The sequence below is a fragment of the Microplitis demolitor genome, chromosome 5 (genome assembly GCF_026212275.2).
Source record: "Microplitis demolitor isolate Queensland-Clemson2020A chromosome 5, iyMicDemo2.1a, whole genome shotgun sequence".
Classification (NCBI taxonomy): domain Eukaryota; kingdom Metazoa; phylum Arthropoda; class Insecta; order Hymenoptera; family Braconidae; genus Microplitis; species Microplitis demolitor.
In genome coordinates this window covers 15,219,978-15,289,389 of record NC_068549.1, presented here as the reverse complement: position 1 = coordinate 15,289,389, position 69,412 = coordinate 15,219,978, and the positions used below count along the sequence as shown (strand labels likewise).

General features: G+C 30.3%; 3 protein-coding genes and 1 long non-coding RNA gene across 18 annotated transcripts in view; 2 read left to right on the top strand and 2 right to left on the bottom strand.

Annotated features, from left to right (window-relative positions):
• Positions 1–9,071: 9,071 nt before the first annotated feature.
• LOC128667783 (uncharacterized) lies at positions 9,072–11,804 on the bottom strand. Of its 4 annotated transcripts, XR_008403742.1 has the most exons (8): positions 11,267–11,798; positions 10,917–11,107; positions 10,730–10,836; positions 10,524–10,653; positions 9,797–10,452; positions 9,620–9,722; positions 9,450–9,540; positions 9,072–9,298 (listed from the first exon to the last, which is right to left on the bottom strand). It is a non-coding gene; the product is annotated as an uncharacterized LOC128667783 (long non-coding RNA). The 4 variants fall into 4 exon arrangements; XR_008403741.1 differs by having other exon boundaries at positions 9,620–9,707; positions 10,917–11,804; XR_008403739.1 differs by having other exon boundaries at positions 10,917–11,803.
• Positions 11,805–12,052: 248 nt separating this feature from the next.
• LOC103580488 (N-acetylneuraminate 9-O-acetyltransferase) lies at positions 12,053–49,974 on the bottom strand. Of its 6 annotated transcripts, none has more exons than XM_014443686.2 (11): positions 49,905–49,974; positions 49,742–49,818; positions 49,217–49,333; positions 48,886–49,144; positions 38,131–38,388; positions 37,613–38,067; positions 37,217–37,538; positions 36,883–37,122; positions 15,323–15,613; positions 15,029–15,247; positions 12,053–14,955 (listed from the first exon to the last, which is right to left on the bottom strand). In XM_014443686.2, exons 2-11 carry the CDS (start codon positions 49,774–49,776, stop codon positions 14,830–14,832), a joined length of 2,322 nt encoding a protein of 773 aa, XP_014299172.1. In that variant the 5' UTR covers positions 49,777–49,818; positions 49,905–49,974; the 3' UTR covers positions 12,053–14,829. The 6 variants fall into 6 exon arrangements, with proteins under 6 accessions (XP_014299172.1, XP_053595563.1, XP_008560458.1 ...); XM_008562233.3 differs by adding an exon at positions 49,384–49,534 and having other exon boundaries at positions 12,055–14,955; positions 49,217–49,313; positions 49,742–49,960; XM_053739588.1 differs by having other exon boundaries at positions 49,742–49,960.
• A 67-nt stretch (positions 49,975–50,041) lies between these two features.
• LOC103580490 (glycosyltransferase-like protein gnt13) lies at positions 50,042–55,045 on the top strand. 7 transcript variants are annotated; one of them, XM_053739590.1, is made up of 11 exons: positions 50,042–50,258; positions 50,399–50,704; positions 50,790–51,005; positions 51,087–51,217; positions 51,291–51,495; positions 51,570–51,742; positions 52,135–52,595; positions 52,676–52,828; positions 52,932–53,214; positions 53,486–53,723; positions 53,821–55,045. In XM_053739590.1, exon 11 carries the CDS (start codon positions 53,836–53,838, stop codon positions 54,940–54,942), a length of 1,107 nt encoding a protein of 368 aa, XP_053595565.1. In that variant the 5' UTR covers positions 50,042–50,258; positions 50,399–50,704; positions 50,790–51,005; positions 51,087–51,217; positions 51,291–51,495; positions 51,570–51,742; positions 52,135–52,595; positions 52,676–52,828; positions 52,932–53,214; positions 53,486–53,723; positions 53,821–53,835; the 3' UTR covers positions 54,943–55,045. The 7 variants fall into 7 exon arrangements, with proteins under 7 accessions (XP_053595565.1, XP_053595567.1, XP_053595568.1 ...); XM_053739592.1 differs by having other exon boundaries at positions 52,676–52,839; XM_053739593.1 differs by having other exon boundaries at positions 52,664–52,828.
• Positions 55,046–69,329: 14,284 nt separating this feature from the next.
• Positions 69,330–69,412, top strand: part of LOC103575322 (serine-rich adhesin for platelets) — a 155,226-nt gene continuing 155,143 nt past the window's right edge. Inside the window, exon 1 of the mRNA XM_053739157.1 lies at positions 69,330–69,412. This exon is cut by the window's right edge and continues 356 nt beyond it. The gene's annotated coding sequence lies outside the window, so the exon portion shown is untranslated.

The window sequence follows — 69,412 nt, the reverse complement described above, 5'->3', positions numbered from 1 at the left end:
ATTTTACCGTAAAGTAAAATATTGCACTGTAAAAACTGTAAAAATAAGAAAACATAAGGTACTTACGGTAAAATGCCGCAAACGGCGGTAAATTACCGTAATTCGGATCCGCCAGGGCAGTATTATTTTTTTTTCCTGGGTACATACTTTTTCTACAGTATTTTTCTCTTCAATATTTTCGACGTGTAACATATTTTTTTAGAAAAAAAAAAAAATGTTTATATTAGAACGCTTACAAAAATATAATAATACATGACCATTGCAAGTATATATCAGAAGTAAATGCGCAATGTTCATAAATACATAAATATCCAACAACTTACTATACTAACAAAACAATACTTACGTATACACGATACAACTTTTCAATACAGCCCTGGTGGCATTTATTGGAAATATTTTTAAGTCGCAATAACTCATAGTTTTATAATAATTACACTTGTGGCCTTTTATTAGATATATGATGCGACATAAATATAATATTATTATATCATCAAGGTGATGGCTGCGCATTTTATTCATCGACGCATTGTTGAATCTTTTTTTGATGTTTCGTGGATGAATGAATGAGGAGGAATATAAAAACGAATGAAAGAATAAAAAAAACACTGAGTAAATGTGAAAAAAAATTAATACAAAAAGCGATATCAATACAATTTTTCATAATTAATTTTCTATTTAACATAAAAGTGTACGAAATAAATCGAAAATATATTACAATTTGAATTATAAACTTCTAACAACTGCCATTTTCGTTGATTTAAAATCATTCATTGAAGAATATGAAATTAATTAATTTTAATTTTAATTCATGGAATAATTTTATGTCAAATAACTATTAATAATTTTAGGTCGACAATTCTTAGGACCTAAAAAATGTTTTAAAATAACAATTTTTTTTTGTCTCATTATGTAATTTTATTGTTGTCATCATAAAAAACAATTAATAAATTTAACTTAAAAAAAATTTATCAGACACGTCTGTACTTCATTTATCAAAGCCATTTATTTATTTTTACATGTACCGTTAATAATATTCGATATGTTAATTTATGCAATCCCTGTGTTACGTCGTGGTTGATGTTTTGGCGCTGGCGTGATTTAGCGGTTGATTTAAGATGGACGTAATGTGAACTTACATGTAATTATAAATAATAATTAAGTATGGGTTGAACAGCCACCAGTTAGTGGTTATAATAAACTGGATGAATATATTATTTAACATATCTAAATCCGATTTATTCAATTATTAAGAAATAGTTCGAGAGATGCGAAAATATACAATTGATTCAGTTTATTATAATATTCAGATGTCCTCAACAATAACTTCAAGAGGGTAAGAAAAAAGTTGAGTTCTTGATGAGCTTGACTGCTCTCGATGATTAGCTCCGTCACGGTAGGACTCGACTTTGAGATATTCAATTTTAATTTTTACTACTTTAATCTACAAACGATGCTAATAATTGTTGTAAATTTGAATTTTTTGTAGTTGTGAAATTGTTCGAAATAACACAATTAATACGCTTCAAAGTCTCAGATAGTGTTAGAATTGGAAATAAATAATTAAAACTTATTTAAAATTGTTTGTAGTGTCTGTGAGCTGCTAGAAATAATCTATAAAAGGACACAGCATTGATAATGTAACAATTAAACTTACAAATTTACCGCGTCATTTTCACAATCGTTTATAGATTAATGTAGTAGAAAAAGCCTATACGAAAAGTATATGGTAACTTCGAATATTAATGCATTCGATCATATGTGTGTGTATATTTGTGTAGGAGTTTGCGTGTGTGTACTGATGATACTTATTTAAAATTGCTTGTATTTCAATGAGGTGATAAAAGAATTGCTTGAAATTAACGAGAATGTTATGAAATCGTTTGAACTATGGAATGAAATAGTATTAAAAATATGCGGTGGTAAGCTTGGAAACTCCAAAAAACAACAATAATTGTAGCAGCATTCGTTTGCTTGTTGTGTCTGCGAGCAGCTAGTAATAACCTATATAAGGACGAAGTATTCATGATGTAACCATCAAACTGACACATTTACTGCATTGTTTTCAGAATCGTTTGTAGGTTAATGTAGTGCAAAAAGCCTATACGAAAAGTTTATGGTAACTTCGAACGACAATGCATTCGATCATGTTTATATGTGTATACATGTGTAAGGGGGTTCATGTGTGAGTAAGTGAAGGTGTGTGTCTTCCCTATCGAAATGCGCGTGCGTATGTGTGTCTGTCCATGCGTGTGTAGATATACAATCACGTGCATTAATTCGGGCAGGTTTTCATATTCAGAGTTTTTTCGCCACTTGTAAATTTGGCCGTTTCTAAACTCTAAATTTAAAAAATGCCGCCCTTAAATTAGACGAAATTGAAATACTGTAAAACGTAAATTCAGCTAATAGTAAAATATGACAAAGAAGAAAAAATTCAACGATAAAAAGCGAAATTCTAAAATAAAGTCATCTGGAAAATGAACAATTTGAAAAGTTGACATCAACAAAATAACACTAATCGTAAAATAGCTTAATTAAAAAAAGAGAATTCTGAAAATGTATTCAAATGAAAATATAACCAGTTGAAAAAAAGTAGGATTAGAATAAATGAATTTTAAAGCTTGGAAAATCATAAATGTAGCCAATCTAAAACCTAGCCACGTGAAATCAGCTAATTATAAACTTGGAAATGTATAAAATTAACCGTTTGCAAACCTTGTAAATTATAAACATTGCCGCCTGTAAACCTGAAAATTTATTAAATTTCCCCGTTTTTAAGCCTAGCGATTCAGAAAATTCGTCGATAATTTTTTTTTACAGTAAAAATACAATACATTATACTTTTGAAAGCAATTTAAAATTTAATAAATAATAATTATGATCGTTTTAATTTGAAAATTACTTTTTTTTTTATATACAAGCAATTATGACCGGTGGTTTATTATTTTACATTAATTTAAAAAAATTTTAATCATATTGCATGAAAAATATTAAAAATATGTTCCATTTTTCATCAGGTGGGTCATTCCACCTACTTTGTCCTTTGGCATTATCGTTAATTTCGGATCTAAGTATTGTAGAGAGACTGAAAATAAAAACTTATGTAATAATAAAAAAAACAGAAAAAAAAATTAATGAAACATATTTTTTATATTATTCATGCAATATAATTAAAATTTTTTTATATTAATGTAAAATAATAAACCACCGGTCATAATTGCTTGTATATAAAAAAAAGTAATTTTCAAATTAAAACGATCATAATTATTATTTATTAAATTTTAAATTGCTTTCAAAAGTATAATGTATTGTATTTTTACTGTAAAAAAAATTATCGACGAATTTTCTGAATCGCTAGGCTTAAAAACGGGGAAATTTAATAAATTTTCAGGTTTACAGGCGGCAATGTTTATAATTTACAAGGTTTGCAAACGGTTAATTTTATACATTTCCAAGTTTATAATTAGCTGATTTCACGTGGCTAGGTTTTAGATTGGCTACATTTATGATTTTCCAAGCTTTAAAATTCATTTATTCTAATCCTACTTTTTTTCAACTGGTTATATTTTCATTTGAATACATTTTCAGAATTCTCTTTTTTTAATTAAGCTATTTTACGATTAGTGTTATTTTGTTGATGTCAACCTTTCAAATTGCTCATTTTCCAGATGACTTTATTTTAGAATTTCTCTTTTTATCGTTGAATTTTTTCTTCTTTGTCATATTTTACTATTAGCTGAATTTACGTTTTACAGTATTTTAATTCCATCTAATTTAGGGGCGGCATTTTTTAAATTTAGATAATTTTACAAGCATTACAATTTACAATTTTTTAAATTTAGTATTTAGAAACAGCCAAATTTACAAGTGGCGGAAAATCTCTGAACATGGAAACCTGCCTGAATTAATGCACGCGATTGTATGTGTATGCGTATGTGTAATAGGGATGGGCGATGTTAGCGAAAAAAATCGACATCGGACTATCGATTTTCGAAATTTTTTACCATCGAACCATCGATGTTTTTGTCAAAACATCGAAACATCGATTGTAGACATCGATGTTGAAAATGCGCGCGAAAATTCGAAAAAATTATAAATACAACTAAATTTGACATAAAAAAGAAATAATTTTAAATTATTATTAATTATAATCTAACCATTCAATCATTGAAAGCTTTTAAAATCTTTTAAATAAAAATGCAACCAACTTGAAGTTAGCCAATAGTCGAAACTTGCAAAAAAATGGGACACAATTCCTTATTGGTTGAAATTAAGGCTCACGCGTAGCGCGCTATTTAAATTTCTAGTAGAAATTATTTATTTCGATGTCGATGGTTCATTATATTACATCGAACATCGATGTTTCGACTTTAAAAAAAATCGACCAAAAAAATCGATGTTTCCCGAAAAAAACATCGATAGTCGAAACATAGATGTATATCGCCCATCCCTAATGTGTAAGCAAGTGTGTGTGTGTGTGGTTCCGATGTAACTTTCGCTACTATAATCTACAAACGGTGCTAATGAATGCATTAGACTTGAATTTTTTGTAGTCTTAAAACTGACCAAAAAAAAAAAAACGATTAAATGCTTTGAGGTCTCAAATAATGTGGCAATTGGAAATAAATCATTAAAACGTATTTAAAATTGTTTGTAGTTCAATGTAGTGACAAAAAAATTCATTGGAATTCACGAAAATGATCTGAAATCGAATAAACTACAAATAGAAATAGTATTTAACATATGCTATAATGAGCTTGAACACTAGAAACAACGATAATGATTGGAGCAGCATTCATTTATTTGTAGAGTCTGCGAGCAGCTAGAAGTATCCTATGTAAGGACAGCATTATTGATGATGCAACATTTAAATTCATACTTTTACAGCGTTATTTTTAAAATCGTTTGTAGACTAATGTTGTAGAAGAGGCCTACATGAAAAGTTTGCTGTAACTTTGAACACTAATGCATCCGAATATGTGAATGTGCGTTGGTGTGTGAATGTGTGTTTTATCTTACATTTTGTAATTATTTACTGAATTTCGATCATATACAAATTATTAAATGATGAATTAAAATAGCAGTTGTTATAAATTATAATTTCAATGAAATTTATTCATTTATAGCTTACATGTAGACTATTTCTCCATACGTACATAGAATAAATGAAAATTTACTTTTGTAATAATAATAATAATAGTAAAAAAAATTAAAATGACCGCTAAACTTTTTGCAAATAATCAGTCTTACGTTTTCAATTAATTACAATTAAACTAAAAGGATTTAGACAGTAATTTTCAATAGGGTTCTTGTGATCAAAAATACTAAGATAATAAAAAAAAAATTAGGCCGATTCATTGTGTCTATCGAGAGTTCTTTGGTTTACTAAGTTTCATACACAAATTGACAACTCATGTCACTGGGATCAAAATAATTTATATTTATTTAATGGAATAATTAATCAACTTAATAATGAGTCGAAATTATTCTTTAATAAATTGTCTTTATGTTGGTATACAATTTTACCCATTTTAGTATAATCGAAAAAGTCTAGAGATAATTTAATGTGAGTCAATGAGTCAAAAAATTTAGAGCGATAATAAAACACCCTCAGCGCTTTCGCGCTTGAGATGTGCAAATAGTGATAGCAATGAGTCCTATCTATGTAGTACTGGCTACTCTCTACATTGTACTCAGCGCCATGTCGAACGTTACTCACTACTATCTTACAAATTACACTCTTACATGTTACCCAGTTCTATGTACAATCGCCATCATTAATGCCTGGAAAAGAAATTTGAAAGTTGCAACCACTCTGTATGTTGCCATAGTTAAGGCGAAAAATATCCGTTGGCGACAGTGGGAGCATAGAGGAGTGTGAACTTAGGCCAAGTGAAAGGAAATGTATTTAAAGTGGTTAATAGTTCAATGACATATGTAAACAAACATAAGGGTTAGTAAATAAATATTAATTTTTAATTGTTTATATAAAAAACAATGTTGTGATTGGTGAAGAACTGTTTATTAAAGTGTGTAGCTTTAATTAATGAATTAAAATAAATAAAATGTTATTAAAAGTAATAATTGTGATTTAAAAATTTCTGATCTGTAGCGTGCAGTGTTAAACGTGAAATATTAATTAAAAGTTGAATAAAATTAAGTGATTTCAATTAAAGAGTATATACAATCACAGACTTTAGGTTAAATGTGCATAAGTCTGAGGAAAAGTTCAATTGGAGCACTTGCTAGTACTCTAGCTAAGTATACTATTTACGGATACTACTGGTTATAAGATGTTATAAGGTAATGAATTTATTTATTAAAAATGTAAATAAGATGAATGAATAAAAAGTAAATTTTAATAAATATTATAAATTATACAGGTAGCTAGGACGAATTCTAGGACAAATTCACTAAGATGAAATTGAAGTTTTTGGTGGACTCTGGCTGAGGATACTATTTTTACAAAGACTGCTGGTTATAAAGTATTGTAAGTTAATAATTCCACTTACTAAAAATTAGATGAAATCAATTGAAAAAAAAAAATCAACAATTATTTATAACAGTACTAGTTATGGTGATTATTATCTGGGCAAATCTGCTCGAGGCTGATTGGATGTTAAATTGGAGCATTACGTTGGATCCCGGCTGAGGACTTTCTCTTCATTGCGAGTACTGGCCATTAATTTATGGATGGTAATAATTTCATTGATTTAAAAATTCGCTAAAGTTAATGAACAATTAATATTAATAAATTTATTATTTAGTACAGGCTACTTAAAAAATTTCCCAATGAAATTTTCACGGATTTAATGAAGAATTTAATTGGAATACTCCAAAAGACTCTGGCTCACTCTCTTAAAATAAATCAGTGAAAAGCAGTCCAATCAGTGAATATTCACTGCATGAATAGTCCCAAGTATATTACTGATTTAATCAAGTATTCACTGATTTGCAGAACTTTTTACAGATTCATTTTAAGAGAGCAGGATTTCATTTGATTTTCTCTGTTGGTCATCGAACATTTCTTCATTATGATGCCACTTTCTAATATATTAATAAAACAAATTCTGTGAATTCATATTTAAAAAAAAAATATTAATTGGTTTGTAACTATAGTAACAATGAGGACGTAGTTTCTTGTGAATAAGAAAAAAAGTACATAAAAATAAATATTCTTGTTCGTGTATTTTTAACTTCCTTAATAAAAGCTTGAGATAAATTACCATCTCTATTCTGCATAATTATTGTATTTTTAACTCTTTCTTATTCATTTGTTATTTCCATGCACTATCGTCTATTGTTCTTGTTGAAATTATTTATTATTGAGATATCTATCGTGATACTCTTGTGTTTATCCGAGACTTGTCACTTACTCATTGTCAAGAATTTTATTATTTGTTTCATTAATATATTTTGAAAAAAGTTTTTGATTTTTACATCTTTTAAATCAGTTCATTGAGTGACTGTAATGGGTGATATTTTTGCGAATAAATCAGTGATCACAAGGGGACGAATCGTCGGCTTACTTCAGGCTAATGTTCATGCAAATGTTGTTGCCGAATTATGCAATTGCAATATTAAGACAGTTTATTTATGGAAAAAGAAATTTCGAGAACATGGTGAAGCTGGATTGCTAGACCACCGTAAATTGAATCATCGTCCTCGACTTACTACAGTTGATGAAGATTTATTATTGCTGAAAACGTCATTACACAACCCGTTTTCATCATGCGAGCAAATCATTCATTTATGCGGCTCCAATCTTTCGCCAATATCAGTCGATCGTCGCTTTAAAAAGTATGGTAATATGTCAGCTCGTCCTGCTAAAAAGCCAGAGCTCACAGACGCCCATCGCATTAATCGCGTGCAGTATGCTAGAAATTATCGAAATTGGATGCCTGAACAATGGGAAGATGTCATTTTCACAGATGAAAAGGTATAAAATGATATTATAATACTTGTTTTTGGTATATCATTCCTCACAAACGAGCAAGAGCTTTTTTACTAATATATTTTTGTCAAATTTCTTTCAAAGTTAAACTAAAAAAAATAATTTTTGACATTTTCAGTCTTTTTCAACGAGTGCAGATAACAGATTGCGCGTTTGGCGACCACGAAACGAGAGGTTCAATCCAGCTTATGTGCTCCCGGATTATTGGTCTGGTCGAGTTACGTCCAACCATTGGGGTTGCTTGTCTGGACGAGGATTAATAGCTTTGCAACCTTTGTCGGGAAATTTCAATGGTGAAGAATATGTTGAATTACTGAGTGAGTGTATGGAACCAGCCGTCCGTGATATTTATCCGGAGGAAGACCATCCTTTCATATATTTCCTGCAAGATAATAGTCCGATCCATACCTCACGCCTTGCTCAGGATTGGTTTATGGCCAATCCTGACTTCATCCTCATACCACATCCTTCTAAGTCACCAGATCTTAACCCAATCGAGAATGTGTGGGGTAAAACTTTATCTTCACATTTAAAATAAATAATCTATTGACATAATTCTAATTTTTTGTTTCTTTTTGAACTTGTAAGATATATAAATTTTTTTTGTTTACACTTCTTATAGCTATGATGACAAGGAATTGGCAACCTGTGGAACCAATCAGGACTAAGGCGATGCTGAATGAATTTGTTCGTGGGGTCTGGGATAACGTAAGCTACAAAATTCCTGACTTATTAAAGACAGTGAGATCCATGCCTAGACGTTTGGAGGAAGTTATTGCGAATGATGGTTATTCGACAAAATACTGAATATTTAAAAATTTTAATTTTTGTATTAAATATAATTTTATTAACATAATATAAACTTAATGGTTATGTGTAATGTGTTATGTGACGAAATATAAACAGCTTCCGTTTTTATAACTTTGATTATTTGTGAAATAAAAGCCATCCTCAAAAGTACAATTAGAAACGGTGCTACTCCAACGTTGAGAACATCTTGATACCCTACTTTTTCAAAAAACTTTAAAAACTCGATCGCATTGTTTTTTTTTTTTTTATTTTTATTAATCAATTTTTTTTTTTTTTTTTTTTTTACATAGAAATGAATTTTAGCATATAATATTGGGAAAAATTATGTAATAGATTACGACGAATATGATTAATTTGTTAAGAATCCAAAAAAATTTTATTCATTTTCATTTTGGAGATCACTTTTAATTTTTACTCAGCCCAATTTTTCTAAAAAACTGCATCACATTGAGTGAGATAATATTGAAAAAGCATGTAATGTGCAGGCAAGTTCACCGACATTCGTTGCCTGTCTGACATGTTAAAATAAACCTGAAACATAAAAATTAGAATAATTAATAATATATATATATATATATTTATAAAAATTATGTTTATGCCTATGTTTCACACAGTAACCAAAACTAAACATCGTTACTTAATTAAAATAGCACAACCTTAAATTAAAAATATTTAAACATACCAAAAAATCATCAATGATGTCGAAGAACCGGTCCCGGCACATCGTAGCATCTTTTTTTCCGTTTACGAGAATTGGATCTTGAGAAATAATTCTGTAATAAAAAAAAAATTATTTTATAATTAATTAGCTTTAGATTAATTGAAATATAATTTTAATACTATACTACTTACTCCCATATGCCAAGGTCATCGTCTCGTAAACGATTAAACTTATAATCCGTCCCATGTTCCAGGAGACGAGAACGAACCATTGCATATTCTTCATTAAAAGTCCCTGTAATTAAAAGAAAAATAATTAATCAATCATAGAAACGAGTAAGAATAATAATTATATAATACAAAACTTACATTTGTTTGGAGAGATCATAGTGGCAAGTGATGATGCGATGGTAACCGGTGACGAATGAATAAATGAAGTGAACACTAAAAACAACTGAAATTCTCGATCGTAATTGTTACTTCTTAAATAAAAAATGACTGTCAAGATAATTGCTATACATATATAATAAAAAAATTAAATGAAATGCATATATATATATATATATTGTTGTATTCTTATATTATCTATACATTGACTTCATTTCCAGTTAAATACAGTTAAATATAAACACAAAAATTTAAAAAAAAATTCATAATCTCTCTAGAATAATTGATTCGTTAATTATATAAATTAAAATATATACATATATAGAATAATAAAATTTTTGAACATTAGTAAGTAATAAGTATATTTATTTTTGATGTACTTTTTTTTTATTAACAAGGGACAAAGTCTTCATTGTTACTAAAGGTACGAATTGATTTATATTTGTTTTTTTTTTAATACGAATTCACAGAATTTGTTTAATTAATATATTGGAAAATGAAATCATAATGGAGAAATGTACGATTACCAACAGAGAAAATCAAATGAAATCCTGAGCCAGAGTCTTTTGGAGTATTCCAATTAAATTCTTCATTAAATCCGTGAAAATTTCATTGGGAAATTTTTTAAGTAGCCTGTACTAAATAATAAATTTATTAATATTAATTGTTCATTAACTTTAGCGAATTTTTAAATCAATGAAATTATTACCATCCATAAATTAATGGCCAGTACTCGCAATGAAGAGAAAGTCCTCAGCCGGGATCCAACGTAATGCTCCAATTTAACATCCAATCAGCCTCGAGCAGATTTGCCCAGATAATAATCACCATAACTAGTACTGTTATAAATAATTGTTGATTTTTTTTTTTCAATTGATTTCATCTAATTTTTAGTAAGTGGAATTATTAACTTACAATACTTTATAACCAGCAGTCTTTGTAAAAATAGTATCCTCAGCCAGAGTCCACCAAAAACTTCAATTTCATCTTAGTGAATTTGTCCTAGAATTCGTCCTAGCTACCTGTATAATTTATAATATTTATTAAAATTTACTTTTTATTCATTCATCTTATTTACATTTTTAATAAATAAATTCATTACCTTATAACATCTTATAACCAGTAGTATCCGTAAATAGTATACTTAGCTAGAGTACTAGCAAGTGCTCCAATTGAACTTTTCCTCAGACTTATGCACATTTAACCTAAAGTCTGTGATTGTATATACTCTTTAATTGAAATCACTTAATTTTATTCAACTTTTAATTAATATTTCACGTTTAACACTGCACGCTACAGATCAGAAATTTTTAAATCACAATTATTACTTTTAATAACATTTTATTTATTTTAATTCATTAATTAAAGCTACACACTTTAATAAACAGTTCTTCACCAATCACAACATTGTTTTTTATATAAACAATTAAAAATTAATATTTATTTACTAACCCTTATGTTTGTTTACATATGTCATTGAACTATTAACCACTTTAAATACATTTCCTTTCACTTGGCCTAAGTTCACACTCCTCTATGCTCCCACTGTCGCCAACGGATGTTTTTCGCCTTAACTATGGCAACATACAGAGTGGTTGCAACTTTCAAATTTCTTTTCCAGGCATTAATGATGGCGATTGTACATAGCATCCAGTCGTATGTCAGATAGCAATGGTTACTTTAAACATATTACCCACTGCTATCTGCAGATAGCACCTGCGTCTATGTTAACATATTGAAGGTTACAGTGTAACGTAGTAGTGGCTTCTATGCGAGATAGTAATGAGTATTATCTGAGATATTTTTTCTCGTAACGACTTGAATAATTTTTTTTAGGAATGGCGCTTGTATTTATTATTGACAACGAACAAATAACATTGTTATCAAAACTAAATTAATTAGGACTTATTCAACTACGTTTGAGTATTTATTTAAATATATAATTATGAGTTTGTTAATTAAACTTTAAATATTATTTTATAAAATAAATTTTTTTCATGAATGATACATTGTGTGAGGATGAGATAGTAAAGTTATTATAATAATTACTATTATCATTAAATTAATAATAATTGTAATTTGATAATAATAATAATAATAATAATAATAATAATAATAATAATAATAATAATAATAATAATAATAATAATGATAATAATAATTTTAATAAATTTATTATGATAAAACAACAAAATTTGCTTTATAAAAAAAATTTTTAATTTAAGTGTTCATAAGTTAACTAACTCATATAATATCATTACACTGGTCCCAAAAATTAAGAGATAGAAAAAAAATTCGAAATTTTTGGGTGATTTTCAACATGCTGTAACTCGGTGAAAAATGGTCGTAGAAAAAAATTAAAAAAAAGCAAATTGTAGCCTCAAGTCAAATTTTTTTTTTTCAAAATTTTTTCTTTCGTTGTATCCGCAATGATTTATCATTGTCAAAAAAAATTCCTCAATTTTTTTTTACCGCCGGCATTAGCATTACCCAAAGCGTACTACGTGGAAGTTGCTCGGTCGGATTTACGTTTCTTATACACATGTCAGCGGTAAAAAAAAATTGAGGAATTTTTTTTGACAACGATAAATCATCGCGGATACAACGACAGAAAAAATTTTGAAAAAAAAAAAAAAAATTTTTGAAAATTTAATATAGTGGAAACCTAAACATGCAAACCTTCTCAATAAGACAATTTATAGATAAATTGAGAAAAATAGAGATAGCCCGAACTGGGAATTGAACCCAGACCATGTTAGTATCGCGACGAGTGCTCTACCAGTTGAGCTATCCGGCACTATACTATATTCCGTTCAATTTGATCTATAACTTACTGAGCTACATATTGATGCAAACTTTTTCAATAAGACAATTTATAGATAAATTGAGAAAAATATAGATAGCCCGAACTGGGAATCGAACCCAGACCATGTCGCTATCGCGCTGAGTGCTCTACCAGTTGAGTTATTCGGCACTATACTATATTCCGTTCAATTTGATCTATAACTTATTAAACCACACCGTCTATCCTAAAAAAATTTTTCTATCAAAACCCAATAATTTTGTCTTATAGAGAATGTTTTCCAGTTTTCAAAACCCTACTTCCATTCTCTGTATGACCAATATGTCGAAGTTATTGATTATCAAAGCCAAAATGGACTTTTTTGCTTTGATCAATGATAACTCGGCGCGAAATCGTCGAAGAGACTTTTTGAGGCCACCAAATTAAAGGGCATAAAATTTCGTAAAAGAGTCATAAAGTTAGATCATCCAAAAAAATTTATTGAAGTCCATAGATTTGTTGAAAGACGAGCAAAAATTTTGAATATTTTTTTTTCGTCGGATTTCTTAAGATTACTCTGGAACCGTGCATGATAAAAAATTTGAGGTCCAGATCTAGAAACTAGAGACTTGAGGCTACAATTTGCTTTTTTTAATTTTTTTCTTCGACCATTTTTCGCCGAGTTATAGCATGTTGAAAATCACCCAAAAATTTAGAATTTTTTTTATATCCTTTAATTTTTGGGACCAGTGTATTTATATAAATACGTAAAGAAATTGCCTGCAATAAATAAATTTTTTAATCTAATTAATTTTTTGTAATATTTCGCAGTACACCGTTTGTAGATTAAAGTAGTAAAAATTAAAATTAAATCTCAAAGTCGGGTCTTAGCGTGACGGAGCTTCGATGATTTTATTTTTCAGACTGGATTTCTCTTGATCGAGCAAAACTAGAATGGACTTTATCAATACGAGGCGTATGACGTCTGTAAAGCTAGCATTATCATTTGAGCAGAATCGCATGATTTTCGTTTATTAATTCAATGCTAATTAAGTGCCAATTTAATGCCGGTGTACGGAATTAAGTGCTTTATTTGGATCTAAGAAAATTGATACAATGCTAGCTTCTTATCAAGCTAGCATTGACGTCATGCATGATCAGTTCTGAACATATTTAACGCCTCACACATGATCATGTCTGTTTATGCTTAGTCAGACATGAACCAGCACGGTCATACATGATCAGGCCTGAAGTATTTAACGTTTCAGGCATGATCATGCATGAACGGGCATGATCATATCTGACATCAGACATGAACAGACATCATCAGGCCTGAATGTATTCAACGCTTCAGACATGATCATGCGTGAACACGCATGAACAGGCATGGCCATATCTGATATCAGACATGAACAGACATGATCATGTCTAATTTCAGGATTAATCATACATGATCATGTCTGAACATTTTTTCCCGGGAATACTGCTTGCAATAACTTCTTTTCCAAGTTATATCAACTACTCAACATTGATTAAGCCGAAGTAGTTACTAAAACTATTTTAATTTGTTGACACAAACTATAAAACGTAGTTATTATTACAATTACATCTTAAGTAGCGAAGACAATTTTTTTATAATTGTTGTAACCAGGTAAATATTGTTCGCAAAGAATAGTTGGTGTTGTTATTTTGTATATTAGTTTTGAGTACTACCGTGTAGTACCAGTGACTACAAAAACTAGTTCACAGAACTAATATTTAATACTTGTAACGTTGTAGTTCGGGCTACTATGCATTTTTCTCTCAGTGTAAATAAAACTGCAGGCTCTGTTTATATATTTGATTAATTTATCTATTTTGTGTTGAATATCCATTCTATGACTTACTGATGCCAAGTCAACCATTTTCACCACTATGGTCTATCTGCCTGTTAACCGACTTTAATGAAAATCATAGATATCGACAGAGCGTGCGATTGCGCAAATGATAGACTATTTATCATGTCCATGAATCTTCCATTCTTGTTGTCAGACAATTTTTTTTGGTTAGATTTAGATCAATTATTATAAAACATGAAACAACAAAGAATTGAACATTTTGCTCTTATTATTTGTATGAATTAAAATTTTTTTTTGGTAAAATATAAAAGTTTCTTTTTACACGTATGAGGAGTATTTTTGCGAAAATTCTCAGAAAAATCAGTAATTTTTATATTATAAAAAATAAAATTACATCAAAACATTCCATCATGAATACCAATGGGAACTAAGACTGCAGTGAATACTAAAAAATTACGAGCCACTAATCTCCAATCATTGGGAACTGCATATTGCGCAAGAATAAGTGTTAACTCATGAATCTGTGAAAAAAAAATTTTTATTTTTAATGTATCAAAAAAATAAAAAACTGAAGATTCAATATAATTCAAATACCTCATGACTAGCACATATAAAAATGAAAGAAGTAATGAGTAAATTAAGAACTGGAAATCTTGGAAGGAGCACAAGAACTCCATGAGTGTCGGCGGCAAGCCAAACATGTCCTTGTCCGACGAGAGTTTCTAAACTTATTTTCCCAAGTCCTGCTAAAAGTACAGAATACCTTCCTTTTAGAGCGAGTGAAGAATTCCTTAATATAATGTATCCAATAATCTTAAAGAATAAAAAAATTTTTTGTCTAAAATTTGATTAATCATAATTAGAAATTTGATAATCTAGTCATGTTACCGGTATAAATACGATGTAAGAATGAATTTCTTCGCATTCAGAAACAGATACACATAATAACGTAAACGCTGTATAAGCTGCAAGTGAAATAAGCGCTATTAAAGGAGTTAGAGCATTGCCAGGAATGTGATCAATCCGTTGAAGAGCTAAAAGTCCTCCTCCAAAAGCTATCCCAAAAGCCACACTGTATCTATCAACTCTCCAACGAGACCACCACTCCCGGATATCATCATCAGTCGTTACGAAAAGAGCTTTCCATGGTCTTGTAACAAAAACTTTTTCAAAAAAAACCTTAAAAAAAAAATATTGCTTTAGAATAAATAATCATAAAACAGTGTCTTATAACCAAAATTTTATTATCACCCTGGGAAAAAATTATTAAGATCCAAACCGATCAGTTATCCCTAATTCAAATTCCGATTGAATTCGATTAAAAAATTCCAATCGGATTCAATCGGGAATTTCTCTTTATCTTTAAATTGGAAAGTTCAATCAGAAAAATGATCCATAAAAATTTATTATTTTTTGATTAAATCTAATTAAAATATTTCAGTCGAATTGAATCTGATTGAATTGTAAAATAATCGGAGAAAACTATTATTTTTCGATTGAATTCGATCGATCAGTTAATCGGAACACTTTCAAGTGCATTCCGGTCGACTGATTGAATCTGATAGTTTCAATCGGAGTTATTAATCAGGGAAATCACCAAAGATCTAATTGTTTTGAAATTCAGACCTACCCATGTAACAATTTTCATTCCAAGTCGCTGGTCAAGGCACTGAACACAAGAATATTTTGATAGATACTACATGGACTTGCCCAAGATAACGTTCATAAGACAATTTTACGAAAGTATCTTATGAAAGACCCCTAGGTGTCAACGTCTTTAGATACTTATGCATCTGTCATAAGATATTAATGTCACAAGATTCTAAGACAAGATTAGTGTAGGACTTGCACATAATATTGTACAAAAGAACATTGAAGATGTCTTGCTCAAGATGTGTTAAGTTACTTACGCATATTTTGAGTGGGTCTTGCAACAGAAATTACTCGCAGACTCTAACGCATATTTGGCGCCAGATCTGCATTAGTATCTGCAAATAGTGTATGGTGCAAGTGATGCTCAAGTGACTGTACCAACACACTTTGAGCAAAATATCTTCTATGTTCATGTACAATTCGTCAAGTATACATTATGTTTTTACAAATTTTGTATAAGACTTGCAATTTAAAACTTTATACAATACGACCTCGTTATAAGACTATTAGTTTCTCTCTCAAACTATCGCGAAATCTGGTTTATAAAAAAGATAGCAAATAGTCTTATAAGGAGGTCCGACTGTACCAGAGTCTGCAGCAAGATCCATAGTCTGGTTCACAAGTGCCCTATTGTAAGAAATCTGGCCCAGACAGGGAAAATGATGTTTTTAGTCTTATTTGATTCAAAATGTCACCTTAAGGGCGGTTTTCAGTTCTACGTTGCCGACCGGGTTTAATAAAACTTAGTCCAACGAATTAACCCTCAGAGTACACTGGGAGTCATTTTGATCCCAGAATTTTTTTTTATCCCAAAATATTTCTCAAGTTAGGTTTGATTTTAATTAATTTTTTCACCAATAAAAATTAGTTAATTCGAAATAATGATAGTTGTATTCGAAAGAGCATTGTCTTACCCACAAAAAGCATCATGACCTGCATTCCGATAAAATGCACAGTTTTTGAGATATAACTCATCAAAAGTGAAGTGGGGTCAGTTTGACCCCGTGTGTACTCCGAAGGTCTGTTCGGAGGTGTTTACACCGAGGGTTAACTTAGAAAAACCTCACAGAATTTTATGAAAATTTACATACGTCTTTAAGATATTGTTATTTTATGGTAGGGTAATTTCTTTTGTTGATTAATATGAGAAAAAAAGGAATTTCTCGAAAAGTTATAATAAAAATCCACAGTAGATGCCTACTCAATATAAAGTCTTCTAATTAATTATGAATCATATTGTTTATCGTGAAATGGTCATAGAGACCAGATGCCTGAGACCCAATTACGTTTACCTGATAGACAAATTATTTGGATTAGATTAGTTTTATAATTAAATTATCTAAGCAAAAAAAGTAAATGATAAGATTATCATGAAGTCAGAAAATTCATAACAAATATGGCCACAGCTGATTTTTCTTTTGCTTTTAAGAGCAGGTAGTATCTACAGTATATTACTACAACTATCATTACGAATTTTTAATTGTAATCAGAAACGCATCACAGATGGAACTAGTAATCGTTTTGTAAATAAAAGGATTTGGGAAAAATAATGTACCTTGAGTTTGATCTGCCCGGGAAAAAATGATCAGATCTGATCAGAAATGAACAGGCATAAGTCTTCAGGTCTGATCAGATATAAAAATGACTGGCTCTGACCAGATCTGGCCAGGCATGTTCAGGTCTGATCAGGTATGTTCATGTCTGTTCGTGCCCATCCGGGTAAAAAAATTATAGATAAAAAATGGCCTTATATAATTATGTATAACTATTAGGGTGGTCGTTAAAAATTAAATTTTCTCAGGCGCCCCATAAAAAGCTTCTTTTTAATGAAAAAAAACGTGGGGAATTTAGTTTTTTCGTTTTAAGTAAAAAGAACACGTGCCGAAGGACGATCAAAGTTCATTTTTCACGGAGAAAAAAATATTGTGCTCACCACTCAACGGTATCGTGATATTCACTCTCCTCGGTTGGTTATACTTTGGATACGGAAAGTGTTGGTCTATCGGATCGTGATTATCGTGATCCAGGCGGATCCCGAAATCATAGAATCGTTTTGGTATAGTAACGATCCGTTCTGTTATAATAATGTGTAAGGGTCTGCCCTGGCTTCCTCGTACCAGGAGATTCGGACAGCCCTTCTGAAAATGCTCGTGTGGACGTTAAGCACCGGGTTCGAAAATGCCTGATATAGCCGAGTACGCGGCTCGATTTAGGATAGGGAAAATTGGTTGATATAATTAAAGAATAAATATAAATATAAATATAAATATTTTATTACAATTAATTGTTTCTTTATTTAACATGAATAATTGAAGTTAGAAGTCTTCGGAAAAATATTTTATAAATTTAGCTACAGAAGCTTAACAGAATTCTACTGCGCATGCGCGACACTCTTTCGTCGGGTGCCTGATGATTTTTACTCGGATACCCGCGATACCGAAACTCAAATTTTTATTTTATTTTCTTGTCCAGAATTAATATTTATAATTATTAATGACGGCGTTAAACTTAATTAGGATTATTCGTACAGTAACGAGGAAAGTACTGACAGTGAATAAAAGTCCTGCATGCACAGCGATTAAATAAATCAAATAAAATCAATCAGATATATATATATATATATATATATATATATATATATATATATATATATATATATATATATATATATATATATATATATATATATATATATATATATATATATATATATATATATATATATATATATATATATATATATAAATGAAGTTGATAAAAGACGATAAAGTTATTTAGGAAATTTTCCCTTCCGTGTTTGACAAATTTTGTTGTAAAATAAATTTAACCTCTATGCCAAAGAACTTACATCAACTTGTCCCAGGTGTTGAGCCATGTTCCTGATCCTCCTTGGACAAAACTGGACGGGAAAACGAAGACCAAAAGAAAACTTCACAAGAAACAGACTTAACTAAAGGCGTCTGCCTGACAATTAAACTTTTCACAGTTAGATTCAGAGAACAATCAGTACTGCAGATTGAGCGACTGCTCAGCTCGGCTTCCAGCTTACGTTTCCTTTTTTTTGAAAATGAGTTTGACGACGAGGTGCGTTGGGCCTCTACCCCCACCGTTGCGCGAAGCAATTAAAATTTGGTCGTCGCAATGGCTGGTGCGTAAGATAATGAGACGCGAAATTTAATTTGACTGACCTGGCAGTCGAATGTTAAGTCACTCCGTCACAAATGGCAAACGCCCATAAAAAATTTGAGATTAAAATAGATGAATTTTTAACTTTAATTTCATTACAATTTTATTTTTAGTTCAAATTAGTAATTGTTGATAATTCTAACAAGCACAGTAAAAAATTATTATTTAATATCAAGAAATGTAAAGTAATAGAATATGTGCGTTATAAAGTTTAATAACTTGGTTATGAGTGGTGGCGCTTGAGAAGTAGATCGCGATAATCACGATCCGTTTTGGTACGATATGGATACGTTAACTGACGATCACTATACATTTAAGTATATTTACAATCCGTAAAATCATTATAATAAGTATCTAGTGTTTCATTCATATCGATATTTTGTGATGGGATCAGTGCGGACCAGTTTTTTTTGTGATTTACTTATTACTATTTTTACTTATAACTATTATTTTTATTACTATTTTTCTATGAGTTACTATTATTATTTAAATATGACTAGTATTAATGCCACAGTTTATTCTTATATCTATGACTTAATTGCTATTGTGATTATTACTACTTATTACTATTTGGGATATATTACTATGACTTATAATTAGTATTATTATTATTACTATGACTACATTTGTTTACTTATGACTAAACTTAAAACTATGGTGCTTAGTTTAATTACTATTTGTACTTAAAAACTATTTTTTTTATATTAACTATGACTAGATTAACTACGTTACTTAATTACTCCATTACGATTATAACTATTACTACTACTACTTAATTACTACATGTTTATTTATGATCTACTATTTGTGATTCAATTACTATTGATCTCGATATACTTTATACTATTACTATAATTATGTGATTTATTATTTACTATGGCTGTGTTATATTATTACTAAGATGTTGTGTGATATTACATAGGTACGAGTGTATAAGTATGAGTATAGGGATACGCGCCGAGTGAAAATTATTCTAAGTCCCGAGCCGACAGAATCAAAGGGAAAGAAAAAACGTGAAAAATAATTCCATGTGAATCTTTTAAAAGATTCAAGAGATCGAAAGAAATATAAAATAAAATAAAATTATGAGAAATAATGTGTGAGAGCTGAAATTAACTTAGTATTTTAATCGCGTATTCTTCCATTCTCTTTCCATTCGCTCGCGAGAACGTAAGCCGTACGGCTAACTTCTCCGTATTCAATATTTGCTCAAACTCTTAAACACATTCTTTTTCTCTCCAAATCATTTTTATATTTCGTTTAAAGTATATTTTTCAATTCCCGTTGATATTACCGCACAAAACTTAGAAGAAATTCAGTCTCTTGACATATTATTTTGTAATTTTCTGTTTCCCTTTGATTTAGTCGCCCAGGGACTTAGAATAATTTCTCGATCGCCACGCTTAAGCAAGCGACGCTAGAGGGCGATGAAATTTATCCCTTTTCGTATGTGTGGCGGATGGATCAGGTAATAAAAGCGCTCGTAAAGGCCGTATTGGCAACTCAGTCTCCCGAGACGTTTTCTGGAGGAAGACCATTCCCTGGACAACATCTGGAACTTCGACTATCCCGAGTCCGACCAGACCAAGGTAAGCAAAATTTGATTCTCGGGGAGATGTGAGGGTCCCCACTCTGAGGCCTTCTGCCAAGGGGTGGTAGGTGAAACTAGCCGATTAGGTGCGGGTTAGACGGAGACCATCCACTTACCCTCGGAGAAGGGGAATTCGTGCAGGGCCGACGGGGAAGTCGACCAGACACCCCTGAAGCACCCGGGAGAGGGTAGAACCGCGTCACTAGTCCGCGTAACTTTTTTGTGTGTGAATTGACCGCGTAATCGTGATTTAAATAATTAATTACTGTAGAGGTAGTAGAACCAGGGCTCGAAACCCATGTAGAGTGTTGATTTGAATAAAATTTAAATCGTCATATTTAATATTGTCTGTCTCTTTGAAGACCCCTTTTGTTTTCTACCCTGGACTCCGGCGAGCAGTACCCGAGCCAAAAGGGGTAGTTTGTGTTCTAACTTGCTTACTACGATATTTCAGTGAACCAATTTTATTTGCATTGATCTAAAGTAATATTTATTAATTAATACTGGCTAATTATTAAATTCAGATTCTTATCAATTTACTGGTTCATCTTTTCTGGTTAAGTGTGGTTCATTTTTTTGAATTATCAATTAATTAATAACTTTTCATTGGCAACTGAAAGTAACCCCAGTTTTGCCCGTTATAATATATATCGTGAAAATCAAGTAACAATTTAGTACTAATCACGATACTCCGTTGGTGAGCGATAAGCGCAATATTTTTTTTCCGTGTTCGATACAATCGCGGTTTTTTTTAAATATCTCATAAAATATGCAGATTAAAGGAAAAAACCACAGGAACAATTTTGTAGGAAATTAAAGTCTTGACAAAAAAGTCATGTTCATTTTATTTTATAAAACGTGTATTTGTGAAGATATTTCAAAAAAACGTTTCTAGATCTTATCAATTGGGTATTTTAAGGATAACGAATGTTAAAAATAACGTGTTTGCATAAATATAGACAACTTCATAGCTCGTAACATCAATTATTAAGGCTTGTTACAGTTTCTGTATACTTAGAAAAATGTCATATCCAGAATTTGTAATCTTTAAAACGATCAATTTATCAGATCTCAAAAAAGGTTTTTCAAAATATCTTCCAAAAAACACAGTTTTTAGAAAAAATGGACATGACCTTTTTTGTCAAGAATTTAATTTCCTACTAAATTGTTCCTATGGTTTTTTCCTTTAATCTGCATATTTCATGAGATATTTAAAAAAAATAGATCTATCGGTTGACTCTACGGACCAGCCCCAAAACTTCTCGCTGTTTTCGAGCTCCTTGAGCTCGAAAACATTGTTGTAAATACATTTTCGAGCTCTTCGAGCTCGAAAATACTTTTTATACCTTTAGTTTCAAAAAAACCGTTTTTAGCATTTCTTTCTCCCACGATATCTCTCAAACGCATCAACCGATTGAGATGGTTAAGGTGACAATAGATGCGTTTTATTGAGTTCTAGTCCTTATTAAATTCAGAAATTGATCAGATGAGTCACTTCAAAGATAATCGAAAAAAACTTTTTAACTTCCCGCTAAAAAAATCGATGATTTTCAAAAATTTCGGGAAGTTATTGTTTTCACCCCGATTTTCGAAAATCGAGTTTTCATCAGATGTCGACGTTTTGAGGTCCTAGGAAGCTATTCTGACTATTTTCAGAATGATGTCCGTGTGTGTGTGTGTGTGTGTGTGTGTGTGTGTGTGTGTGTATGTAAACTCTTTGTAACTTTATGGGTGAGGTGGCAATCGAAAAAGCTTGTTGGCCATCAACTTTTCTGAAAATTTCAGATTATTTGATCGAATAGAGTCGAAAATATTTGCGAATTACGAAAAAAGAAGAAATTTTTTTTTTAGTTTTTTATTGATTTCTCAAAAACGACTTATACGATCGACTTCAAATTCTAATCAGCTCTAGTATTCAATAAAACGCGTCGATTGCCTACTCAAACATCAAAATCAGATGATTCGTTCTTGAGTTATCGCGGGAGAAAGAAATGGTGAAAAACGGTTTTTTCTAAATATTTTCGAAACGACTGACGCGATCGATTTCAAATTTTAATCAGCTCTGGAATTCAATAAAACGCGCCGATTGCCATGTCAACTATCAAAATCGATTGATTACTTCAAAAGATATTGGCGTTAAAAAGTTAAAAAAATAACATTTTATGATATTTTTCCGGATAAATCATAATGTAACGTATTAAAATGTGCCTGATATCATACCAACTCATCTTTTTTATGGTTTCTTTCGATCATATAATGTCATCGAACTTAGTTTTTAGTTTAAATCATATTATCAACAAAAAAATCGATAAAACGTAGTTTTTAATATTTTTATCGGATATTTCATATTTTATTATTTCTTACATGAATCAAAACTTATTTAAATCTTGATTTTGATCCCTGACATTGATTTCTGCCTCAATACACTTATTTTACTGAACATAATCAGGAACTAAATTTTAAAAACCGCTTCATTGATGATTTTTGATTTTTAAACTTTCAAACTTCTGCATAACAGGTAACTTGCTAGAGCTTGAAAGATCGTAAAAAAACAATTGCAAGTGATAGCATTTTCGAGCTCGAAGAGCTCGAAAATATATCTACACTAATGTTTTCGAGCTCTTTGAGGTCGAAAACAGCGGGAAGTTTTGGGGCTGGCCCGCAGGGTCAACCGACGCCCAGATTTTTTTTACTATTTCTTTCTCCCGTGATAACTCTCGAACGAATTATCCGATTTTTATGGTTGAGGTGGCGATCGACGCGTTTTATTGAGTTCTAGAGCTGAATAGATTTTAAAGTCGATCGTATGAATCGTTTTTGAGAAATTAATAAAAAACTAAAAAAAAAAATTTTTTTTTTTTCAAATTAGCCAATATCTTTGAGTCTACTTGGTTAAACGATCTGAAATTTTCAGATAAGTTGATGGCCAAAATTCTCTTTCGGTTGCCGTCTTAACTATTCAAATTGGTTCATTAGTTAAAAAGATATAAAGAGTTTGCATACACACAAACACACGGACATCATTCTGAAAATAGTCAGAATAGCTTCCTAGGACCCCAAAACGTCGACATCAGATGAAATATCGATTTTTGCAAATCGGGGTAAAAACAATAACTTCCCGAATTATTCGAAAATCGTCGATTTTCTTAGCGGGAAGTTAAAAAACGCGATTGTATCGAAAAATGAACTTTGATCGTCCTTCGGCACGTGTTCTTTTTACTTAAAACGAAAAAACTAAATTCCCCACGTTTTTTTTTTCACTAAAAAGAAGCTTTTTACAGGGCGTCTGAGGAAATTTAATTTTTAATGACCACCCTAATAACTATATACAATTATATATAATTATTTCTATAAAAATAAATAAAAAAATAAAAAATTCAGGCGTGTGCAGGATTTGAACCGTGGTCTCTGATTCAGAAATCTAATCTGGAATAATTCAAACACGATTCAAAACAATTTAAAGTTGGCAAAATTAACTATATCTAGGTATACACTCTACCATGGATTGAATCATTCTAAATTAGATTTTTGAATCAGGGGACCTCGCACTCGAAAGTTTAACCCACTATTCGTTGACCTGAGAGATTGACTTGAAAAGTAAGTTTCGTATGAACTCGAAGTAATAAAAATCTTATGCGTGGTAGATTCTTGGTCAACAAAATTTTATATCTAATTTATTAATTATTGATTTATAGTTACATGTATTCAGTCACAAGCTTGATCATTTTCGAAAAGCTTAGTGTACTTTCGCTATATCCGGGAATTGCCGAACTCGTTACTGACTGCAAGTCACAATAGTGCCGGGTTACTCGCTATCTCGGCCCGGTACATACAATTTCTAACTCATGGCCGTATCAAGACGCCATGAGAACCCGGTACAAGCCGGCCAATCATATAATTCGTTTTATATTGACCAGCCAATGAGAGACTTCGCTATCAACTACTTCCTGTTGGCGCGCTTCTAAGCCAATTGGAAAATTCGTCTCATACAGCAAGGCTGCCACGTTCCTATCGAGTGGCAACGAAAAAGAAGACGCCTGCTCAAGCCATTAACGGACATCGTGGATTGTTCAGTGCAAATACAGCTATCCCTCTAACCGCTTCGCCTTGCTAATTTAATTCTTGTATGATATAAGTCTAAACCACTCTGCTAGTTATCCTCAATATTTAGTCAGTAAATTAAGGCTGCTATTTATTAAGAATAAATAAATTGTTATTCGCGTGTAATTATTTTCCAAATTAATTTCCGTGAATCTAATCGCTCTCAACCACGTGTTAATTTTTATACGTGAGTTTTAAGTCGCATTCGCTCAGTAATATTAATTCTCACAGGTTTTTAGTGAATATATTGTTAATAAAATATCTAATTAATAATCTGTAATTTTTGTGTTAATCTTTAGTTATTGAATCAACCACGCCTACACCAGAATCCTTTTGTGCATTTTCTCAATTTTAGAATATGAAATTGTATATAAGTTATATATAATTATAACTAAGTTAGTTTGTAACGGGGTAAATTCGTATTTACCGCGTTCAATTGAGTTTAAAATAAAATCTATTATGCGCACTGTCGGTCATGTGACATTACCACTTCGGGTATTCCGGGTAGGTAGCGACTAGTCGTCCGGAAATGGAAATTTCACTTGCTCGACCGTCGACCCCACCTAGAGTTAAGTAGGAGAGAAAAAAGGACAACTATAGTCAAGAGTGAGCGAGCAATTAAAAACGGGGACCGGAACGAGAATCGGGCATTAACCATCGGGACGTCCGAATAGAGAGGTGGAGAGACAAAGTGACGAGACAACCGACGCCATAACAGACGCTGTTAATTTAATTAACAGGTAATTAATTAATTATTAGCTTGAGTTTATTGTGGAACCAAGCGATGAAAATCTTGATTATTAATAACAAATACCAGGCAGTTAGCCGGTATTTTATATAAAAACTTTACTGATTGCGTCTGATTGAACAGGTTGAAGGAGAGTAAGGAGAGAGAAAGAGAGAGGAGAGTAAAAACAGAGAGAGAGACGGAACCAAAAATTAGACCAGACAATTACGAGAACAAGGAAATTAATCAGACAAAACCCGGACAGAGACACGACGGAAAGATCTGGAGATTTTTACTGGAGAGGTATTTATAAAATTTATTCCAGGCGGGAAGCCGGAAAATTTTATTAAATACTTGGCATACGTTAATATCGTCGCGTCTAAAGAAAATTCTCGCGAATTAAATTAAAGTAAATTAATAAATTAAATTTGGATATAATTATAAGATTTTAGAAATTAATTAACTCCAGGCAGGTAGCCGGAGCCATTGCGTTAATAAAATATTTCCAGGCAGGTAGCCGGAATTTTGCTAGAAGTTTCCAGGTGGGTCGAGTGACGCGCGCACCGGAACTGTTGAATCTAGTCATAGACGCTAGTCAATTATTAATTACTTATAAATAAAATTTAATAAAAATAATAAATTAAGAATATCAATTAAAATTGTCTGGGGAAAATAAGAGAAGTCCGTAGTCGAAGGCGTCGTAAAATTAAATAGGAGAATTTACGTAATTAAAGAAATTATAATTAATTAAAAAGAAGGCAGAAATAATATAAGAATAATTATCGCGGTGATAAAAGTACCTGAAGTAACGCGTTATTAAATTAATGAGTGAAGGTTGTGATATTAAAATAAGTGATGAGAAATTGAAAGGAAATAATACTCCATAAAATAGGAAAGGAAAATCAATTAATAAATTAATTAAAAATTATATAATTCTCTAAATTAATTAAATTATTAATTGCGGAAAATTAATTTAAGAAGTGTGTGTAAAATAAGTCCAGGGGACCGAGGGAGTGAAATAAATAAGAAGTTAAGGAAAAATATTAGTAATTAAGTGTCGCGAAGGTTAAGCGATTTTTAATCATTGTGTGTGTGAGTGTGTGGAAATGCCAAAGGTAGTTGGCTAATTTAGTAATTAAGTGTCGCGAAGGTTAAGCGATTTTTAATCATTGTGTGTGTGAGTGTGTGAAAATGCCAAAGGTGGTTGGCTAATTTAGTAATTAAGTGTCGCGAAGGTAAAGCGATTTTTAACCAGAGTGGGAGTGTGTGGTAACGCCAAAGGTAGTTGGCTGGTTTTATTAATAAAAATTATTGCGGGTAAATAAATAAAAGGTTATAAGGTTTAATGAAGTTATAAAGGTTATAAGGTTTTATGTTAAGGTCAATTAATGTCATAAGGTTTAATGTTATAAGGTCATAAGGTTCTAAGGTTATAAGGTTTAATGTCATAAGGTTTAGATAAGAAGTTATAAGGTTTAAAAAGGTATAAAATAAGGTTTATAAAAAGGTTATAAGTGAAGTTAAAATTATAAAGGTCAATTGGGTCATGAGAAAATAAAAAGGTTTAATTGGTGAATTGAAATAGTAAATTATTTATAAGTTATCCTTCCTCATCCTTCTCTTACAATTAAATAAAATTACACCGACCCTGATGATCTAAGATCCGGTTCTGGGAGGCCGTTATCACTTCCAGTGGCGCCCTTAAAAAGGTAATTTAAGGACGACCAGAGTAACAGCATAGCCCTGTTATAAGTTATATTTAATTATTACTAAGATTGTAAATTTAATACCATACATCAAGCTTGATCAGACATGAACAGGCATGGACAAAATGACCAGGCATGGTCAGGTCTGATCATTTTTTCCCGGGTAGTTTTAAAATGACTTTGATTCGTATGTATGAATTCGACTCGATTGGCTGCATTGGGTTCGCCCAAGGCCTTATAATATATATATATATATATATATATATATATATATATATATATATATATATATATATATATAGGGCATTCCACGCCAAAGTGGAATTTAAGAATTTTAATTTTTATTATTTTTTGATATTTTTTCATTTTTCAAAATTTTAAAACTCAAAAATAACGCGAAAAAATTTTTTAAAAAAATTATTTGTATTTGTTATCTAAAAGTACATGGAATAACGAAACTTTTTTATTCTTTGAGCTTTTTTATTTAAAATATTTTTCAAAAAGTTATAAGCAAGAAACCATGATAAGAAAGGTTTTTTTAAAAATTTCGTATCTTTTGAACCAATGATAAAAAACAAATCTCAAAATTTAGGAGGATGAATTTTTTGATGATTACTAAAAAATATCAAAAACGACGGAAATTAAAAATTAAAACTCTTAAAACCGTCCGATTTGGCGTGGAATGCCCCATATATACTACAAAAAAAAAACAAAATAAATAAAAAAATTTGTATAAATTTATTTTTCGAAGCCTATGTGTACTTTTTAGGTAGAAGGAATTTTGTCAAAACCTATTATAATTAGTTGAGTAGAGTTCGAAAATACCATTCGTTGAAAACTTTAGGTATGTATATATATATGTGTCATTCCACAGAATAAAGTTATTTTTACGGGATGGCCCTCATCGATTCGGTTTAAACTTTGTGGAGCTGTTCTATATATTAAAAAAAAAAAATTCTTTGAAAATTTGAGCCCTTAATATGCAACTGTTTCAAAGTTATGATTTTTTTGATTTTTAAAATATTTTTGTTATCAACTCCTTCATTAATTTTTTCTAAGGAAAATTTTTTTTTTCAAAAATGAGTATAGAACAGTTTTTTGTAGGAAAAATTCTCAGCCTTCCAATGAAAATATCAATTTTTTATTTTAACTTACAAAAGAATGTGCTTATTTTTCGTTCGAACAAAATTAAATAAAATATAAACTCACTATGATTAAATGACTTTAATTCGTAATTTTTTTGAAGATGTTGGTATATTTTTAACACAAATATATCCTAAGTTATCAACAATAGGTGTTAAAGGGTGTACTGCTTGTGTTTCTTTCATCGTGTTTGACTCCAAGTATCGTACATCTAAAACATTTATTTCCTACAAAAAGTCACCATTCCCTGATTAAAAGAAACGATTCAAAATGATTTGTAATGTTAAATGTCCATAAAAAGGGTGATTAAAAAGTATTCAAAAGCATTAAAAAGTATGTAAAATTTATTTTTCAATCGTTTTAAGTCGTTTCTTTTAATAAGGGTTGGTTATAAAAGTGAAATCAACGCCGGTAAAATTTTAAACATAAATCTTGCGGTGTGAGGATATGTTTTCTGGTATGTATCTGCAGTAAAACTCTGACAACAAAAATTATAAAACTATTTTTCATGATACCAGCATCAAAGCTTCAAGTTTAGGGATTAGTAATTTGAACTTTGATTCTTGGGTTTAGTTCAAAAATGATTTCAGGCTATTGATGTTATCTCCCTTAGTGACAGTTCTAACTTTGTCAACAAGTTTTATAAAAATTTGTGTAAATAATAAAGAGCATTTATGGTTTTTATTTAATTATAAATTGCAAATCATAAGCTACGCATAGACTTATGGTTGAACACACCATCGATCTTTAATTAACTTAATTCTAACTGGCTGCTGCCACTGAAACTAATTTTTAATGCACGTAATCATGAAAAAAATAGTGTGTAACACGAGATGAAACACGTCTTCGGATTGCAGTTATTGTCAGCTTTTGCCTACGGCTTGAGCAGCCTACTTCACTCTTGTCTGATATCGTTTTGTTTCATCTCTTGCCACACACTGAACTATTACAGTTTGATAAAACTAAAAATTCAATGACTTGTATTTAAATAACTATTGATTTTTTCAAACAAAAAATATGCAAATCGTGAAAATTACATATTTTGTGGAAAAAAGTTTCAGCTTTCAGAAAAAAATATCAAATTAGATGTATCAAGCGCCGCACAGTCATAAAAACCGTTTTTTCTACTTTAATTCAATTTTAAAAGGTTTTCCGTAAGTCAGAATAAAAAATTGATATTTTCATTGGAAAGTTGAGAATTCTTCCTACGAAAAATTGTTATGCGCTCATTTTTTAAAAATAAAATTTTTTCTTCAAAAAAATTAATGAAAAAGTTGAAAACAAAAATTGTTTAAAAATTAATAAAAACATAATTTTGAAACAGCTGCATATTAAATGCTCAAATTTTCATAGAATTTTCTTTTAATATATAGAACAACTCCACAAAGTTTAAACCAAATCGATGAGGGCCGCCCCGTAAGAATAACTTTATTTGGGTAACACGACTTGATTTCCTCACGACATAATCTCCCTATGACTAAATCTCTCCAGAACAAAATCTCTTCAGGATAAAATTTCTAAAATTATTTTTATCAGTTTAATTCCTAATGGTCAAGGATATTCAATAACTTTATTTCATACATGTATGTGGAACATACTCTATATATTTATGAAATACACATTAGGGCGGGCCAAAAAGAAGAACTAATTTTTTCTCTTTAGTTGTCGTGAAAATATCGTTAAAGATGATAAAAAAAAAATTCCGGTAAAGTTTGAGCCCTTAATATTAATATTAAGAGGTGACGCTTCGTGATTTTTTATTTCCCATTTAAATAACATGGAAAAAAATAATATTTTAGTTTGGAATTTTTTACCTCGGCAATGACTCATTTACAAGTGAGCTTAGCACAAATTTTTGTATGGAATTTAACGCTCTAGAAAAAAACTGACTTATCATTTTTTGATAAATTTATCTGTTCAAAAGTTAATTGAGTTCAAAGTCAAGTTAGAGTAAATTTCGAGATCTTTCTACTTTTTCGGCGAAATTATCGGACTTATGAAAAAATGTTATAGAATTATTTTTGTAGACAATTTTATTTCCTAAAATTTATCTTTGATAAATTTTTTCGAAATCCCTTTTTTTTCTTAGTTATTTACATTTTAATGCCAAGCTCCTAAAAAAATCGTGTTCTAATCGATTTTAAGAACTTGGCATTGAAATGGAAACAACTAGAAAATAATGCAAAAATTGAAAAAAATGTATTCATGATGATTTGTAGAAAATAAAATTGTCTACAAAAAAGATTCCATGACATTTTTTCATAAGTCCAATAGTTTCACCGTAAAAGTGAAAAGATCTCGAAATTTACTCTGGCTTGACTTCGAGCTCCAATAACTTTTAAATAGATGAGTTTTTTGAAAAAATATAAGAGAGTTTTTTTATAGAGCGTTAAATTTCCTACAAAAATGTATGCTAAGCTTATTCGTACAATGAGCTATTGCGAAGGTAAAAAATTCCAAACTAAAAAAGATTTTTTTTTCATGTTATTCAAATGGGAAATCAAAAATCACGAAGCGCCACCTCTTAATATTAATATTAAGAGCTCAAACTTTACCAGAATTTTTTTTTATCATCTTTAACGATATTTTCATGGTAACTAAAGACTAAAAAATTAGTTCTTTTTTTGGCCCACCCTAATACACATAAAATGTGAAAAAAAACCTGAATACGATTCCAGTCATAAGTGTAGAAATCATAATAATTACATAGATTATCAAAGATCTTGTATATAGAGATCGTGTCCAGCAGATTTTGTTCTGGAGAGATTTTGTCCTGAAGAGATTTCGTCCCGGAGAGATTTTGTCGTAGGGAGATTTTGTCCAGACGATTTCGTCTGGGGAGATATCATGGTGGAACCCTTTATTTGGTGGAATGACCCATATATATATATATATATATATATATATATATATATATATATATACATATGTAGCGTTGCTACAGTAATTACGATCAATTGATTTCAGCAATCTACGCCGAAGATCGATTTTTTCATATTCCGTCTCTACCTCATTCGGAGATATACAATAAGCTATACCGCTGGACTGCGTACACGCATCCAAGCATTCGTGTTTTGTATTCTCAAATTTTACTGTGTTTAATACGTTGGTTAAATAAAACATTTATTTAACATTATTAGTTGGTTTAAATAATTTTTTTGTTTAATTTTTAATTGTTTTCTAGTGTATAGCCGCAATTACGGCCTTTTACACTTTTTGCCTTTATATCGCAAACTGCTTTACTTCTCTTTCTCTGCCTTCCGTTGTGCGACTGTGGCCCGACTTGTGCTTATACTGTTCTGTATCATTACGGTAATACCCTATCCCCCACCTTGACTGTGAGAGTATAGGGGCAAGGGAAACAACAGAGAAAACTATTGTCAGTACAGTTCGGTTTGGGTGAGGCTCTAGTGATCGATAAAATCCCCATTTTACTCACCACTGGATCTTCATCCCGCGCCTAGCGATCAGAGACCTCCGTTCGAACCCGACGTGTGGCTAAACGGTCACCCAGCCAAGTAGTGATCATGCTCGATGCTACTTAACTTCGGTGATCGCCCAAGCCACGCGCGTGCCGAACGGCTGCCTCAGCCGCCTCAGTTGGTTTAAATAATTTATCTATTATATTTAATTTTTACCCTTAACCGCTAAATTGGTGACCCCGACGTGATCTCTTTTTTAAGGGAAGCGTCGAACACGTTCATTACACGGTGTAAAAATTCCGCGAGTTCTCACATCGTTTTGCCGCGAATATTTTGTCGCTTTGCCGTTTAATCGGCGAGACCTTGATTTTTTATTCACAGTTAATTTTGTGTGAATTTGTTTGTGAGTTAATTTGTGCAGCAATTTTTCTATCATTGTGCAGTTTTTTATCTTTTATCACCACTGGTGCATTGCTGGGGATCTTATGGACGTTATGCCGCATCAGTGTTTATTCGAGGGACCTTTAGTGCGAATCGAATAGTTATAAAAGTTTTCGCGAGCTGTGATAAAAAAATTGTAATTAAGTTTTGTGCAGTGTCGCGTATAATTTTCTTTCCGTTACCGGAAATACCATCGAGGATTAAGCCGATCCACCGGTTGCACATTCCTGAGCCGTGCGGCATCGATAATCTTTCGGTAGCACAGTATCGAATTAAAGACATTGTTGACGGGTGATGTCAGACTCTGAAACTGAGAGTGACAAGAAAATAAAATAATTTCAAGTGCAGGTGATATTATTATTATTTGAAATATTATTTTTATTTTCTATATTTCAAAATGTACGCATCCGCCGCAGAGCGAGAAATTCTTGCTCAGGAGCAAATTCCGAACACACGATCCAGAGCACACCGACACCATCGTCCTCAGAAAGTTCAAAAATTCGACCATTGCTGGTATTACTTCAAGCATGGTAAAAATGCCCAATCATGCGCTCTCGGCTGCAAATGGCAGGAAAACGCAAACGAGAATCAGTAGAGGCGGCTAATGATTTTCAATCGATTTTTCGCCGCCTGTTTATCCGAGGCCGAACTACAGGAACGGAATATCTTGTCGATTCCGGCTCCGATTTGTCCGTCTTTCCACGTGGCTGGCTGAAATCAATTAGTACACCCATAGGTTATTAATTGTATGCCGCGAACGGCTCAATAATTCAAACCTATGGCCTAAAGTCGTTAACATTGAACCTTGTACTTCGCCGTGAATTTTCATGGAATTTTATAGTTGCTGACGTCAATAAACCGATTATAGGTGCAGACTTCTTAAGTCATTATGACTTATTAGTCGACCTAAAACGAAAATGCCTTCGTGATGGCATCACTGGTTTATTGACACCCGGAAATTCTCACACATCATCGGCAGAAGCAAATATTAAAGCAGTCGATGGTAATTCTGCATATATGGAATTATTAAGAGAATTTGCCGATATTACACGACCTGACGCTCCTCAGCGTGGAACAAAAAAACATTCAACGGTGCATCATATTCGAACGTCACCTGGACTGCTAGTTTCGTGCAAAGCAAGACGCTTGGCTCCAGATAAGCTGAAAAATGCACAAGCCGAGTTTCGCAAAATGGTTGAAGAAGGTATTTGCAGACCTTTCAACAACGCTTGGGCTTCACCACTTCATGTAGCACAGAAGAAGTCTGAAGAATGGAGGCCGTGCGGGGTGATTACCGCCCGCTTAACGATCGAACGCTCATCGATAAATATTCATTGCGTTATCTTGACAACTTTGCCGCATTTTTACGCGGTAAAAACGTATTTTCAGTCGTCGATTTTGTAAAGGCATTTTTGCAAATACCGGTTGCACCAGAAGACGTGTCGAAAATGGTGATCATCACACCGTTCGAACTATTCGAGTTCCGATTTATGACGTTTGGGCTTAAAAACGCGGCTTAAACGTTTCAACAATTTATTGACGAGATCACTCGCGACCTTGACTTTGTCTTTCCATATGTTGACGATATCTTAATCGCATCAACAGATGAAAAGCAACATATGAACCATCTAAAAATATTATTCAAGCGTCTCCGTGAATACGGACGTAATTAATGTATACCAAAATGCCAGTTTGGTTTGCCGGAAGTAAAATTTCTCGGCCATGTCATCACCAAAGATGGAATCAAGCCGTTACCGAAAAAAGTCGAGGCTACTGTCACGAACAGCGCACCAAAAGAGCATCGCCTGTCCCGTTATCCAATGGAACTGTAGAGACGATAGCACATGCACTATCGCTGCACTGAATTTCACGCCTCGGAGTACCGAATCGCATAACTTCGGACCAAGGTTCGCAATTTGAATAGTTGTTATTGCAGTCGTTATTAAAAATGTATGGAATAAAACACCTGCATACCACGCCGTATTATCTGCAAGCCAATGGTCTCGTCGAACGTCTACATCGTCAGCTCAAATCAGCACTTTTGTGTCACCCAGAGTCATGGTCCAGCGCATTACCAGCCGTTTTGCCCGGCTTACGCGCTGCCTGGAAAAACGACATACAGACGACACCGGCTGAATTAGTATACTGTGAGCCAAGAAAAACGACTTATTTTAATTTTCCAACTTAATAATTTTTTTTTCAAATCGAATGAGACCAAAATCATAATTTTCGGGGGCTTGAGTCAGGTGCTTGACAAAAAGGCATTTGTGAACTAGACTACCATAGTTAGATAGTCTAAAAAAACTAGTGGACAGCCCGGAGCATTAATGCCTGATCTTTGGATCTAATCTAAAAGGCATTCTAATGATCAGGCATTAATGCTCCAAGCTGTACTTATGACGAGGCTTGGGCAAGATTGCTATAAGATTGTTATATGGGTATGCCTATCATTATAAACAGATCGTAATCTTCGTAAATTTATTTGAATTGATTATGATTTTCTGAAATCTTTTAAGCTATTGCATAGCTTTTATCGCGGGCTTTGAGCCCGGCGACCGAATCAAGATATTCCGTAACGAAAATAAAACCTAACACCCCCCACTCCGCCTACCATGTAGCTTGGCCGAGCGTTCGCTTAATGTGTATGTATATGGTACGGCTGTACGAAGCTCGCACGAATCGAGACGAGCTGCTCCGAAATCAGACGAATACGTAAGCAGCTGTTTGTGAAAAAGTATATCCCGTGCCAAAAGGTAAAAGGGCGCATAAATTTTTTTTTCATCGCCAATTGATTAATAAAAATTTTCTACGCTTGAAAATCCAACATTGTTTTCCCAAAGCTAAAAGGGTGTATGTCTTTAATTATGCGTCCTTTTAGCTTTAGTAATTTGAAAATTTTGTGACCCAAAGCTAAAAAGGCGTATAAATTTTTTTTTCTGAAAAATTCATTAAAAAGCTTAGCCGAAGTCTAAAAATGAAAAAAAAAAATGCTGCAGTCATAAAGGTATATTCCAACTAATACTTTCTTTCAATATTAAAGTTAAAAATATGCCTACACAGAAAAAAAGGATTTCTTGGGGCAAAAAATTTTTTCTTGATCCAAAAAAATTTTTACTTGACCCAAGAAATTTTTTGTATTATAAAGTGAAATCAAAAATTTTCTTGGAGTGAGAAAAAATTTTCTTCAAAGAAAAAAATTTTTTAGGCGAGAAAAAAAATTCTTAAGCCAAGAAAAATTTTTGTCTTCAATTCATAATACAAAATATTTCTTGTGGCAAGAAATTGTTTGTTACTGTGTAGACAAATAGTTATTTTTTTATTATTAAGTAGCTTGGATTTTTTTTTTCTTCATATTATTCTGATTTATGACGGATCCGTAATCCAAAACACTAATTGAAGAAAAAGTCAGTAAATTTTTATTTTTTTTAATCGTTATGAAAATTTTTTATTTAATTGAAAATTTGATATTTTCTTTTTTTTTTTTTTTTAATAATTTTATCTTTAATAAATTTTGAAAGAAAAAAAAAAAAAGTGTAGGAGAAAGTTTTTTTCATCTAACTTGTTTTGTGAAACTATTTGTCAGTATTTTGGATTAAAACTTGAATTTTTTTTTATGCGCACTTTAGAAAAAAAACATCGATAGTTGAAATAACGACAGATATCGCCCATTCCTAATTAAAAAACATATCGATATCGTAACATCGATAGTTTTAGTTTTTTATTATCGAGTATCGATATATCGTCTCCAAAAAATATCGATAGAAAACATCAATACTTTAGAAAGAAAACATTGATAGTTGAAATATCGATAGATCAACTTCGCTGATAATAAGTCAGAGCGGTTGACAATTTTTCTTTCGGAAAAATTGAATTTAAAAATGTCTAATGATCCACAAGAATCCACAACAAAATATGGGACCACAATTGACGCGGTATTTTCCAGATATTTACCGGATATCAAGTCTCAATCTTATGTTTCTTATTTCAGTTACCATAAACCTACAGTTTCAATGATAAAAATTCCTGAATAACCTACATGTGTTGTAAGATAATAAAAATATTTTAAACGATATTAACTTCACATTTATTCAATAAAAGGAAAAAATTTGTTTTTTTATCGGTCACCACGCTCAAAAAGTGTAACTTGAGTTAATATCAAAGAAAAAAAAATACTGCATAAATAAATAATTATAATTGCATAAGTTGATAAAAAATGCTATGCAATAGCTTTACCGCGGCAGTCCCCGAGTGCTACACGTCTTTTTTTTTCTTCATTTACGTTAATGTCTTAACAATTAAGCAATTGAACCAATTTGAAATTTTGAATTACTTGAATATAAAAATATTTCATTGAAATTAAGTAGATTTCATTTTTTTGATTTCCAAAATTTTTTTCAAAGTAGATTGACTATATCAGTTTTCTGTATACTTTAACAATTTTTTTCAGGGCACCTGACAAATTAAATATTAGCATTTACCTCGGACATATAGAGGATAGTTATCACTGAAACAAGTCCTAGAAGCTTCAATGCTAAATAAAATAATGCACGCGAACCATATTCAGCTAAGCTTCCTGAGTGAACTCTGGGTGGTAACCAAGCTAAAATGTACACAATTAAAAACCAAAAAGATACAAGTGGTACAAAATGATAAAACTGGTAAGGCTGATTCATTAAAAGACAGAGTAAAACGGTAAGTAAATTTAAACGGAAAAGAACCTGAAATCAATACTTGAATTGTCACATAAAATATTTTAATCTTTAATCGCAATAATTTACTTGAAAGCTGATGTAATAAATTGTAATAACTTACTCTTGCAAAACGTACGAGTGAAACATCCCCTGTCTGCCAAAAATAGCAAAAATGTCCATATCCAGAAAGAAATAAGTACGCAGAATTAATTAATCTTAAGTGCATGTATATAGGCAAAACATTTTTTGCTCCTGTCACGTGATATATTAAAACGACTGACTGCATTAAACCTCGCCACTCATCTGTTTGCTCTCTATTAAGAGCTCGAGGGCCTCTTTCACAGTCTTCAGTAAAAAAAAGACCTAGAGCCAAAATATATCCCAGTGGCAACCAAAAACTAAACTCACTATAATATTTATTTTCTTTCATAAAAAAATTTGTTCTGAAATAAAAGTGAAAATAGCTTTAGGTTCATCATTAATAGCTAAACTTCTCATCGATAAGAAACAATCATACCGATCACATAAATAAAAATATGCTAAAATACATGAAAATATTGCCAAAGATGTAATCAACGTATAAAAATCTTGTTGGGGTGATTCATTTTGTGCAACTTCCGATGCATTCGAATCGACTGTTCTCCCAATTTCGTCAGAGGCAACTCTTAAATATAACGCCTCAGCTTTTTTATAACATACTTTTTTATAAAGCCATAAGCTTGCTCCAATTATAATCCAAAACATCAGAGTCAAAAGAGTAACGAGCTGTAATGTTGTTGTAACTTCCAGATTACTGCAGCAAGTTCCGTCATCAAAATTCATGTAATCATTGCAATAGGTATTTAACAAAATTTGCACTTTGTGCCGTAGAGAAAGTGGACTCGATAAATATCCATCAGGACTTTGTTCTAAGACTCCTTGCCCTATTAATTTACTACTTTCCCATAAATGAGCTTTACTGTTCATCAATACCTAAAATATTTAGTTGTAAAAGATCTAGAACTATTCTGTTAAAACAGTAAAGTTAATAAATACTTTAACCGCTGCTTTGTTACAGATATTTATCTGTTTGTTATCAATACTAGCAAGATAAGCTGGTAAATTTTCATTGACTATGGGGTCCTGCAACATCCAAAGAAACTGCGTGCCTTTCTTTGCCAATACCTCAGCTGGTCGAACGAGTTTAATAAGCCCAGAACTATAATTTGTATACAAATTAGTATCACTTGCATTGCTTGTAAGAATATCAAAAGCTCCACAACCGGCAATTATCATTGATGGAGCATCTCCATTCTGAAATCACAAAGTATGCACACTGAGAGAAAAATGCATAGTACACAGTTGAAAATTTTGTGTTCTTGTGTATAAAAATTCAATGATTGAATATTTTGTGTCAATTATTTGACACCGTCGAGTGTAAATTTAACTAAATTTGAATTTAAGTCAAAATAATTAATTATTTGCGTTAAATTTTTAACCAAATACTTGAGTTCATTTGACACAAAGTAGTTTGTTAAAACTACATTAAAAAAAATGTAGATTTAACATACTTTTTAAGTTAAATTTAACACAACAAGTTTGTTGGGCTTACACAAAAAAAAAATGTTAAATTTTCAAAATTTTTGTGTTAATCTATTCAGCACTAAGCTTGTGTTATTGTTTGACACAAGTATAAAGTGTTAAATCAACACAAAAAATTGAATGGACCGTTTGGGACATGTGATTTGTGTTAAATTTAACACAAATTTTTCAACTGTGCACTGATACTACACGGTAGTGCTCAAAACTAATATACAAAATAACAACACCAACTATTCTTTACGAACAATTTTTACCTGGTTGTAACAATTATAAAAAAATAGTCTTCGCTACTTAAGATGTAATAGTAATAATAACTGCGTTTTATAGATGGCGTCAACAAATTAAAATAGTATTAGTAACTACTTCGGCTTAGTTATGTTGAGTAGTTGATATAAATTGGAAAAAAAAGTTATTGCAACTGAAGCTAGTTAGCTTCAATAGATTAAAGTAGTGTTAGTAACTATTTCAGCTCAGCGGAAATGAATTAGTAGATATAACTATAACAATTAAGTTATCAAATCTAAACTTTTAGCAGTGGAGAATAATAGTGTTTGAGTAGTTTGCTGTAATAAATTAGAATAGTATCAGTGAACGTTTTAATCTAGTTGGTGGTAAGTAGTTGATATCACTATGAAAAATTAGTTTTTGTAACGTAATCTTTTGCAGTAATTACAATAATTTATTCATAGTTCGTTTGAATAAATTAAAATAGTACCAGTAACTCCTTCTACTGTTGATATAACTATGAGAAAAAAAACAGTTCTCGTAACAAGCTAGAGCAGTACTAACAATAATATTTTTATTATTTGCTTCACTACATGTTAATAGTATCAGTTACTTTTTTGATTTATTAACATACTTTTTGTTTTGTGATATTGAGAAAAATTATTCAAGGAAATATTAATGTCATTATGTAGTAAAGTACCTACTATATGACCACCAATACAGGCACTTGTCACTCTGTCAAATAACAGAGGAGTACCCGTGCCAGAATTGTTTTTAAGTATGGAATATAAAAACTTTAAAATATCTATCTAACCAGGAACAGCACAAGAGGTTGAGTGCCATCTAGTGGCAGGCACTGAATTACTTCCGCTGTTGCCTTGCACCGGTGACTTTCTCTTCTTTCACATATATATTCTCCCAACAAATTTTTCGCATAAATCTTTAACATTAAAAATCGAAAAAAAAAAAAAAAAAATTGACAACATGTCGATACCACCAATCGACAGCATTTTTTTAAAATCGAATTTCTGTCTGATTGTCCCGAAAACTTTTTTAACTTTCCGTTAAGAAAATCGATGATTTTCAAAAATTTTGGGAAGTTACTTTTTTCCCCCTGATTTTCGAAAATCAAGTTTTCATCAGATGCTGACGTTTTGAGGTTCTAGAAAGTTATCCTGACTATTTTCAGAATGATGTCCGTGTTCGCGTGTGTATGTGTGTGTCCGTCCGTGTGTGTGTTTGCGAGTAGTTTCCGAACTAATAAACCGATTTGGGTGGTTAAGGGGGTAATCGAAAGAGCTTGTTAGCCATCAATTTTCTTGAAAATTTCAGATCATTTGATCAAGTAGACTCGAAAATATTTACGAATTACGAAAAAAAAAATTTTTTTTTTTTAGTTTTTTATTGATTTCTCAGAAACGAATTGAATGATCGACGCCAAAATCTAATCAGCTCTAGAACTCAATAAAACACATCGATTGCCGCCTTAGCCAACCCAATTGGTTAATGCGTACGAAAGATATCGTTGGCGAAAGAAATGGTGAAAAACGAGTTTTTCTAAATATCTTCGAAGTAACGATTGCTACAGCAATGGTTGCTATGGTGACGGTTGCTATGGCAACGGTGGCTATGGCAATAGTTGCTATGACCATGATTGCTATGGCGACGGTTGCTGCGGAAACGATTGCTATGGTAACAGTCGCTAAGGCAACGGTTGCCATTTCATCTGGTAGTCAATGAGAAGAGAGGATTCGGTAAATTGCTAAAAAGTAAACTTTGAGTAGGAGTTTCATAAAATCCGTCGTTATTAAGTTGTTTTTGTTTCGGAGATCTCTTGATGAATCAGTGAGTCAGCGGTATTTCGCTTACATATAGATAGATAGATGTATGGTCACTGGTTTGACGATTAGCCAGGTATAATCAGACTCAATTATGTATTTTGCGATGTTACATTGCCGAAAGAGCGGAGTTGGAGGTAGAGTAAGTGTGAGTCTGTGTGTTAGAAAGAGATAGAGCTGGTACGTGAGTCGAGTTAGATATTGTAGATGATGAGTTGAGAGAATGCAGTGTGTATGCGCGGTGAGTTAAGGTAGTTCCAGCGTGGTATCCTATAGTCAGAGTATTTACTATAGACAAAAGTTTAGAAGCCTCGGCACACAGACGTTCACACATACAATTACATATTGTTAGTTTCAGTGATCTGACAACGTTGCTCTGAGTGTTTATGTATTTTTGTTTATGGTCTCAGTATATACAAATAGTATTGCACTTTCTAACAACAGTACCTATTATTTAATTAAAAAGATTCCCAAGCATTTACGGCATAAAAAACAAAAATTTATCTAAAAAATTGTCTTTTAAAAAAGTGTCATATTTATTTATTTATTTAACCGTTTCTTTATTTATAATTAATGTAAATAGTGATTTTAATATTTTAGTTATGCAGCTGAATTTTACTAAAACCGTGAAAGATTTGAATTTCCCGCTTTTTATTCTACACTATTTCAGAGAGCGTTGCACACGGCGTTGCCAGATCACTATAATTTGTTAAGCGAGCAGGTTGGAAATGGATCGAAAATTATTTTTTTTCAATTACTATATCTCGATAACAAAACGGTGAGGAGGTACTTTTATTTTTTTAACTTATTCTAAAAACATTTTTTAACACTCTCCTACTTTTCTTCCAATTCTGTCGAGAGAATTTCTTAATATAATAAAAAATAGTTGGAGGGACCGGACATTTTACATACTTTAAATGGGACATGACCCTCAAAATCGCAAACTTTGTTTTCAAATATCTCGCGATCTAAACGATCAAAAATTATGAAATTTTAGGAATTCATAAATTAAACTATTCTAAACCTGTGAAAAAAATTTCAGCCGAATCTGTCGAAAAGTGGCTTAAGACTAAATTACCTTAAGTGTGACGAGAGTATGAGAGTACGTGTACGATGCGATATATATTAGACTGGTTCAGAAAGAAAAATTTATTTTTTGTTTCAATCAAATATATATCAAAAGTTACTTTAATAAAAAAAAAAAAATCTTCTTAAATTTTAGCTCTATAGCTCAAAAATTGAGCTGGCGCACGAAGAGGGAGGGGGAGCCCTCTTTCCCATTTAAATACATTGAAAAAAATTGGTTTTTTCTATTTTATAAATGACTATGTCAAAAACTTTGTTTTACGATTTTTTAATTCAGAGATCTTGTTGGAAATTGAATTTTCAAAAAAAGGTCTCTTTATTGTCATACGCTTAAAGTTGATATAAAAAAAGTTATGGGAGTTGAAACTTAGGGGGAAAAATTAAATGAAAACAAACAAATTGAAACTTGTTTTTTATGGTCGAAAATTTTTTTTTTACATTTTTTGGAAATTTTTCGTTTTTTCTCTTTTTCCCTCAAATTTACTGAGTAACTATCGCAAAAATGAAAGAACAGAAAAAAAAATTATTTTTTCTTTTTGATTATGATTACATAATTAAAGGAACAAAACTTGTTCCTTTAATTGTTTAGCAAAACTTTGATCGATCACCCCCAAAAAACGGTTTGTCAGATGAATTTGAAAATTTACAGGGTTATTGGGGGTACATTAAGCTAAAAAAAGTCTCTGGCAACATATTAGTCTCTTCATTGATATTTACAGAGTAGCAGTTGATTTACTAAAAAACCAGAACAAGTCATTTTTTTGTACTTATTTCTAATGGATGTTGAAAATTTTTTTTTTTTTAATGATAAGAGGGTCTTGTAGGGGACTTATTGAAGTTTTTAACGCCAGCCTAAAATTTATTGTGCGATCATTGGTACTTGAAATATCGATGATCAAAGCCAAAAGGATCATTATTTGATTGAAGGCTGATATTTCTGCAACAAATCGTCGTACGAGGTTCAAAAACAGCCAAATTGAAGCTGAAGAAATTTTCTAAATGACTTATGCATTGGTTCAGTTGGAAAAATTTTGCCACGGTCCGTGGGCTTTTCGAAAAAAAAAAAAAAAAATTAGAAATTTGTTGTGTCGCGGTATTCCTCACGTTTACGCAATAGCCGGCGCTCTTAAAAATTTTTAATAAAAACGCGCCGAAACTAGAGATTTCAAGCTTATTTTTAAATCTCGATACGATTATTTTTCAAAAAGTTACAGCTTTCTAAAAATCACTAAAAAATTTATAAAATTTTTCTATTCCTTTAATTTTTTGCGTTAGTGTATATATTAGACTGTTCCAAGTTAGGGGTCTATTTTTATTTTTTTGATGAACATCGAAAAATCAAAAAGGCATCTTAAAATATGGTGACAGTTCAAAATTGAGCTCTTAATGTTGATATTTAGAGGTCGCTATTGATAATTTTCGGTCTTCTATGATTTTTGCATAAATTCAACCATTCACAAGATATCCGACGTCAAAGTTTAATACAATTTGAAGAACTTGTTTTTGCTCGTTCTGAATTTAATACCATGTCAACTAATGAGAATTCAGAAATTCTTAATGCAGTTTTTTTATAGAAAATTGAATGCTCTACAAAAAAAGTCTCATCATTATTTGATAAATCCATCTGTTCAAAAGATATTGGAGCTTGAAGTCAAATTAGACTAAATTTCGAGATCTTTTCCGGTGAAACTATCGGACTAATCATAAAATGTCATCGAATCTTTTTTGTAGGCAATTTTATTTCCTACAAATTATCTTTGATAAATTTTTTTTCCAATTCTGCATTCTCTTCTAGTTATTTCCATTTTAATGTCGAGCTTTTAAAATCAATCAGAACACTTTTTTTAGGTAATTGAATTGAAAATGTATTCACAACAATTTTTCGAGCTTAAGGAGCTCGAAATGGGCGGGTAGTTTTTGGGCTGACCCGCAGGGTCAACCGACAGACCGATTTTAAATTATATAAAATAAATGTGATAATGACAGATCAAGGTCAATGATAATATTATGTTTCAATCGCGGATTTTAGACTTTGCTAGCTTTAACCCGTCACTACTCCCGGGATAAGCATTTGGCTCACGCTCGATTTTAAACATGAATAACTTTTTTTTTTCCAACGGAACAAATAGTTGAAATTTTTCTATCTTTAAATAGTTTTATCTTTTTTTAATTCCGCTTTAAAAAAATTTTTTTAGTTATAGAAATCCAAAAAAAAAATTTTGTTCATACTCCTCAAAAAATGTAAGCATTTTTCTCAACACGAGCGTAAAGGCGTAAGTAAAAAAATTTTATGTTCGGTTACTCTCGTGACTGCTCGTAGACCTTCGGCAGTCTGCGGTGTTCGGAGCTATTCGGTTGAGTTCATTAAAGTTTAAATTACGTTTATTAATCGTAAATCAATTACTATTATCATTTATTTATTTATTATTATTCTTATAATACATAGAGTAATCAATTTATGAGAAATATTTTCTTGCTTAAAATTAAAAAAAAATTGTTTGGTGCCTAAGCGCATGCGCAAAAGCGTGAGCAAAACTTCCATCACGGGCGTAAAGTATACCGAAAAGTTGACGGGAGTGCTGACGGGTTAACTAATGATTTTGAAAAAATATATAAGTTTTTTCATTCGTTTAAAAATTAACGTTTTTTCGCGTTTTAGTACCTTAAATTATTTTAATTTAATTTTAAAGTTTTTCAGCTCTAGAACATTTTTTAGTGCGGCTGTCGGCCAGCAGGCAGTGCCACATTTTTTGGAAAAAAGTGGGGAGCACCCTTGAAGCATGGCCTCAAATCATCTAATTTCGAATTCATTATGAAGTTATTAGCTGTTTTTGTAAAAGTCTTCGATGAATATCGAAAGGGCATATCTCTAAAAAATAAATCTGAGCGTCGGTTGGCTCTGCGGGCTAGCCCCAAAACTTCCCGCTGTTTTCGAGCACAAGAAGCTCGAAAACATTAGTGCGGATATATTTTCGCGCCCTTCGAGGTCGAAAATGCTATTACGTGCGGTTGTTTTTTTATGATCTTTTCAAGCTCTAATACGTTACGTTTTATGCTGAAGTTTGAAAATATAAGAATCAAACCATTAATAAAGAAGCGGTTTTTTAAATTTAATTTACGATTATGGTTGTTCGGACAGTACCCCGAAAATCCAAATAAAATCTAAATTTTTTTCCCCAAAAATTGAACATATAATTGTATATATTCATTATTTAAATTTAGACTGTACTTATCATTATTTTCGAACGGATTAATTCATTAATTTAATTAATATAAATAAAAAATAAAATACTTTTGACTCAAGTATTTTTTTTCATAATGTAGATCTCACGTCGGTTCGAACAGCTGTTCACGTTGATCTAGCTGAAAAGTATTCAGTTGAATTTAATTTATTCCGAAGAGTAAAAAATATTTTATTTAATTTAAAAAATTTGTAATAAATTTAAAAATGAGTGATAGAAATTATTTTTGTTTACTCAAAATTATTTTACTCTTGCTTATTATGTACAATATTTTGTATTAATATCACGGAAAATAATATGTAGTATCATCCCTGACGGTTTTAAATCAGCCTGGAAACACCCTGGGAGTGGAAACTCGGTGGAATCACGGTGGATCCAGGGTGGTTACAGGGTGGGTTTGTGCCATTTTATCACCGTGTATACACGGTGGTTACATGGTGTTTCCACGATGATAACACGGTGTACCCCCCTGATTCCACGGTGTATTCACGGTGATTACGCGGTGTACGTGGAATCACGGTGGGTAAACCGTGTAATCATCGTGGAATCACGGTGAATACACCGTGTAATCACCGTGGAATCACGGTGATAAAATGACAAAAAACCCACCGTGTAACCGCCGTGGATCCACCGTGATTCCATCGTGTTTCCGGGGTGTTTCCAGGGTGAATCAAAACCGCGAGGGATTTACTACAAGGTCGCAGTAAATGTGTTTGTAGTTAAAAATACCACATAAATGATAAAAGTTACTAAATATGCGACAAATTTTACTAAGTTAATAACTTGAATTTACTTCTATCTTGCGGTAAATTCTACTGCACACTGCAGTAACAAATACTCCAGGCGGGAGTTGAGAGTACTACAGAAGGAGCACTTCCCGCTATTTCGCCATTTTGAGGTTAATTTGTTGTGTATATTCAATTATTAAAGCGTCTCATAAATAATCATCTGACTTTTTTAAAACCCAAAAATTAACAATTTTTAATTTTTTTTTATTCTGCTTGTTCTTACGGCGCATTTATGATAACATATGTCGTGAGAAAAAAAATTAAGATTTCGATAGCTTTTTTGCTTTTAAAAGATGGAAAAAAAATTGGCTTTCATGTTTTTAGATAAAATTTCTATTTTATCTTTTTTGATAATATTGATGTATTTTTTTTTAAAGTACATAAAACAATGAACAATTAAAAAAAAAATTGATCAATTTGATCAAAAAAAATTTAACATGGCCCAGCATGGGTGGACCCTATTTGTAAATAATTACCATGTTTAGTATATACAAATAACTCAATAAGTGATGTTTAAAAATAATTTATAAAAATTTTAGGTTATATACCGTTTATTTTTAAATAACCGCATATCAAGTAAATTGAACTACAATTGGAGTTAAAAATACCGCATGCTGGGGCATATCTTACTTTTTTCGATAGTTGACGCTTAACTACAATATTGTAGTAATCTAACCACAATTTGGAGTTGTCTCATGTCATACTACAGCCTGTGGTAAACTCCAGTTGTTGTTGCCATTACTACAATTTATTTTCCGTGATGTTAAAAATTATTTGTTTAATTTTTTCAGATTACTGCAACTACAAATTCAAAAATAAAATTAAAAATCGTCATAAAATAAAATATGATATGCATCTGCAGAAATAATCAGTCATGTTTTTAATTTTAAAAGTTAGCGCATTCTATTTTTTGCGACGTTGCCGCACTCATCTGAGTCACGTGAATAGATTATTTTTCATCATGGCGGGTGAATATTTTTATGAATTTTTTGTGGTTCTTATTAAAATATTTTTAAAATCAGTCGTCAGAACACTTTTAAAGTATTTTTAACATATTCTACGATAGTTAATTATTAAAGAGAAAAGTTTTTTGTTTTTTTATCTTTATAAGGAGCAACTACATAACTCGATACAAGGTCGTTTCGTCTACGTTTCCTATACTCTGCATGTTAAATTACGATATTTCAATAATTAATAACGCGAAAACTATTCGTCAGATGTACCTGAAAAAATTAATTTATACGTATTTGATATTAATTAATAGCATAATAAAAATTCAGATTTTTATCTAAATGTCGCAGTAATGTCCGAACAACCTTATATTCAATAAAATAAGTGTATTGAGGCAGAAATCAATGTCAGGGATCAAAATCAAGATCTAAATAAGTTTTGACATATCAAAAACAATAAAATATGAAATATCCGTGAAAAATATTAAAAACTGTAATTTTTCAATTTTTTTGTTGATAATATGATTTAAACTAAAATACAAGTTAGATGACAATATATGATGATCGAAAAAAACCATAAAGAGGAAGAGTTAGTATAATTTTACACATAGACATATTTTCGTATATTGTATTATGATTTATTCGGAAAAAATAACATAAAATGTTAATTTTTTAATGTTTCAACACCGATATCTTTTGAACTAATTAACCGATTTTGACGTTTGAGCTAGCAATCAGCGCGTTTTATTGAATTCTAGAGCCGATTAAAATATAAAGCTGAAGCTAGCGGCCGTAATAAGTAGCGGCCAGAAATTTTTTGCGAGGCCGCTACTTATTACGGCCGCTAGCTTCAGCTTCAGGATTAAAATTCGAAATCGATCGGTTCAGCTATTTCGAAGATATTTGGAAAAACCCGTTTTTTACCATTTCTTTCTCTAACGATATTTCGCGAACGAATCATCCGATTTTGATGGTCAAGGCGGCAATCGACGTATTTTATTGAGTTCTAGAGCTGTTCAGATTTTGGAATTGTTTGATTAGTAATTTCAAAGATATTCGCAAATAACTGTTTTTTTACAATTTCTTTCTCCCACGATATCTCTCGAACAAATAAACCGATTAAGATGGCTAAGGCGGCGATCGACGAGTTTCATCAAATTCTAGAGCTGATTAGATTTTAAAGTCGATCGTTCAAGTCGTTTCTGAGAGATCACTAAAAAAAAATTTTTTTTTTTTTCGTAATTCGAAAATATTTTCGAGTCTACTTGATCAAATGATCTGAAATTATCAGGAATGTTGATGACCAAAAAGCTCTTTCGATTGCCACCTCAACCATCTAAATCGATTCATTAGTTAAAAGGTTACAAAGAGTTTACACACACACACACGCACACACACACACACACACACGCACACGCACACGCACACACACGCACACGCACACACACACACGCACGCACACACACACACACACACACAGAGTCGCTCGGGCAGAGACACTCGGACATCCTTCTAAAAATAGTCAGAATAGCTTCCTAGGACCTCAAAACGTCGACATCTGATGAAAACTTGATTTTCGAAAATCGGGGTGAAACCAATAACTTCCCGAGTTTCTGAAAATTAATAATTTTCTTAGCGGGAAGTTAAAAATATAGAAAAGAGTAATCCGTAGTAATATTTGAGAACACTTACACCATAACCATAAAGTTTTGCTGAACTACGTCCAGACTTTTAGAATTCATTAGTTTTCAGTTTTTTGAAAAACTCTAGTTCATACAGACGTGCTCTTTTTGAAATTTTAGATGCATCTGATTTCTGAAAAAGCTCAATTTGATTTGAAGAAAATATTCCATGAGGTCGTCTATTGAGCTTGAGACCAGGCGTGCTCAAGCCATGAACAAGACTGTGATTTGGACTTGGATTGATCGTGTCTTTGAATCGAGACACGTTAAAAATATTTGAATTTTACTATATATATTTGGTATGCCGAACTTACGGAAAATCGTTAATATAGTTTTTTAAAGGTAATGAAGCTGTCATTTTTTAGCATAGTATTTCTATATTTATAATTTAAATTTACCATCCAGTTTTGAAAATCATTGATCATTGATATATTCAGCTGTGGCCGCCATAGAAATTGAACTTCTAGCTTTAATTTAGCATCTTTAAAATTTAAATTCGCTGCTTGAAGTACATCTGTGGAATCTAATCCTTTTCCATCAACTGTAAACTGTGAAATAAAAGATTTGCACAGCTGCCGAGTACGTGCATCTCCGATAAATACAAAATGATTTTTGTGGCGCATAAACGCTAAATATCGGAAACACCTTCTGCTGTCTCTGTAATATAAATAAATAGTTTAAATAATGTATTTTTTTTTTATTAAAATATCGATAAGTCAAATGATTTACGTTTGCGTATAGTGATGCATCATGCAACCGTAAGGTTGCCATTCTCTGTCTCCTTTATATCGACCTTCCTTTAATAACCATTTACAGGAATCACTACCTGTGATATGAAACGAAATTCTAACAATATAATTTAGTTAATATCGTAATCAATCAATATATTATTTTACCATAAATTAAATGTATCATCCCATGGTAGAAGATAAAACAAATAACTAAAAAAGCAGCAAGTTTTTTCGCGCTCGCTACAGTTACTAAACTAATAAAATGCTCAGCTGCAGTCATCAAGAATTTATTTGAATTTTGTCAAAGATAAATTTTCTATAAATAAATTTATACATTTTGAAAAATTTTTTCTTTCTGTACACTAATACTAATTTTTTCAGTAAGTGAACGCACTATGTAATATAAATATAAATATAAATATATATATATATATATATATATATATATATATATATATATATATATATATATATATACATGTATGTATATGTATGTACAGTCAACATTGTTTTCATACCGTACCTGGTTAGAAGCGTACTTTTTACTTCTCTATGCATAATACTCTACCAACATACAACTCAACTCTCTTAACTAGATTTCTATGCAAATATATCAATATTAAATATATTTATGTTGCAAAATAATTCAATGTAAAATTATCTCTATGTAATCTTATTCTATTTACCACGAAGGCTAGATAGAAGCAGGACGCTCGCTATTGGGTTTCCAACTGTTGTGGCGTACAGAAAATACCGTAAAGATTTTAGTTCGCTATTGGCCACTAGATTGCAGCTAGATAGCGGAGGTCCCCTTTTGGTTACTATTGCGCATGACACGCATTAAGTAGTGTTTATCTTTATAAAGTCAAGAATAATTTAGGAGGATTATTTTATGTAATTTTCAGCTATTTTAGGATTAAATTTTAATAAAAATGGTGAAGTGTTGTACTGTTTTAAATTGTTTGAGTGGGAAAAAAAAAGAGCGAAAGAAAAATAATGACTCCAATCCTCGACAGACTTCTCTATTTAAAATTCCACAAGTAACCTATATATAATATGTTTTGTATTATTTAATTAATTTACTTATTAGAACTATAGTAACAATATTTAATTGAAATAATTAGATATATTTGTTATGGACAATGTCGCTATATTATTTTTAATATAAAGTTTCATACAGGATGTCGATAAATTGCGCAAATGGAGCTTAGCATTATGTCAAAATTTGACATCAGACAAATTTGTTTGCGAGTTACATTTTTCGGACGATGACATAATTAAAATAGATATGCTACCAATATTTAATCAAGATACTTACATTTCAAATCGAAAGAAATATACTTTAAAGCCGAATGCCATTTCGAGAGTTGATAGAATTCCAAATGTCGTGGAAGCTGCTAATTTGCAAATAGATTCTGATAATGTACTTCCGGCCGCTAGAACTCCCGAAGTTGAAACTTCTAGTAGCACTCCGGATCTTAATGAAGTAAATTGTTTCTTGAGTTATCAAAATAAATTTTTTTTCTTAGGCTGAAGCGAATTATACATTTCTTTTATATTTTATTTAATAGCAGTCTGAAAATACTCAACATGAAAATTTAAGTCTAAGAGAAACAAATTTTAACAGTGATAGATTATTGGAAACTTTGAAAACTAATATGTTGCCCGAAAAATGGAGCTGGGCTAGTGATGCAACGGATAATCAAAAAATATTTTTGTTTTATGCTGATCCCAAATCTTTATCATTAAAATTTCACGTTAAGATAGATGAAGCATTAAATATTATGGTAAAATATTTTAATATTTTTAATTTTTCTTTGTTTATAGTGGATTAAAGTTTACTTTGAAACATTTTATTTCTTATGTAGGTGACTAACTTGAAAACCAATAAGTCGACGGCAATAACATTTACTCTTTTAAATAAAGAAGATTTTTGGGATTTATTAAAAGAACTAGAAACTATTAATTTTTGTGATGGCACAGGATTCGATAGCAACAGGTACTATTTAAATATAAAATTGTTGTTATTCTTTAATAGTAATGAATATAGTGATAAAACAACTCTTCAACAGGTGTTCAGTAAGTTGTGAAAATTTGTTGACAAATGAAAATCAACGATATTATCATGGTATCACCCGATGTCAACCTTGCCGAACTCTTCGGCGTCAACTCCAAAACCGTGATAATAAAAGTACCCAAAATTAAAAACTGCAATGTAATAAGCTAAAACGTCAATTAATTTCCCAGAAGAGGAAGACTTTACGCTTACAGCAAAGGGTAGTAAGCTCTCATAAGTAATTTATAAAGCAGCTAAATAGTTTTGTTTTATGTGTATTTTCTTAATTTTGCAGAATAATGAACTATCGAAATTGATTGATGATCAAAAAATGAAATGTGCTGCTGTTGAGGCTGAGACTCTAGAAAAGGCCATCGCTGATCTGCCTGAAATCCAACAAAAAGCTGTTCGAGCATGTTTCGATGCTGCTAAAGTAAAAAATTCCAAACAGAGGAGATACGATATTGAGTGGGTATATGAATGCCTGTTAATGCGCATAAAAAGTTCCGCGGTATATGATCGTCTCAGAGAAAGGGAAATTTTACCCCTCCCCTGTAAAGACACGCTAAATTCCTACATAAAAAAATTGGATAGCGCATTCGGTTTTCCTAATGCTATTTTTGATACACTCGGTTATAAAGCTTCACGTATGGAAGCACATTCCAAAAGGGGTATTATGATCAGAATTGTTATGAAGCTTCAGCTGCATCATTAACAACTTAATAGTATCTGTAGTTATTAACAATAAAATAAATAGTAAATTCTTGATTCGCTTGATGAACTTGCTTCTTTTATGCGTTATGATAATATTCATTAATTGCAACAGACAAAATGTAAAATTTTGATATTTTTTTCTTTAGGTACACTTCTTATTGACGAAGTAGCGTTGAGTGAAGGAGTCAAGTTAAATACAAGAACAATGAAGCTAGATGGATTCGTTGATTTGGGAGATTATACGCCAGGAAAATTTTCTAATACAAGAGCAGATCATGCTCTCGTATTTATGTATCAGCCATTTCAAGGTGATTGGGTACAAGTGGTTGGAAGTTTTCTTAGCAAAAGTTCTGTTACTAGTGAAATATTGTTTAAACTGATAATAGAATGTATAGTATTAATTGAAAAAGCTGGGTTTCATGTCGATTATGTTACGACCGATGCAGCCCAATGAAATCGGGGTGCATGGAAGTTATTTGGTATAGAAGATAGAAAATTTAGCTGTAAGCATCCTTATGATACTGAGAGACGACTATGGTTTGCTTCTGATTTTTGCCACTTGCTGAAAAACTTCAGAAATGGAATAATTAAACCCCCTTCTTTCTGGGTAATATTTTTATTTGTTATTAACATTTATTTATGTATGTGTGAAAGCTGCGTAGTATTGATAAACAGTTCATTTTTTAGACTCCGGATGGTATTATCAAAATGCTTCATTGGGAAGCACTTTTGAAGCTTGAGGCATATGGTAAAATGAACTTGAAAATAGGTTTCAAATTATCACCTCATCATTTAAAGTCTGTAGGCTTTCAAAAAATGAATGGCTTGTTCGCTACGCAGGTGTTTTTCATGTTGTTATATACTTCAAATTATTTATTCATAAAATAATGAATGTTTGTAGCTTTTCTCTCAAAATTATAATGTTGAATGTATTTGTTTTCAGTTATTTTCACGTCAATTAAAAGTAGCTATGTCAATGTATAAAGATGAATGTTATGAGCTGCACGACTGTGAACCTACAATATCTTTTATGGAAAAAGTAGATAATGTAATCACAGCTATGAACTCTCGAACCCCAGAAAACGCTTTACGTCCAGACACTAACTGTTCAATGAGAAAGGTATTTCAATGAATATTAAAATAACATATTTATTACATAATTTCAGTCTTTTGACATCAATATTCTAAGGCTTCAGCCAATAAAACGATACCGCAGTTAATTAAGTGTAAGTAAATTTAAAAAATTAATTTGTAAAAATCTATAACCTGGATCCTATTACATCATTATGTCAAATACTTAATTCATTATCTATGTGCGATGACGCAATAAAACCTTATTTAAGCCAGAATCTGTTATTCTAATTTGCATTATTTGATATTTAAATATTTTCTATATCATTAACATAAAAAACTTGTAACTTTCTTATTTTTCCGTAACAACGCTAAAATATTGCTTTTATTTGTAAACTATCATGTCATAATCTATTTAATCGCTAGGCTATTGTTGACTTCGATCAATATCTCCACGATTGGGAGAAAAAAGCTAAAGAGGAGATAACAAAACAAAAAGCAGAAAAAAAAAGAAGAAGGCTAATAAAGCTGATGATTTCGATAATTTTGAGGAGGATTTTGAGTTTCCAATCACAACCAGTACTTTAACTGGCTTTAAAATAACTCTCGGAACTACTTTGGAATTACTTGAATTTTTACGCGATTGAATCAAGATGCTTTGGAAGTAAGATATACAAGTTCATTTATGAATTAATTATTATTAATATTCATATCGAAAATTGTAGTGTTTTATTATTATTTTTAACCGTTTTAAATTTTAGAAATTCTTCGGAATTATGCGGTCAGCTTGTGGATGTAACGACCACCCGGATCCAATACTTTTTGGCCAAGTTTTCCGTCTTCTCTGCAGCTATTCTCTAGCAACACCACCGAGGGGTTCCAACGTCACCGGTGGGGAATTACTAAAATCATTGATGCACAGTAAAGAATCATTAACTGCATATAGTCAAAATAAAAAAATTTGGCTCGATAAAATTGATTCTATTGTTGAAACAGGAATAGCAAATGAGAACCCAAGATTTTTTAATAATAATGATGGTGAACGTTTACCTTTTGAGCATTGGGTCGATGAAACTAGTGATGAAAGTGATGACAATGAAACTACTGATGTCTGTGATTTTAATAAAAGAAATGTGAACTCTACTCAAAGAGAAAATACCTGTGATGATAATAATAATAATAATAATAATAATTTAAGTGATGTTGAAAAATCTAACTATTGTGATGCTGATACTAATAATGATAGTAATAGTGCTTGTTATGTTTCTACTAATAATAATAATGATAACGGTGATAATAGTTCGGCTAATGCTAATGATAATTATAACGATAAGTCGCCGGAGACACCCTTAGTTAATAATACCTCTAACAATGGAGATAGGTCTAATATTTCAAATGATGATTACGTTCATTTGGATCATGATTATGACATAACGCATACTAGTGATCATGTCGTTTCATACATTGCAGGATTCATGGCCAGAAAAGTTTCTCGTTTTACGAAATGTTTAGACTGTAAAGAAATGTTAACTGCTTCATTTCCAACGGAACATGACAAATTAATTGAAAAAATGAGCAATGGAAATTTAATTTATTCAAGTGAGGCTTTATTTTTACTCATTAGACAATTAGAAATTCAAGTATTAATAGTTGTTGGAACAAAAAATTTTACATCGGATGCAATGTTTCAAATTCTTGAAAAAGTTTCACAACTTGATGATTTACCAATTCTTGGATGTGAAAAACACCGCAAAGAATTTATGATAAAGATTATAAATAATTTTATTGTGATGAGAAGCCATTTTTTGACCGACTTTTTCAATCGCAATGTAAACAATCGTCAAATAATGACTAAACGTATGCGCAAATTTGCGAAAAAATAATATTTGTCCCTAACTCTGTACTTATCTTTAATTAAACTTAATTGTTGCTCGCTTCGATGTCCTTATTAATAATTTTTACATAAATAATAATGAATATTTGTTTATATTTATAATAATAAATATTTTTCTATTTAATGTTATTCGCATATTTTTTTTAGCACAAAAACCTCTATTTAAAAACTCAAGAAAGTGACTATTCTGGAAAATTACAAATAAAACAATTAATTTATCACTTCTAATAGTTGCTATTCTATTTAAGAAATCATTTTTAATTTTTTGCGTCAACAATGTTTATTTTAATTGTGATGATTTAAATTTGGTTTTTAAATATCGATCATTACAGATTTTATTTTAATTTTAAATCTATGGGGACCTTTGCAACAGTAGCGCGCTCTGATGTCTGTATCCAATTTTCAGGCCGTGACAATACTACAGCGAGCGTCCTCCTTCTATCTAGCCTTCGTGCTATTTACTATAAATATATGTGAAAATAATTCATGTCCAAAATATCTCTATATCACATATCTCTATGAAAATTAAGTCTCTATAAAATTTACTATATTATGATACAATTAAGTGTTAACATATTTATATTATGGAATTTCTCCCTAACTATACAACTCTCCTATCGAATTTCTCTATTTTGAATATCTCTATTACACAACAGTTCTATGAAAAAATTTTTAAATGTTGACCAGACTCAGTTTGGACATTTCTCTACACAAAAAAAAAAAAAAAAAAAAAGTGAATAATTGTGTATCTTTTTTTTTTTTTTTTTTTTTTTTTTTTTTTTTTTTCAAGTATATACTTATATATTCTAAGGCCTCGGGTAACCCCATATATGGCCAACTTAGTCAAATTCAATCTTTAATACCAAATCAAATTCATTTTTAAAAATCATGGATCGGCGACGGGACGAACCTCAGGACCGTAAGACCTCACACTCTGTGTGTGAAAAATTCTTTTGGCAACCGCTGGGATTCGAACCCACGCCTGGCCATGATCATCGATTATAATTGTGCCCTAATAGTACAGTTTGCTTAAGCAAAAGTTTACTGTACAAAAGTTTCGTTGAATTTTTCCTCAAATTTCCGTCAACTTCGGACTTTTCCATTTTTTACGACCCTCGTGGACTTGGAATCACTGTAAAATCACAGTGAATTCACTTTCACCGTAATTTGACGGTGTATTTACAGTGATTTTATAGTGAATTCACAGTGATTTTGTGCCATTTTGTCATTGTGATTTAGTAGTAATTTCACTGTGATTTTACGGCGAGTTTACAGTAAATTTATGGTGATTTCATCATGATTTCACAGTAAATTAATGCTGATTTCACAATTATTTCACAGTAAAGTGATGGTGATTTCACAGTAAATCAATAGTGTTTTCACAATGATTTCGCAGTGAATTAATGACGATTTCACCATGATTCCACAGAAAATTTATGATGATTTGCCTATAGTTTTATGGTGATTTTAGAATAGCAAAAAAAAGTTGTTCAAACATTCTTCAACTTTTTCATGTACTTTTTTTAAATAAACGGAATATTTGTGTCATGATGGCCATTTTTAATTTTTGTTTGTATTCTTTTTTTTTTATTTCAAAATTCTCTGGACACTTAAAAATTTTCAAGATCTGTTTTGAGAAATAAGTTTAATGGAAAAAATTGCAAAAAGCTTCAAAGTTGAATATTATAGAATGACAAAAAAAAATAAAAAATGGTAGTCATTGAAAATTTTTGTTTTTTTTTTTTACTTGAGAAAAAAAAAATGATGGTAGGATTTAATAATTTTTTTGTATTTTTTTTCCACAGTGAATTTCCAGTAAACTTACAGTAAATTCACAGTGAATTTGCTGTAAGTTCATTGGAAATTCACTATATATTCACTGTAAATTTACTGTATATTCACTGTGAATTTACTGTAAGTTTACTGGAAATTCACTGTGGATTCACTATGAATTGGCTGTGGTACCACACTAAAATCACTGCAATACCACTGTGAGGTAACTATGAATCAACTGTGATAACATAATAAGATCACCCCTGATAGCCAAGTTGGCGAGAAACTGACGAGAAACTTGCAGCCGCAACTGGACACTAAGTTGACCACCAACAGTTGGTACCTCCAATAGTTGATAGACAGGATCTGTGACGATTTGCACAAAACTAGATTTAATGTCCCTAGATCGAGGTTACTATAGTAATGTTTCCAACCTACGAAATAGTAAAATAGTAAGAGAGACTACATTACAAGAAAAATAATACTGAGTGTTTTCATGAAGTGTCAAAAAGTTAGAAATCTGAAATAATTGTTATCATATGTTGAGATAAAATAACAAAATACAAATATTTTCGTGGTTAAGTCTGATAATTATATGTATATTCAATATACGTGAATTAAGTATATTGTACATTGATATAGTGGTAAATAAAGAAAAAAAATATTTACTGAATGTTTAATTCAATTGCTATTCATTTATAATATAATTTAAGTGGGTAATTTCAATAATATTAAATAATGAAATAACATAATTATTTTGTAGTTGTTAAAGTGAAAAGTTTTTTATTAAAAAAATGACAAATAACTTCTAAACTAATACAATAAAAAATGTATTATAAATAAATAATGTCAAAGTCAGTTGATGAGAAATTTGTTACGAGTTAATTTTTTGTTGTAGTTGTATTGACGAGTAATTTTAATTGATACATACATTTTGTAGTTATCCTTATAAATAAAACATTATATATATAAATTGTTTATATGCCATAAAAGTGAACATAACTGTTTAAATAACTAATAATAGTATTATTATTTTTTTTTTTAATTTATTCAAAAGAAGTATCAATTGATACTTAATGTAGTAGTATTTATAGTGGAAATTATAATCAAAGTAAATAACTTCAATGTTGGTAAAAAATATCATTATCGATAAATTATGTATTTTAACGTCTTTGGAATAAAAAATGAAATCTTTATTGACATATAAATTTCTTTAAATCGTATAATATGTACATATATATGTATATATAAATTAGAACTAAATAATTGTATTATTTATACAGTCGTAAATATATTTTACTTTAATATATACATTAAGTTTGTGATTAATATTATGCATTTCTCAAAAATAAACAATTTGGTGATAGTTATAACGTGATATTTAATGCAACGAGCAAAATATATCAATTTATTAATTGTAGTTTTACCTCTTAGATTACTTTAATGGCATTTGAAAATTTTGTAAACACCAATGGGGCAATTAAAATTTTCATATTTATTAAAAAACGTAAAAAATTATGAAATCCATAAAAAAACGATTGTTTATTAAAATAAAAAAAAATGATACATCATTTATTTTATCAACCATTTTTATTTTAAATTTTAAGTAAATATTTACAAATATTGTAATATTTTAATCGAATTTTCGTACATGTTTCACTCAAATGTTTTGTTAACTTCTTAAATTTGATTGAATTTCAAATTTTTATCTTACGGTAAATAATAATTTAAGCTAATAATATTTTTAATTCTTTTAATTTTAATTTTTGTTTCTTTAATTATTCAAAGATATTTTTTCTTTACTTCTTAAACGAGTTCAACACCAAGTGTACTGTTTAATTTAAAACGGGTATTGAAATTTTTTTTTTTTTTTTTTTTAATATGTATTCAAAAACATCTTTTCGAGCTCCAAAACCGTATGAAATTTTTGAGTTGGTTTGTACGGTTAACGGTTCATCGATTTTTTTCTTTTTTTTTTTTTTCAAGATGAATAAGTGTATTTTTATTCAGAAAATTTTGTTCTTTCAAATGTAAATTGAAAATAAACCTAGAAAAAATAGGTCATACAGTTGTGTAATTTTGGTCGGTTTTTGAGAGTTGTCCGAGATTGAAATTTTCTTTAAAATTTCAATTTTTAGTTTAAAATAAATATTGATATGAGTTTTTTTTCTAAGGTACGAAATTGATTTAAAAAAATAAGATTTAATCGTTGTTTTTTAACTTACCGCTATGAAAATTGATAATTAAAAAAAAAAGAAAATTATTGGTTTCGGTCCAATTTTCAAAAAAAAAGTTTTCATCAGAGCCACGCGAGAAATGCATGTTTTTGACGGTCTAATAGTTTTTTGAGTTCGAAGAGCCGAAAAATTTTCAAGTAATTATGTTTTTGAGCTCAAGGAGCTCAAAAACAGTGGGAAGTTTTGGGGCTGGTCTGCAGGGTTTACCGGTACACAGATTTTTTTTTCTCTTTTCTTCACATTTACTGAGTAACCGACGTAAAAATATAAGAAAAGTCCAAAACAAATAATTTTTTTATTTTGATGATGATTACTTTTTTTAAGAAACAAAACTCGTTCCTTCAATTCTTTTGCAAAACTTTATTTAATCACCCCGAAAAAAACGGTTCGATACATCAATTGAAAAATTTACAGGGTTATTGGGGGTACATCAAGCTAAAAAAAGAAATTAGAAACATTAGTCTTTTCATTGATATTTACAAAATAACGTTTGATTTACGGAAAAACTCAAAAAAAGGTATTTTTTTTTTTGTATTTACTTCTAATGAGTGTTAAAAATAAATAAAAAAATTTTTTTTTTAAAAATGATGAAAGGCTCTTGTAAGAAATTTATTCTAGTTTTTAACGCCGATCTTCAATTTACTGTGCGATCATTAGTACCTGAAATATTGACTGTCAAAACAAAAAGGATCATTTTTCGTTTGATGGCTGATATCTTAGCGACAAGTTGTTGTACGAATCTCTAAAAAAATACAGATTGCAGCAAAATAAATTCGCTAACTGGCTCATGCATTGTTTTATCTGGAAATATTTTTCCACGGCCCATAGACTCTTTGGAAAATAAAATTTTAAAAACTTTTGTTTCGCGATATTTCTTATGTTTGCGCAATAGCTATAGCTCTAAAAAATTATTTATAAAAATGCACCAAAATAAGAGATTTTAAGCTACAAAATGTTATTTTTTTCAATTTTAATACGATCATTTTTCACGGAGTTACAGCTTTGCAAAAATGATTAAAAAATTTTAAGAATTTTTTGGTTTCTTGAATTTTTGGCAAGAGTATATTTAAAAGGGAAAATGTATTTTGGGTCCTGGTAAAATAAAGATATTTGTTTACATTTTTCAATATCAATGAATTTCTCGAATTAATTGAAGTATTCATTAGAGTATTGTTTTATTTTGTGGAAATATTTCAGGTCGTGTATGACGGTTACAGGATAAGTTTATCTTATTAAATTCTCATTTTTTTTTTTTTTTTTTTTTTTTTTTTCCTCCCAAATTATCAATCACTTAGTGATGATAGATTGTACTTGGCTGACACGGGCCACTTTAGTATAAGGAGAATCTATAATAGAAAAAAATTGATAAAATATTTTTATTTTGATATTGAATTTTTATTTTGTCAACTATCAATCAAACTTAAATCCCCATTATTTAAAAAATGTTCAAAAAATTTCATACATGCATATATATCTTGTGATATACATTAGTGTATAGTAATGATATAAAATTAGGCTCGTTTTCGAAGAGTGAGAGTAAAAAAAGAGAACGACTAATTTTTTATAGAGAACTTCAGATAGTTGATTTGACTAAACATTATATAGGTAATGTACCAAACTAACTTTCACATAAGCAAAGTATAGAAAATTTAATTAGTATGAGATTATAATTGTAATTACTATTACGATGACAAGATCAGATATAATTATCAGACGTACAGGTACGTACGAACCATTAAAAGTAATAAAATAAATACTTTTTAAATACATAATAGTTGTGAAATTTACAGGTTATTTTATGCACAATAAAATACAACTGACGAAACTAAATTATAATGGGACATGTATAAGTTATGTGAAATGAAAACCATATTTTCAACATTTTTTGATTTCATTAGAATTTTCAAGGCTATTAAATTATTGAAAGAAATGGTCAAAACATAAAGCTAAAGGTCATAAATTGAAGCATATCAAACAAGCTTTAAGATAATTTTTACTGGAATCGTTTATCAGTTTTAGTTTTAATGTTATATGAACTTAAATAGTGAATAACAATTGATTTTTCCAAACAACCATAATTTCAAAACTAATCAATCGATTCAGCCCATCTTCGAATCTGATCAAGATAATCGCTTATAGAATAATTGTAGAAAATTTCATTAAGCTCCGATAAGAACTGTAGGTGCTATCGTAATGATAAGAGCAGTGATAATCATCGGGATTAGAGGTACGTGACTGTTCATAACGATTGAGGTGTGCAAAAATTAGTTGAAAATAAAAAAACATTAACTATGGTGATAAAGTAACAGTTTATAATGCTCATGAAATATGATAATAAACATATCGCATAGCACCCAAGAAACCAGAGTATAAGCTCATAAATTATAATATTCTTTGCACTAATGCACAGAAAAAAATAATCGGTAGCAGCTACGCATTATTCCGGTAACAGTGACCGAAACAATCCGTAGCCGCTACCAATGCTTTCGATAGCAGTTACCAATTTTTTTAACGTCCCGCGATAGAGATCAATAAATATGAAATTTTTCGCTGGAATGAACAAGAAATCCTGATATTTTGGAAAATGTTCATGTTTGGAATAAATAGTATGCATTTATAGACGATTCCTACCACGGACAAACCATGCAAATATAAAACTCCAACAAATTTCATTTTTGACCGCCAAATAAACTAGTAGATTACTGAAGTCAATTTGGTAGTTTTTTTTCGGAATCTGTTCGAATTCTATTGAATTGTGAAATTTACGTCAATACGTGTGTTGTTCGTCAATTTGCTGTTGTTATTTGTCGATAGAGATCAATAAACATGAAATTTTTCGTTGGAATGAAAAAGAAATCCTGAGATTTTGAAAAATGTTCATGTTTGGAATAAAAAGTATGCATTTATAGACGATTTTTACCACGAACAAACCGTGCAAATATAAAACTCCAACAAATTTCGTTTTTGACCGCCAAATAAACTAGTAGATTACTGAAGTCAATTTGGTAGTTTTTTTTCGGAATCTGTTCGAATTCTATTGAATTGTGAAATTTACGTCAATACGTGTGTTGTTCGTCAATTTGCTGTTGTTATTTGTCGATAGAGATCAATAAACATGAAATTTTTCGTTGGAATGAAAAAGAAATCCTGAGATTTTGAAAAATGTTCATGTTTGGAATAAAAAGTATGCATTTATAGACGATTTTTACCACGAACAAACCGTGCAAATATAAAACTCCAACAAATTATATTTTTGACCGCCAAAAAAATTGTTAGACTACTGACGTCAATTTGATAGTTTTTTGTTAGAGTATCTGCGGGTTCCATCATTTGTAAATTTCAGTTCAATATATGTGTTGTTTATAAATTTGCCGTTGTTATTTTTCAATATACATTAATAACCACGGAATGGTCAACTTGAATGACTGAGAAATCCTATTATTTTGATACATATTCAAATATAATAAATAAATTATATAGTTTTACAGGATTTGCATGACGGACAATCTCTGCAAAGCTTTATTTCTGTCGTTGATCATTTTTGAATGCTAAGTGGTGTACGAATTGTTTACAGCTAATTTGAAAGTGTTAGAACGGACTTTGGTTTGTTTCAGCCTGAATGAGGATTTATAGTCTATTGATATTCTATTAACGCATTTACAGTTATTATTTTTCATTAATATATTTAATTTTCACTGCACAAAAACATTGTAGAATTTTTAAAAATATTGATATTTAATAAGATTATTATATACCTTGAAACTATTTTCATTACGAAGAAACTGTGCTAAGGAGTAAACTTTTAGCAGATAATTTTGAATCAATGGACTACATATGCAGTTTTGTTTTCTTATTTAACTTTAATCAGAATTTCTAGATTTTTCACTAGCTTTTTTAGAATTCGCAGCTATTGCTAATCGATATATATCATTAATCATAAAATTCTCACTTCATAGAACCAAATTCACCGTATCATGGACATTGCATTCCAATACAGATATATACTTTCAAACGGTTTTCATTTCAAACAATTTGTGAAAATCTTTAATTTGCGCCGAGAACATTTCTATACCCCAACTCAGAAAATAACTTTTGCCAAGCAATTCTACAGTAACGGGGTAAACTTGTCTTTTCGTTTCGATTCGAATCAACTCAAGTTTTCCAGCCTACTTTTAGGCTGCTACTGAATTAACAATTTTTATGTTTCGATATAGATTATTATACAGTAAGTTTATTTGGTTAGAAGAAAAAAAATTTCAATAACTTTTACTCTATCATTTTATCCCAGACAAAATATAATGTATTTTTAAAGTATTCTCTACACCTACACACGATTTTAATTTCAAATGTGGCTAGATGAAAAGTGAAATATATGTAATACAAAACAAGATAAAATTTACGACAAATTTCTCCTTTAAATATTCGCATCCAATTTACCATCTCATATTCCGAACATATATTCCAGTAAAATTGAATTTTTAACTTAACAATAATTATCAGTCAAACTAACCATTAAAATGAGAACTATTTGAAATGAATTTTTCTATTAACAAAACCGCATATGTAGTCCATTGATTCAAAATTATCTGCTAAAAGTTTACTCCTTAGCACAGTTTCTTCGTAATGAAAATAGTTTCAAGGTATATAATAATCTTATTAAATATCAATATTTTTAAAAATTCTACAATGTTTTTGTGCAGTGAAAATTAAATATATTAATGAAAAATAATAACTGTAAATGCGTTAATAGAATATCAATAGACTATAAATCCTCATTCAGGCTGAAACAAACCAAAGTCCGTTCTAACACTTTCAAATTAGCTGTAAACAATTCGTACACCACTTAGCATTCAAAAATGATCAACGACAGAAATAAAGCTTTGCAGAGATTGTCCGTCATGCAAATCCTGTAAAACTATATAATTTATTTATTATATTTGAATATGTATCAAAATAATAGGATTTCTCAGTCATTCAAGTTGACCATTCCGTGGTTATTAATGTATATTGAAAAATAACAACGGCAAATTTATAAACAACACATATATTGAACTGAAATTTACAAATGATGGAACCCGCAGATACTCTAACAAAAAACTATCAAATTGACGTCAGTAGTCTAACAATTTTTTTGGCGGTCAAAAATATAATTTGTTGGAGTTTTATATTTGCACGGTTTGTTCGTGGTAAAAATCGTCTATAAATGCATACTTTTTATTCCAAACATGAACATTTTTCAAAATCTCAGGATTTCTTTTTCATTCCAACGAAAAATTTCATGTTTATTGATCTCTATCGACAAATAACAACAGCAAATTGACGAACAACACACGTATTGACGTAAATTTCACAATTCAATAGAATTCGAACAGATTCCGAAAAAAAACTACCAAATTGACTTCAGTAATCTACTAGTTTATTTGGCGGTCAAAAACGAAATTTGTTGGAGTTTTATATTTGCACGGTTTGTTCGTGGTAAAAATCGTCTATAAATGCATACTTTTTATTCCAAACATGAACATTTTTCAAAATCTCAGGATTTCTTTTTCATTCCAACGAAAAATTTCATGTTTATTGATCTCTATCGACAAATAACAACAGCAAATTGACGAACAACACACGTATTGACGTAAATTTCACAATTCAATAGAATTCGAACAGATTCCGAAAAAAAACTACCAAATTGACTTCAGTAATCTACTAGTTTATTTGGCGGTCAAAAATGAAATTTGTTGGAGTTTTATATTTGCATGGTTTGTCCGTGGTAGGAATCGTCTATAAATGCATACTATTTATTCCAAACATGAACATTTTCCAAAATATCAGGATTTCTTGTTCATTCCAGCGAAAAATTTCATATTTATTGATCTCTATCGCGGGACGTTAAAAAAATTGGTAACTGCTATCGAAAGCATTGGTAGCGGCTACGGATTGTTTCGGTCACTGTTACCGGAATAATGCGTAGCTGCTACCGATTATTTTTTTCTGTGCATTAGTGCAAAGAATATTATAATTTATGAGCTTATACTCTGGTTTCTTGGGTGCTATGCGATATGTTTATTATCATATTTCATGAGCATTATAAACTGTTACTTTATCACCATAGTTAATGTTTTTTTATTTTCAACTAATTTTTGCACACCTCAATCGTTATGAACAGTCACGTACCTCTAATCCCGATGATTATCACTGCTCTTATCATTACGATAGCACCTACAGTTCTTATCGGAGCTTAATGAAATTTTCTACAATTATTCTATAAGCGATTATCTTGATCAGATTCGAAGATGGGCTGAATCGATTGATTAGTTTTGAAATTATGGTTGTTTGGAAAAATCAATTGTTATTCACTATTTAAGTTCATATAACATTAAAACTAAAACTGATAAACGATTCCAGTAAAAATTATCTTAAAGCTTGTTTGATATGCTTCAATTTATGACCTTTAGCTTTATGTTTTGACCATTTCTTTCAATAATTTAATAGCCTTGAAAATTCTAATGAAATCAAAAAATGTTGAAAATATGGTTTTCATTTCACATAACTTATACATGTCCCATTATAATTTAGTTTCGTCAGTTGTATTTTATTGTGCATAAAATAACCTGTAAATTTCACAACTATTATGTATTTAAAAAGTATTTATTTTATTACTTTTAATGGTTCGTACGTACCTGTACGTCTGATAATTATATCTGATCTTGTCATCGTAATAGTAATTACAATTATAATCTCATACTAATTAAATTTTCTATACTTTGCTTATGTGAAAGTTAGTTTGGTACATTACCTATATAATGTTTAGTCAAATCAACTATCTGAAGTTCTCTATAAAAAATTAGTCGTTCTCTTTTTTTACTCTCACTCTTCGAAAACGAGCCTAATTTTATATCATTACTATACACTAATGTATATCACAAGATATATATGCATGTATGAAATTTTTTGAACATTTTTTAAATAATGGGGATTTAAGTTTGATTGATAGTTGACAAAATAAAAATTCAATATCAAAATAAAAATATTTTATCAATTTTTTTCTATTATAGATTCTCCTTATACTAAAGTGGCCCGTGTCAGCCAAGTACAATCTATCATCACTAAGTGATTGATAATTTGGGAGGAAAAAAAAAAAAAAAAAAAAAAAAAAAAAATGAGAATTTAATAAGATAAACTTATCCTGTAACCGTCATACACGACCTGAAATATTTCCACAAAATAAAACAATACTCTAATGAATACTTCAATTAATTCGAGAAATTCATTGATATTGAAAAATGTAAACAAATATCTTTATTTTACCAGGACCCAAAATACATTTTCCCTTTTAAATATACTCTTGCCAAAAATTCAAGAAACCAAAAAATTCTCAAAATTTTTTAATCATTTTTGCAAAGCTGTAACTCCGTGAAAAATGATCGTATTAAAATTGAAAAAAATAACATTTTGTAGCTTAAAATCTCTTATTTTGGTGCATTTTTATAAATAATTTTTTAGAGCTATAGCTATTGCGCAAACATAAGAAATATCGCGAAACAAAAGTTTTTAAAATTTTATTTTCCAAAGAGTCTATGGGCCGTGGAAAAATATTTCCAGATAAAACAATGCATGAGCCAGTTAGCGAATTTATTTTGCTGCAATCTGTATTTTTTTAGAGATTCGTACAACAACTTGTCGCTAAGATATCAGCCATCAAACGAAAAATGATCCTTTTTGTTTTGACAGTCAATATTTCAGGTACTAATGATCGCACAGTAAATTGAAGATCGGCGTTAAAAACTAGAATAAATTTCTTACAAGAGCCTTTCATCATTTTTAAAAAAAAAAATTTTTTATTTATTTTTAACACTCATTAGAAGTAAATACAAAAAAAAAAATACCTTTTTTTGAGTTTTTCCGTAAATCAAACGTTATTTTGTAAATATCAATGAAAAGACTAATGTTTCTAATTTCTTTTTTTAGCTTGATGTACCCCCAATAACCCTGTAAATTTTTCAATTGATGTATCGAACCGTTTTTTTCGGGGTGATTAAATAAAGTTTTGCAAAAGAATTGAAGGAACGAGTTTTGTTTCTTAAAAAAAGTAATCATCATCAAAATAAAAAAATTATTTGTTTTGGACTTTTCTTATATTTTTACGTCGGTTACTCAGTAAATGTGAAGAAAAGAGAAAAAAAAATCTGTGTACCGGTAAACCCTGCAGACCAGCCCCAAAACTTCCCACTGTTTTTGAGCTCCTTGAGCTCAAAAACATAATTACTTGAAAATTTTTCGGCTCTTCGAACTCAAAAAACTATTAGACCGTCAAAAACATGCATTTCTCGCGTGGCTCTGATGAAAACTTTTTTTTTGAAAATTGGACCGAAACCAATAATTTTCTTTTTTTTTTAATTATCAATTTTCATAGCGGTAAGTTAAAAAACAACGATTAAATCTTATTTTTTTAAATCAATTTCGTACCTTAGAAAAAAAACTCATATCAATATTTATTTTAAACTAAAAATTGAAATTTTAAAGAAAATTTCAATCTCGGACAACTCTCAAAAACCGACCAAAATTACACAACTGTATGACCTATTTTTTCTAGGTTTATTTTCAATTTACATTTGAAAGAACAAAATTTTCTGAATAAAAATACACTTATTCATCTTGAAAAAAAAAAAAAAGAAAAAAATCGATGAACCGTTAACCGTACAAACCAACTCAAAAATTTCATACGGTTTTGAAGCTCGAAAAGATGTTTTTGAATACATATTAAAAAAAAAAAAAAAAAAATTTCAATACCCGTTTTAAATTAAACAGTACACTTGGTGTTGAACTCGTTTAAGAAGTAAAGAAAAAATATCTTTGAATAATTAAAGAAATAAAAATTAAAATTAAAAGAATTAAAAATATTATTAGCTTAAATTATTATTTACCGTAAGATAAAAATTTGAAATTCAATCAAATTTAAGAAGTTAACAAAACATTTGAGTGAAACATGTACGAAAATTCGATTAAAATATTACAATATTTGTAAATATTTACTTAAAATTTAAAATAAAAATGGTTGATAAAATAAATGATGTATCATTTTTTTTTATTTTAATAAACAATCGTTTTTTTATGGATTTCATAATTTTTTACGTTTTTTAATAAATATGAAAATTTTAATTGCCCCATTGGTGTTTACAAAATTTTCAAATGCCATTAAAGTAATCTAAGAGGTAAAACTACAATTAATAAATTGATATATTTTGCTCGTTGCATTAAATATCACGTTATAACTATCACCAAATTGTTTATTTTTGAGAAATGCATAATATTAATCACAAACTTAATGTATATATTAAAGTAAAATATATTTACGACTGTATAAATAATACAATTATTTAGTTCTAATTTATATATACATATATATGTACATATTATACGATTTAAAGAAATTTATATGTCAATAAAGATTTCATTTTTTATTCCAAAGACGTTAAAATACATAATTTATCGATAATGATATTTTTTACCAACATTGAAGTTATTTACTTTGATTATAATTTCCACTATAAATACTACTACATTAAGTATCAATTGATACTTCTTTTGAATAAATTAAAAAAAAAAATAATAATACTATTATTAGTTATTTAAACAGTTATGTTCACTTTTATGGCATATAAACAATTTATATATATAATGTTTTATTTATAAGGATAACTACAAAATGTATGTATCAATTAAAATTACTCGTCAATACAACTACAACAAAAAATTAACTCGTAACAAATTTCTCATCAACTGACTTTGACATTATTTATTTATAATACATTTTTTATTGTATTAGTTTAGAAGTTATTTGTCATTTTTTTAATAAAAAACTTTTCACTTTAACAACTACAAAATAATTATGTTATTTCATTATTTAATATTATTGAAATTACCCACTTAAATTATATTATAAATGAATAGCAATTGAATTAAACATTCAGTAAATATTTTTTTTCTTTATTTACCACTATATCAATGTACAATATACTTAATTCACGTATATTGAATATACATATAATTATCAGACTTAACCACGAAAATATTTGTATTTTGTTATTTTATCTCAACATATGATAACAATTATTTCAGATTTCTAACTTTTTGACACTTCATGAAAACACTCAGTATTATTTTTCTTGTAATGTAGTCTCTCTTACTATTTTACTATTTCGTAGGTTGGAAACATTACTATAGTAACCTCGATCTAGGGACATTAAATCTAGTTTTGTGCAAATCGTCACGGATCCATTCAGATCAGTGGTCTGAGTTGTTTACCTCCCCATCAAGTGCTGCTGTCAGGCGGTGACTTTTTTGTTACGAAATCCCCCAGCATTTAGTTTGTTTTGATGACTTTTTTTTCTCATTTTTTGCACAATGTATTTGTGAAAATTTTTTGACATTTAGTTTAGTGATTTGACAGAGATG

Coding starts and splice junctions, on each gene's coding strand:
- LOC103580488 (XM_008562233.3), bottom strand. CDS start 49,498: ATGACTGCAGCTGAGCATTTTATTAGTTTAGTAACTGTAGCGAGCGCG. Junction 49,314..49,383: donor GATGATACATTTAATTTATG/GTAAAATAATAT, acceptor TTCATATCACAG/GTAGTGATTCCTGTAAATGG. Junction 38,068..38,130: donor GTAACAAAGCAGCGGTTAAA/GTATTTATTAAC, acceptor TAAATATTTTAG/GTATTGATGAACAGTAAAGC.
- LOC103580490 (XM_053739594.1), top strand. CDS start 53,836: ATGCGGTCAGCTTGTGGATGTAACGACCACCCGGATCCAATACTTTTT.